General features: G+C 41.7%; 1 long non-coding RNA gene across 1 annotated transcript; it reads left to right on the top strand.

Moving 5' to 3' along the window:
- Window positions 1–54387: 54387 nt before the first annotated feature.
- On the top strand, window positions 54388–54826 carry LOC309334318. Its single transcript, XR_014153036.1, has 2 exons — window positions 54388–54552; window positions 54595–54826. It is a non-coding gene; the product is annotated as an uncharacterized lncRNA (long non-coding RNA).
- The last annotated feature ends 10010 nt before the right edge of the window (window positions 54827–64836 follow it).

The following is a 64836-nucleotide window of genomic DNA, read 5'->3' on the forward strand; positions in this document are numbered from 1 at the left end:
GTGATTATTATTTGTTTTATTTAACAAAATTTATATACCATTTGATTGTAAGAAAACTCCAAGCAACAGGCATGGAAGGCATTAAAAATAATTATTTATTTATGACAAGAATAATAATATAATTATCATGATAAAACATTAAATGTATTTATAAAAATATTTTAAAACATTCAAAAGATAATTAAAATCAACATTAGCTAAAAAGAGATAAGACACATGTAACTTGTACATGTCTGGATAAGCTTGCCTAAACAAAAATATTTTATGCAGGGATTGAAAAGAATACAGCTTTATCATTTATAGCACTTCTAAAATGTTCTGTATCAGGTTTGAAGAACGTGTGGCCCTTCAGATATTGCTGGATTACAACTCCCATCAGCCACAGCAAGAATGTGCAATGACCAGTGATTTGGGGAGTTGTAGTTCCACAACTATGAAGGGCCAAAGGTTCATCACTTGTACAGAGATCAAAACCAAAGCTGTCCTATCCTGCAGGCTCCTACTCTAATGGGTACAACACGTAAGTGGCGGGGGTGGGATGGGAAGGGAAGAGAAAAGCCAAGCAAAGTCAAACAGCATTATAATGTATGCGAATCACACACAAGAGTTCTATATAAATGCTCAATATCATTATTCAGTGCCTTGATTTTCCTCTGTCCATTCTGCACCCAGGAGACCAAAGCCACATTGCTAAAACTCTTGCATTCTCCAAATTATCCATCAACTCACTTCATATTTTTCTGTATTCTCTCAGGGACGTTGTTAGATTGGACTCAATTTTCACCAGATGAAAACTTGATATGCAACATGGATCTCGGATGCATTTTGAAATCTGCATAATTCTCTCCCCCCCACTACCCACCCCGCTTTCTCTCTTCATTTCACTGGAGCATCCTCTCCTTAAATTCAGAACCATCTTTTGCTTGCCTCTGCAATTTCTTGTAATTTGATCCTAATCTTTCCTCAGGAAAGCAATTCACCTAAGCAAAGGCTTGCAGATGAAGAAGGCATGCTTTTTCTCTATCTTTTTTTCCTTCCTGGTATGATATGCAAAATTCTTTGAGATTCTTGTTTCAATCCAATCTACAGCACTTATGAAATTGTTTGCTCCTTAGAGGAAAATCCTTTTCAGCAAGCTTTTGGGAGCTGTGCTACAATCAGTGGGCATATTGCTGGCCTGGCCCTGGGTGGTCCCCCCCCCCCCAATTTTTCTTTCCAGTTCCCCTGATGTCTAGAATTAATTAAGAGCAATTATCAAATAAAATAATGGTTTCCCCAACAGGTGATGCTAGATCCATCTCCATCCCTATCTGCATGAGACCATGATTTACATAGCACTATCGGCATGCATGACATTTTCCTGAGTGATGATGACAGATCTCAGCCCTGAGGAGGCTACAGTTCAAAATACATAAAAAAAAAGTTTTTTTAAAAAACTGTAATATCTATTGTCAAAGGTCACTCCAGGGCTGGACCAACGCATTTTGCCCTAGGCAGAGATCAAGATGGTTCTCCCACCTATTCCATGTACAAAATCTAATCAGACTGGAAACTGAATCTTATTTCAACACTGGTAATTGGACAGTGTCTGTCACTGCTCCTGAGGACAACAGAATGGCTTAAGGCAAGCCACATAGCACATGTAGTTCTGTTCTTCCAACATCTTACTGCTGCTCTCTGCCTCCCAGCATTTTCAACCTGTGGCAGCTGCCTCCCTCTGCCAATGGTAGGCAAGCCTGGGCCAAGAATATAATGATCACTACATATACTTTTCTGCATTCCATTCCCTTCTGACCTCACTGTTTATAGCACCACGCTAACTCTTTCTCCGCCCCCGCCCCTTGTGTCTGTCTGTCTGTCTGCAGCTCTTGATAACACTTTGCGCATATCATGAATGCTTACATTGTTAAGAATATTTTCTATCTGGGTGACCATTTTTTGCATTCTTCAGGGGCACTCAGTTCTCCAGGCAGTGATCATGGGTTGCATCCAATGAACCTATTCAGAGTAAACACATTTACATTAATAGATCCGACTAATGTATCTATTTTATCTATGTCTATTTTATCACATGTATTTTATCACAAACTGTTATTCTGCCAATAATGACATTGCTGCCCTGTAGCGGTAATGACTTCAGTTATGATTCGCTCCATGGCATCACCAGTTGAAACAGAGTAGGGAATCTATGGTCCTCTAGATGCTGTTGGTTTATAACTCCCCTCATCCTGGATCATTGGCTGTCCTGGCTGGGGCTGATGAGCATTCAACAACACCTAGAGGGCGACAGAATCCTCATAGAGACAGTGATTACAGGTAGCACTGTTGGGAAAGGTTTGGGGGATATGTTGAGCATCAAAGTAGAAAAGACACATCTAGATGTGAATAGAAGTGCTCTGATTCTTCCAACTTATAAATATCTAAGTATCATAGAGTCAAAAGGAATCTCCCTGTCAATGCAGAAGCCCTTAAATGCAGGATCCCTGGTGGATAGACATCCATTCTTGGTTTAGAAACCTCTATCAAAAAACACATCGCATTCCACAGAAGTCCATTCCACTGCTGAATAACTTACTAGCATCAAGTAGTTTTCACTCAAAACAGAGGGCAAACATTTTAGCAAACCTAAATTAAAATTTGGTAGAGGGACAAGAGATCACCCAAGGATGGGGAAGCTGTGGCCCTCCAGATGTCACTGGACTCCAGCTCCCAGTAGCTCCAGCAAGCTTGGTTAACAGCCAGGTATGATGGGTGTTGTAGTTCAACATCAATCTGTAGGGCCCCACAGGTTCCTGTTCCTTGACACCTGCCCCCCATACTTTCTTATGTCACATTAGGTAGATCTGCTCTGTTTCACAGCCACCATTTTCTCTGAGCTGCTTGGAAGTCCCTTTTCCAACAACTTGTTGGTTCCTCCAGATCAGAATAAACTTGGAGGTTCTTCCTGCTTCCCATTTTCTTTGCTGGTTTATGAGCAGGCATTAACTCCAGCTCATGCATAAGCATTCTGTTGCTTTTTTTTGCTGAATTTAATTTGTAGCCCTCGTTTGTCTTTGTAATGCTTTGATGCCCTTTATGTTCAAGCCTTAAAACTTGTGCGCTCAATTTTCATGGTGTGACTTTTTCCGCTATGCCTCCTTGAAAGCTTTATATGATGGCAGTGTAACAAGAACTGTAAACTCTGCTTTAGATACATTTCCTCAGGTTATTTAAGTCAGGTTTTTGTTGTTGTTTTTTGCTTTTTTTTTACTGTTCCAACTCACACCAAGCACAGTATTTTTCTGCCAAGAAAGTATAGGGTTTCATCTCAGAGTCTTCCTGCTCTCTCTTGCTCTTGATTAGCTAACACTGTCACAGCATTTCCCCTTAAGCTATACAGCCAATACCTGGACCTAGATAGAGGTCAATATTTTTAATAAGTAGCACTGAGAAATGCTTCCAATTTTAGAAAAAGGAGGAGGTGGAGGAGAAGAAGTTAGAATGCGGATCTTCCATCTCTACGCTTTTAATTCTCTTTAAACAAAATTTGTATCCCATTTGGTTGTAATAAAGCCTCCCGGTGTTTTGCAAACCAAAAAAAGGAAAAGACACTAAAAGTTTGGTTTTTTAATTACTCTGCTATTGCTGGGGTATATTCTCTTTTAATATCTGGTTTGGTGTGACATATTAACACCACTTTGAATGTGGTATCGTGTTTTAATTTCTTTTTGCTTACTGTTGATTTTAATTACCTTTTGCTTCTTTTAAAATACTTGCTTTGAACTTTTATCGATAATTTTAAAGTTCTTTTTTTAAAGAAACAACAATTAGAGGTTTCATTACAGTCAAGCAGTATATAAATGCTTCGAAATAAATAAAAATTGTATTGGCAGCACTCTGTGCTCCCATTAGGAGGAAGGGCAAGATAGAAGCATGAGGAAATAAATGAATATATAATCATAAAGTCCCTCAGGGACCCGAACAACAACTGAGAAAGAGGCCATGGAAGTTTTGCAGCTTCCTACCCTGGAAACTAAATTCTTCTCTTCCCTGAACTTGAAGGACCTCAGTTTTGTTCCAGTGACTGAAACATCTGAAACAGGATGCATTTAGAAATATGCATTGCCCTCACTCCCACAAATAAGACTCAGGAGGCAACACTTGGTGCAGTGGTTATACTTATCAGTATAACAGAATTGGAATAAGTGCAAATCAGATTAACTGGATTAACCAAATTCAGAAAGATGCAACCACAGTCTGCGTCTCCTCAGCAAAGGATATGGAGGAAATAACCCCCTATTTACTAAGGGAGCCACACTAAATGTGCATATCAGGCCTAAAGAGCACCCCAAGTCCCCCAGGCAAAATGCACTGGTGGGTCCACAGAGGCTGCCCATAACCCAATGCATCAGTGTCCCTATTGTATCTCACCTCAAATTTCTCACCTTTCCATGTTTAATGCCTGAAGAGCAACACCACCATGCCACTTCTGGGTTGCCCATCAAATTCTTCCCAGCAGAGTGAAGTAAGCAAAAAAATAGCAAGGATTGCCATGGCCTGTCAAGGAACTCTTTCAGAAAAACAACTGCTCAGCCCCTTCAGCAGGTGGCTGCCAGGAGCTGACACTGCATATAGGGAAGGGGGCACAACAAAGAGTAGAGAGCACACCTGGGGGAGAAATGGGCTTATGAAGCTCTGCCCAACCCCCTTCCCATTGCCCTTTAGCCCTCAGCTGACTTGCCCTCTGCCAAACTCCTGAGTCCCCTTTGCATGTAGTGGAGGCAAACATGCCTCTGAAGGAAGAGCAGGGGCAATATATCTGAAGATTATATATATTTCTGGATTAGATTTTCAGAGTAAATATGTAGTTAACCATTGGGAAACTGCCATTTGCTTACAATTTAAGAGCTTAAGATGCATGTAATAGTGGCCCTAACAGCATACACTTCTAAAGTGGTGTGTGTGCATGTGTTTCCAGCATTATTATTGCCTTTAATGCTGTGAATACATAATATTAATTGAAAATGGGGTGATATTAAATAGCCTTCAAATTACCAAGAACTTGCTGGCAGCCAACGTATGTGGCGGACTAATTTTTTCAGTTAGAAAATGCTTGAGGCTGCAATGTCATCTGCAATTAAGAGCTGGACTGGGAAGCTACTTAATTTGTCGATTTGAATTTTAATAAGCTCACTATGACTGCACTTAGATGCCATGTTGAAACCTAAAAGGTCAAGCAGTTAGGGTCCAATCTGGGAAATAGTCCTCCATACTGCTCACTATTTTTCACATGATAATGTGTTTCAGTTGGGTGTGTTGGAGCTTGTGGAGCCTGCGTTGATTTCTTTTAGAAGGTATCTATCATTTCCCATTGTGTGCAGTAGGTGGAAGGTCACTGCTGACCTCCCTTCATCAACCAAGTTCTCTGGCACAAATAGAAGAAAATCTGAAGAAGACAGTACTTGGGGTTTGAAGAGTTTCTCTCTTGCTACTGCTTATCTTTCCCCCAGTGACTGGTGCTAAGTGGTACATATACTAACCCTTGGTATAAGGCAGGTTTCTATGTTCCTAAGTCAGACCATCAGACCATTTAGCTCAGCATTGTCAATGACTGGCAACAGCTCTCCAGGGTTTCAGTCAGGGGTCTCCCCCAGACACCACGATGACCTACCACTGATCTGCAGCCCTGTCCCTGGTCGTCCAAGTCTCCTGTGTGCCAGAGAATTCTGTATGGAAGTGGCATGGCTGGCCCCTTGTTAACAGAAAGGTTGGAGATACATCCCCACCATTTCTGAGTTTTCGTTAAACAAGATGAAAACTAGTTCTCTCGCATTGTGCTATCTGGGATAGGTGGGGATTTAACAGGATTAGATTTAAGTTCACCACTGGTAACTTTCTGCCCATGTTTGTGGGTCCCTGGAAAAAGGCTTTGAGACACTGAATTCAAAATATTGGCATCCTGGCTTATGCTTTTATTCTATCATTGTCAGAAATGTACATGATTTCTTACCAAAAGCCAGTTCAAATTGTCTTCTTTGTAACCTATTTATAAATAGTCAACAATAGACCTTCCACAGTCATCTTATTTCCTTTGTCCAACACCTTCCTAATGGCATTTTCAGTGCTTGCTGTGGTTTCTACCTACCTGTACATTTTCTAGTATTAGATTTATGGTATCCCCGCCCCCCGCCCCCAGCTCAAACAAATGTAAGAGATTTGTTATACAGGTTCTTTTGTTAAGTCCACCTCATCTAAATCTACTCATTGGCAATCAAGATTGTTAAAGCTTCTAGTTCCCTTTCATTGCTGCACAATTCAGGCGCCTCTCCTAGGATGTCAAACACCCAATAGTTTATTGAAATACTTGTCAAATATACAGATATAGATATTGCTATCTCATTTCACTCCATTTCTTTATCATCTTTGTTTCCCCCATGCAGTTCAGATGCAGCACTTTCTCTTCCCACTCCCAGGAGAAAGCTCCTGTCCAGAAATATTCTTTATATGAATGAATCCTCATATGGTGCCTCTTAACAGCTTTGAACTCCCATGTTCAAATTCAGTTCTGATTAGCATCCGAAAATTACTAGGAAGCCGTGAGCAGTTTCCAGCTGGTACCGTGCTGCTTTTCACAACCTGGCGTGTCCTGACAGCAATTGCATCCCATGCTGTTTACACAGAAGAACCAGGAGGCTGGATAATTTGCAGCAACATCAAATGGAAGTTAAAGCCAGCGAGGGGAATTTTGGATCCTGTATAGCACAGACCATCAAGGCTGCCATTTTCTTTCTGCCAAGCTTCAAAGTCCCGTGCCCGATGAAATTATATGCTTCTAATTCAAAGTCCTACCAAAAATGAGCGCCATAAATTTTGTTTCTTTGAAAATAAAATACACTTACACAGTGGGATACCAAGACATGAAGGGAGACTTTCATTACCTGCAACACTTTCACTTCCCACAGAGTTCTTCATTTTCCTGTGTTACTTTTCAACCAGTAGTAAATGGTCCCATTTTACCTAGGAAACAACTGCCCCTATCATAACAATCTAAACTTGAAGGCAGCCAACATGGTGCCCTTTAGACATTGGTGGACTACAATTCCAAAAAGATCTGGCCAGGATGGCTAATGGTAAGAAATGCTGGGAGTTGCAGCCCAGCAATGTCTCAAGCACATCATGTTGCCTGCCCTATATCTAAAGTTTTATCAACTGCACCTTCTCAGTATGCCTATGCACCATGGAACTGCAAGAGATATACTGAGATGTGTTCTTAGCGGTTCTTCTGTAACAGTAGAATTTCTCTATCTTAGGGACAATTCAAACGTCAGGATTCTATTTTCGAATGTGTACGCCTAAGATTTAAATGCACACCTGAATATGCAAAGGAGAAATATGCTTGCTTGGAAAACATGTTACAAAGCAAGTACAGTATGCCTTTCAGAACCTAGAACAAACTGTAGCTCTCTGTCAAACACACTCAAGAGGTTTCCATGTACCCCTAGACCTAGAAGAGATGTAGTATCACTATGGCAGATCTCCAACTGTGACTTATACATGCTCATTTGTACATTTTGAAAAGTAACTCATGCATATGATAATACATGCAGAGCCCTCTATTATCACATTCCAAAACTCTGGAAGAAGCAGCAGACACCATAAATGCACGTAGGTAAGGGGTGGAACCTCCCAGTGGCCCTCCAATGGAGCTCTGGAACTCTGCAGTCCCACCAATGGAGGCTGGTTCATTAGGGCCCTACTAGCCCCTGCCTGCCTTTAGCCAGCCCCCATCTGCTTACTTACATCTAGTTTAGTGAGTGGCACTACCTTTCAACTTCCTCTTCCTTAGTGGCTGTGTTGCCTATGTAGAACTCAGCAGGGAGGAGGATGGGCACAAAGCTAGAATTAGTGGCTCCACCCACCATTAGCTCTGTCATTGCCTCTGGCTCCTACTGGCTCCCTGCCTTCTCAACTAGGAACTTCTGTTTACAGTCAAGGGCAATTCTCCCAGACAGTGGAGAGTTGTTCTGGCTTAGGTCACATATTATATTCTGTATTCAAATCAAGTCCCTGTGGACAATTGGGGTGCATCACGCAGAGATACTGAATGCCTGAACCCAAACCTTAGAAAGTTTCTAAAGGGCATGGGCTGCTGATGTGCTCCCTGTACATGTGGACAGCAGGGCTCAGAGTAAATCCCACATAACTTTATTTTAGCCCTCCCTTCCCCATTGACCCAGCGGACAAGTACCAGCTTTGAGTTCTCTGCTTATTACAATAGAGGCAATTTTAAAGATCTTAACAATATTGCATTAACAGCATACATTTAAACATTTAAAGCATGCAGCTTCCCCGAAATAATCCTGGGAACTGTAGCTTGTTAAGGGTGTTGGGAATTGTAGCTCTGTGAGGGGAATTGTAGCTCTATGAGGGATTTGTTGGGGGGAAAGCCATTTGCTTTAAATATACAGTGTGGATGTGGTCTAAGATGTTGCAGAAAAGAAAGTTGGAATCAAGCTGGGATTTTTTGCCACATGATGATGTTTATTGATTGGTTTCATTTTAAGTAAATTTTATTAGGTATTTAATGTGTCTTTCTTAAATTTCATTCTTGTCTGTCTCTAGTAAACAAGGTCATCCTTTCAAGTGTGTGTGTGTGTGTGTGTGTGTGTGTGTGTGTGTGTGTGTGTAACATCTGCTCATTCCCCAGCTATGAAAGTCAGATAGATTTTCCCCCTTTCAAGTTGTGAAGATTATTGCCAAAAAAAAAGAGAGGGAACTTTAATAATGTAGAAGTGTTTACTGGAGTCATTGCTCTTTGGCTTCAGCAGGCATCCTGCAAGCCGCAGAAACCAAGATTAAGAACAAAATACTTTACTTATCTGCTTTCTCGCACACACCTGTAGGGAATTAGAGAACTCTGGCACACAAGGCCAGACTTTTGAAACTGATTTTGCAGCCAAGGTATCACCGATCCTTAATTAGCTAGGATTGCTTTCAGAATAGTTAAAATCCTTTCCCCAGATGATCCTTGGATCAGTAACCTTCCTGGTGACAGACTGGTTTAAGAATCAGCAGGTGAACAGTCGGATATCCATGCCTAGAATTTTTTCCTTAAGCAAAACAAGGATGAGCTCTGTTGACAGACTCTTTCATTAGAGACTGTTCAGTCCTGTGAAACTTTTCTTCACATCTTGAAAATTCCAAAAACCAAATAGCTGGAAAAAAACAAGAATTGCGATGAGAGCCAGCCAAGGTTTGTCGGGAAACTTAGCTAAAAGAGCTCCAAAACTCACAATTTTCAAACAAAAGCAAATAAGGCAGGTAGACTTTTTAGCAAGATGTCTCTCTCTCTCTCCCTCCCTCCCTCCTCCCTCCCTCCCCCCCCCTCTCTCTCACACACACACACATTTCTTTCAAGAGAAGTTGTGTAGGCAATAGAGTTTACCACCAAACATAACCTCAAGCAAAATTTCAAGGCAAATTTTAAGGTTCCTGCTAGAGTGGAGCATATACAACTGTGGTGTAAACAAGAGGAAATAAGTTTTTTGAGACAAGTAGCAAAAATTCCTATTCCAAGTCAACACCAAGTGGCTGGGTCCAACCACCACTTTAAGTGCCCACAATGTGCCATAATGTAGATGTGAAACAGTGTGGGAAATCAAAACAGAGGATGGAAGCTATTGCCCAGAGCCCACAATGGATAAAAGAGTCCGACAGAGGGCATTTTGCTCAAGTCCCCCTCTAAGCAGCCCTGCCTGGAGTGCACATCTCATCTGGGACATTGCTTCACTGATAGCCCCTGGGGATATTTTGCCAATTGCTTTGCTTGTACGGTCAGAGGCAGCCTTAAAGAAGCCTTAGAAATCACCTAGGTTCTGCCGCAGCAGTGTATTTTTCAACAGTACTGGTGTCTAGACTCTCAATGCCTGAAGGGACACGCATTTTTAATAGTCCATTGTTAAAACACTGACAGTGAATCACAGCTCTGTAGCAAATGGTGAAGTCTGAACCATCCAAAAGCCCCAATGCACAAGCAGAGAATTAGGTTTAGGATGATTAAATATCCATAATAAAATAAAAAAGAAGAATGATCAGTCTAATTACAATAAAATGCCTTCCACCCAGACACCTGCCTCCATTTCTCTCGGGCCCAGACTATAGGCAAACAGCCTTTTTTGTTCTGAACTAATTCCTCTCAGGGCCTGTTAAGATTCAAGGAAAATTGGCCAAAGTTTCAATTCTGGGAATCAATAGCTATATATTCTCCTGAAAGTACATGGCAAAGGTATTTAATTTGTCAACAGCAAAAGTTCAAGCCTAGCATTATACACTGCCCAAGTTGTTTCTAAAAGCATTCAGAAGCTGGAAGAAATCTAATAATGCCAGGTGTATGAGAGACAGTGAACATTTTGATGAAACAGACCCAATCCGGATATAATTCAGCACCACCTTTTCCCCTAGGAAAGCTTTGTGTCTTTTACCCAATATTTTTTGCACAGTTGCTTGAACTAAAGGTTTGATTTTCAAACGTAGGTGGCATTCAGAGCACTCTGAGGGGCCGTATATTTATTTTTTCCCCAACGTGTGGGTTCAAATCCCACGTAGTCAATTTCTAATTTGACAGAATTGTCCCCAAATTGTATTTCAGCTGCGACAGCTTCTGGATTTTTACAAACCCTGATCATAATGGAAAATTAACTGCCAGGTCTCCATGGCAACTGAAACATTTCATGTAACGAGACAGAGAGCACACACACCCTGTGGATCTCGGTTCCTCCTTTGGAGACACAGTAGTAGCCAGAACCTCTTTTTTCTATGGCTCAAACTGGTGAAGTAACTTCTGCCTCTCCTAGCAGTTTCTATCATGGTAGCAATCATCCTTATTCCTTCAGCAACCAGAAGAATGCAGTGATTTCTCAGAGAGGTTTTACAAGAAGTTTGATATACCTTCCTTTTTATACAATGAGTGAGGAAACTCTGCTCCATGGGCCAAATTTGGTGCAGCATGGGTCTCAGCTTGGCCTGGAGGTCATTTCCCTCAAACCATGCCCACATGTCACACACCTGACACCTGTGATGTCAGGTGTATGGTAGGTAGAGACATGGCTGGATCAGCTGCATGACTGAGCCAGGGAGCAGCTTTGTAAGCCCTATGCCAAGCACTTGGGATGCCTATCCTGGACTTGGCACTTTTAGGAAAAATTATATAGAGTTATTTGGGGGGGGGCATTTCCAACACTCTTTTAATCATCATGTGTTCAGCAAAATGGCTGGAGGAGGCTGCAGTCCATTACAAATCCTCAGTAGAAGAACCTGCATATAGTGCCACACTTTTAGAAGTTCCTTTAGAGATAACTAATGCTACAAATGTATCATTTACCTTAGCTCTCCCATTTGTACATATAAATAAAGATATAAACTTAGCTAAACCTCTAAAAGGGGTGGAGAATATGAGGCCCGGGGGGGGGGTATATGCGGCCCCTAAACCTATCTATCTGGCCGTCAGGACTCTCTTAGCATAACACTCCTTCTCCCCGAGCCACACTCCTCAATAGCTCTTCTTTACACCCTCCTTAAATGTTTTTGCCTGGCTGCAATGTGTCTGTGAACTCTGATCATGACCCTTGCTTGCCCAGATGGTGGCTGGAGACGGGTGTGTGAGTTGAATTTAGCCTACTGTGCAAAGGTAAACTTTGTATTCATTACTTCACCCACTTTTGCCTCTGGCCCATCACTGGCATGTGGCCCCCTTTAAATTTATATACCCACACAGTGCTTTTTTTTAAAAAAAAATGTTTAGGGATACTCGCATTTTGACTCAATAAAATCATCATTTTATACTTCAAATCAGGAAAAATAAATACAGTAAATGGACAAATGGACAAAGAACATGCATTACCTCATATTAGACAGCTGACAACACACAGGAACTCCCACATTGGCATGAGGTTGTGTGCACTAACAATGAAAATGACCAATCACTGTGCTATATTCCAACCCCTACTTCACACATTAAATGCTCGCTTCCATCTGAGACTCAGGAAACACCGTGACAGGAAATGAGGCTGCCATTGGGGGGTAGCAATGGAACTGACGATTCAACGTGCTTTTCAACAGAACTGACAATTCACTGTGCTAGAGAAGAAACAATTTTTTTAAAAAAAAGTTTCTTCTCCTGTTAGATTCACAAAATGTTTAGGGGTACAAAAAGCACTGTACCCACATACTGTATCATAATTTCAGGGGGGGTTCCTCCCCTACCCCCTTTTCTTTCACTTTCCTCCCTCACTGAAATTTTTTAGTAAACCATAAAGGGGGGGGGGTAAGTTAGATATGTAACATCTGTGAAAAGGCTATTGATGGCTGCAGAGGCAGAACCTTATAATCATCATCAACAACAAAAGCATGCATTAGGATCTATCAAAGTTCCATTGATTGATGCCATTATTAGACATCAGCATGATAGCATGCTTGAAAATCCCACGCATCTTAATACACCAGCACAACTTTTGAGCAGCATAATTCAAGCAGATTTACAGACATAACAGAGAAAATGCTCCGACCCTTTACTTTAAGGTGTATGATGCAAACTATCATTTGCAGCTGGGTAGTGTGGGTGGAGAGGAGAGTGATAATGTCAATGCCACTTGACTCTAACATCATGGCTGAGAAGGCCGCTATTTCACAAGGTCTGGAAACTTATTAGTCAATTTCTTTCCGGGTTATTTTTTACGGCGAAGTCAAGTTTATTTGGCACAAGCTAAAAATCAGCCCTCTCTAAAGTGTTCTCTTAAAGATCACCAAGTATTTTTTTATTAGTAAAACGCATTTGCAGTGCCAAAGAAATTCATAATTTCTGCTCCCTCTCCCCCACTTAAAGCATACAAGTGACAAATAGTTCTATTACCTCATTTCTTTCTTGCTTCATTTGACTAAACAAATGCCCTAGAGTAGGAACACTTACTTGCATAGAAAATATTAATCCATCTTTTAAAAAGAGCTCTTCAGTAATCTGCCTAATTTTCTAATGCCAGTGTCACAGATGAGTGTTCCTTACACAGTTCAACTTTCCCAAAAATACATCAGGGTGTCCTTTATGTCAGGGCCAACAACCCTGTGAACTGAAAAACTGATGCTCATCTTGCCCATTATAAAATATGTAATTGCCTCCTGGTATTTTAATTCCTTCCCTCTTAAACTCTTGCTGGTTTTGACCTTTAAAGACCTTTACATCATAGGATCAGCATACATTAAGGACCACTTGCTCCTGTCACTAAGCTCTGCCGAGATATTGAGTTCTTCAGCTGAGATCCCTCAATGGATCTTCAGACTTTCAGGAGACAGGGTGTGTAGTGACTGACGATAGGGCTTTTTCAGTGTTGGTGCCCTATGTTTAGAATGCCTTTATTATAACTTCAGCTCCAGGTAAAGACCCTTTTAATTTAGCCAGGTTTTAAGAAATGCCTTTTATCTTACCTGGTTCTGGTTCTGATGTTTGATTTTCTGCTCTTAAGTTTTAAAATTATTTAGTGTACTGATCTTCTTATTGTTGTTGTAACTGTTTGATTTGCAAAATACTCTGGGAAACCCTTGGGAGTGGAGAGCCAGGGGAAATTTTATGAAGCGAAATAGAGAAAACATTTCCCTAAGATCTGTCTTTGCGTGGTAAAGCGCTGTTCATTTACCGATGTCGTATATTCATTCGCTTGCAAGAGATTCAAGTGTGTTTCACACATGTGAAATCATCACTTGATGACTGCAACGTCATGAGATGAATTGCATGCATGAGAGGATCAACACAGATACCACCTCATATACATGTGGTAATGACAGAGAGGGAGAGATACGGATCTATTAGATATCGAAGGCTATGGCACCCGCTTTGGATGGCACACATATCTAATTTACGATAAAGTGAAGGTCCACAGGGGTTTTTTGGACCATATAATAAGAAAATCTCTATTTAAAGTATGGATTTAATACAGAGATATATTGGAACCGAAAACCCCCTGGTGGACCTCACCTACAAAAGCTATGGCAGTGAAAAAGAAAAATACGCAAGAAAATTAGCCTACATACAAAATGATATTAAAAGAGGAAAATAACAAATTAAAGATAAAAGAATTTGACAAAATACTATCATATTTGAACAATTGGCTTCAATATTTTCAAATTAACAGAAGATTGGGATTACACAAACAAAAAGGATTTGCAAAAGAAATTTTGAAATTAGAAAAAAAAAATACAAGCCAAAGGAAAATTTATATCAAAAATGTATAATCTTCTTCTCGAAAGGGAAGTAAAGGAGAAGGAACTAAAAGCAGCCGTGATACACTGGGCCTAGGACCTTGATCATAACATACTTATGAGTGAATGGGAAAGGTTATGGAAAAGCGACATCAAATTCACTGCCTGTTACAATCTTAGGGAAAACATATTGAAGATGCAATACGGATGGTATTTAACTCCGGCCAAATTGGCTAAAATGTACAAGAACAGTACAGGCATATGTTGGAGGTACAAAGAGGGGACAGGGACCTTCATACATATGTGATGGGAGTGCAAAAAACTAAAAGTTCTGGGATATCATCTATAACAAACTGAAAAAAATATTTAAATTCCCTTTCAAAAAAACAAAACAAAACTGGAAGCATTCCTGCTTGGTATCATGTCCTTGGAAATCAAGAAAATGTGTAGACCATTCTTTATGTATGCCACCACAGCGGCAAGAATTCTCATAGCAAAAAATTGGAAAAGCAACATAATCCCCACCAAATCTGACTGGTTAGCTAAAATGATTGAATATTTACATCTTGCAAAACTAACAGGGAGAGTAAGAGGAAACATTGTTCAAAAAGTTAATAAAGAATGGTTAATCTTTAAAGAATATTTTTAAAAACTATATGGACAACTCAAATCTCCTAACATATTCAGACTAAATCTTGTAAATAGAGGGAAGATACAGTGAAATATGAATAGACAAACAAAAGGAAATGTGGAAGAATCACTGCAACATGTGTATTGAGTGTGATGGCCTGAGATTCGGACTCAGAGGTTGAACCTGAGGAATCCCAGCCTGCACAGGAGTCCTCGCCTCCAAAACCAGCTGAGCCAGGGCTGGGGCCTGAGTCTGAAGGGTCCTCAGCTGCTGCCTGCACCTGAGGATCCAGCACAGGTGAGTCTGCTCTGGCCCCTGAGGTGATGGAGGACCCATTGCCTGCAGGTGCTCCACTCTCAGCCCCGTCAGGGAAAGAAGAGGTTGCCTCTGGGTCCGGTAACCCTCCAGCCTCTCCTGAGCTGCAGAGGCTCAGGGCAGAGAGGCAGAGGTAACTAAGTTCCTGCAGGAGGAGTGCTCGCCTCCAGGCCAGGAGAGCCGAGTCACCTGTGGACCGGGGCCGCCCTATGCCTCGGGGCAGATAAAAGCCAGTCAGCCCCAGTCCCAGATTGCGGGAGCAACGTTGTTGCTAGCCTGTTCCTGCCTGCACCTTGTATGAAATGTATGTACTGTGTATTGTGTAATATTTGTTGAGTTTTATGTCATTAATGTGTGATGATAATAAAGATTATGTTAAAAAAGAGAGAGTGAGAGATTTCCCACCTCAACTTATTTTAAGCAACATGTACCCCTCCTTTTTCCCTCTGGTTTTTAAGGCCTGCTTATTTCTGAACTTTTAAACAGTTCTCCACTCTTGTCTTAGCCATTTCCCAAAACTCAAAAAGCACTTCAGAACAGAAATCTCTGAGGAAAACAAAATGGCAGCCACTTTTCCCACCAGCAGAGTTTCACCTCTCCTATGGGATACAACTGATGTACACTTGAAACTAAACAACCGATTTCAAGGTCAGTGAAATGACTGAGAAATTGCACTTGTCAAAACTGGTACTGCTCTAATTGCAACCTGGCCTCCTGCCAAGTCTTACTCTTAATAGCCATATAAAAGAACTGCAACTGCAGAAGCATCCTTAAATGAGCCAGTCCCTAAAACTGCCACCATCATTTGTACCTTGACCTGACCAGTTTAGCCAAAGAATCACAAAGATCACTGAAAATAATCTCATCTTAGGTTTCATTCTCCTCTGCTCTGTTGTGGCTGCTCCAGTGACATCTGCCAGGTTGGCTGAAGTCAAGATACTGTTCTCTCCTCACATCTGGGTGCTCATTTTCAAGGTGACAGCAATCTCATTCTATGACAAGAGCTTCCCCCTCCCCCTCCAATTGGTTTTCTTTTAGCCACAGCTCTTACTCTTCAAGCACTGGGTTATCACTGCTTTGTCCCCTTTCATTGCAACACTTTTTATCTCAAAAACTCCGCTCTTCCTGGGGAGCTCTTCTCCTGTTCACCCTGCAGTATGAGTAAGCTAAATTGTAATGCCAGGCTGAAGGCAACCTCCACTGACCTTGCCAGAATTAGAACTATGCAAGTGATTGTTCCTAGTCATCCTGCTGTTGCCTAACTGGTTCTTGCATTTTGTGGTGGTTAGTTTTTAGCCTGGTCCTTTCTTCCAAGTGATATTTACAAAAAAATTGCCCAGCACAGTTCTATTTTTCTGTGGAAAATGTTTTTATTGGTTTAAAAAAGAAGACAGAGAAACGGAATACTTCCTATTATTGTAGAGTGTTACATTATAGATATACTTCCTTTAAAACACACATACTTTTCATAAAATCATAGAATCTTAGAGTTGGAAGGCACCCCAAGGGTCATCTAGTCCAACCCCCTGCAATGCAGGAATCTCAGCTAAAGTATCCATGACAGGTGGCAATCCAACCACTGTTTTAAAACCTCCAAGGAAGGAGAGTACACCAATTCTTGTGGGAGTCTGTTCCACTGTCAAACAGCTCTTACTGTCAGAAATTTCATTGTCCCCGAGAGGGGGCAATGACAATAAAGATATTATTATTATTATTATTATTATTATTATTATTATTATTATTATTATTAAAGTTTTTCCAAATGTTTAGTCGGAATCTCTTTTCTTGCAACCTGAAGCCATTGGTTCAAGTCCTACCACCCAGAGCAGGAGAAAACAAGCATGCTCCCTCCTCCATGTGACAGCCTCTCCTCTTTTCCAGGCTAAACCTACCCAGTTCCTTCAAGCGCTCCTCATAAGGCTTAGTTTCAAGACCCTTGATCATCTTGGTTGCCCTTCTCTGCACACGTTCCAGCTTGTCAGCCTCCTTCTGAAATTGTGGTGCCCAGAATTGGATATAGTATTGTAAGGCAGAATAGAATGGTACTATAACTTCCATTGATCTGAACACTATACTTCTGTTGATGCAGCCTAGAATAGCATTAGCTTTTTTTGCTGCTGCATCACATTGTCGATTCATGTTAAGCTTGTGGTCCACTAAGACTCCTATGTCCTTTTCACATGTACTGCAAGTAAGCCAGGTCTCCCCCGTCCTATATTTGTGCATCTGGTTTTTCCTGCATAAATGAAGGACCTTACATTTGTCCCTATTGGAATTCATTTTGTTAGTTCGCCAATCTGTTAAGGTCATTTTGAATCCTGGTTCTGTCTTCTGCAGCATTAACTACCCCTCCCAGTTTGGTTTCATCTGCAAATTTGATGAGCATGCTTTTGTCGTTTATTGTTACTTCAATTTTCTTTCATGGAGGATAAAACTAACATTGGTTACTAGCCATGATGGCTAGTTCACTGTCGGAGGCACTATACTGGGAATCATAACTGAGGAGAGCAGTGTTGGACTGGGGCCCTGCTTGTGGACTCCCCAACGGCATCTGGTTGGCCATTGTATAAACAGGACACTGAACTAAATGGGACTTTGACCTGATTCAGTAGAGCTTTTTATGGTCTTATGAACTTTTGCCTTTCAGAGGTTGTTTGGCTATAATTTTCACTACCCTTGACTATGCTAGCTAGGGCTGATAGAAGTTCAAGGCCAACAAGATCTCAAGGGCCACAGGTCCCCTATCCCTATTCTAGAGTGACTAAGAAATGGAAAGCAGTACAGGATTAAACATTCCAGGCTGTTCAACAGGATAGGTGCAACACCCAACTCAAAAGGTGAGACTGAGCAGACTATAGCAGGTTTGCCTCCAGACCACCGCAATAAAGCAAAAATTACAATAAAATGAGTCACACAATATATATTTTTTTGTTTCCCGGTGCATTTAAAATTACGGTTATATTATACTGTGGTCTATTAAGTCAAGGCCCCCTGGCTGGGAGGGCAAACCCCAGCTCCACCCAGTGGCGTCGCAACGGGGGGGGGGCGGTGCACCCCGGGTGCCATGTCTGGGGGGGGTGACAAGAAGGCACCCCACAGGGGCTCGTGGCGGTGCAAGCAGCCATCGTGCCGCCGCAGCTGCATGTGGAGGATCTTCCGCTCGCAGCTGCAGCCGCGAGCAGAGAATCCCAGCGCCAGCGGCAAACTGCTATGTACAGTGCATGTGCGGCGTTACACGCATGCACTGTGTGTAATGATGCTGCACATGCGCTGTACATAGCAGTTTGCCATGGGCTTTGCTTGAGCACCATATGGATGGTGGTGGGATCCCTCCATCGCCGCTACAGCTGCATGTAGATGATCCTCCGTTCTTGGCTGTAGCGGCGACAGAGGGACCCCAGCACCGTCCGTAAGGCGCTGGAGTGGCGCCGCCAGCAAACCACATGTACAGCACATGTGCGGCATCACTACGTACGGTGCATGTGTTGTACGTAGCAATGCAACACATGCGCCCTACGTAGCAACGCTCCGCCCCAGGTGTCACGACGCCTTCATTCGCCCCTGGCTCCACCCCTAGCCAGTTCCACTCTCAAGGCCAGACAGGCAGGGACAGCAGAAAGGCTTTCTCCTCCTGGAAGGGACCAGGATGACTGCAGCTACATCTTCATTAGGAGAAATAACTGAAAACCACAGAAAAGTGAAGTGCAACAGAACGAGGTATGCCTATATTATCCACCCAGCCCCATATTGTCTATTCTTTCTGATTATAAAGAAGCCACGTTGTTTCATGTTTCTTATCTTCTTCTTTAATTTGCCAAAATGGAGTTTCATCTTGACCTTACCATTCTGTCAGAGTTTCATTTATTGCCAACAGTGTTCAGAAGACTTGGCAATAAACTGACACTTTCATTGGTACAATCATTCATAAAAGTGTGTTTTGCACCACGGCATTAATGACAAGGAATGCTGGGAGGAAAGGTGGAAGTGCAAGCATTGTCCTCTGAACAGTGGAGCACAACCAGGTTAGAAACAGTTCAGTAGGCCAGTTCACCATTTTGGTTAATCCAGTATATCCACAAGGCTGTGTGTGCTTGCGTGTGCACAGGCAACAACCGTTTTGTGCATGTTCAAAGCACATGTGACCATGCACACGTGCATCACCATAAACTGGAAGTGGCCAGAAAAGGGGTGGGGCGATGGGGCTTCCACATGCTCTGCCAACATGTGCATGGGTCAGAAATGCAAACAGTCATTGTCTGTATATGTATATATATATACATATTTTTTGGGCTGTCTCTCTACACACTCTACTTACCTACCCCTTTTGCCATTCCTTCCATATTAATGCCCTAGAGCTCCACCTTCCCACCCCATACAACCCCTAAGCTTGTTTTTCACCTTGCCAACCCCAATCTGAAGCTACTTCTCTGTTCTGCTCTGCAGTCCTGCTTGGCATCCCTGCTTTTGCCCGTTCACCCCTTTTCTCTTTCTAAGCTAACCCTGCCTCATCCCTGGTTAGTAAAAGGGGAGTATGGGAGGAATGTTTTTTTAAAAAAAACAACTCAGTAGCCTTATGCACTATCACAGTCTCTGCAAGGAGAATACAAGCCTGGACTCACCCCTCAGCCTCCCTTACCCCTGGACCATTTACTATCAACTAAGTCAGTGTATTCCACAGTTTGAGTGTCTGACTAGGACCTGGAAGACCAGGGTTCAAATCTCCACTCAGCCATGAAAGCTTGTTGAATGCCACCTTGAGCTCTTTGGAGGACAGGAGGGATATAATATAAATGTAAAAATAAATAAACAAACCATCCTCTGGGGAGGATTCCCAGAGACAGAGGCAGGCAAAAACCACCCCAGAGACCGATCTAGCTGGTCTTTACCCTCTTGCCCTTCATAGGGGCATCTACCACCAACTTCACTACAAGAAGGACCCTGGTAATTTTTTCTATGTTCATATTGTTTACTGTGGGATTCGGGGGGGGGGGGTGTTTCTTGTAAACTGAAAGACAAGATATAAATAACTAATAAATAAATATTCTGATGATAACATTCTGTAATGAATAAGTTTTGACAGTGTCTCTTCACGTTTCTCTGTGCCAAGACAATTTTTTATTACACTATATGGTATCCTTGTGTATCTTACATTATGTATTTTGTCATAACTATGTTCCTTTGGGAACTTGTAGATAGCTAACTCGTCCTCTTGGAAGTATTTCAAGGGAAATCTCACATGTATCAGTCAACAGTGCCAAGACAGTGCCAAAGGTATCATCAGTTTAGAATATGTTGAATGCTATCATATTTTGCATTCAAGCATAACATGTGTTCCGCATAAATGGAATTATTTGGGGGCCAAGAATTATTGTGGAAACCTTCCTATGAGGAATGGTTGAAAGGGCTAGACATGTTTAGCCTAGAGAAGTAAAGGTTAAGGGGAAATATAATTCACCCCAATCTCCAAGAGGTGTGAGATTCCAGAGGTTCCATGCACTTACCTGGGGTTCATGTTTCCTTTTGGAAATGGGGCACAGCTGAGACTGTGGTGTCTTTATGGTTTATTTACACATATATTCAACCTGAGCCTACAATGGAGAGGTTCACAGCCGTAACACCCTAAAAGGATCTTGTTTCTACCATAACTGCAGCATTGGATTCAGAGATCTGGAATGGTTCTCTATCTCTCCATCTCTCTGCTTGTTCCTTTGCTTCTTAGGTCACATCACTCTAGACTCAATTCTAAACTCGGGCTTTGTCTTTCTATTGATCTCTGAGTTGAGCTGACACAATGGAAGTATGCTAATGGTAGATTTATTCTGCATTAGTTTCTTCTGCGATGCTTCCCCAATGCTACCACACCACTGATGTGGGCTACTGCACAACAAAAACTGGAACAAAAATAGACCAAACACTGAAATATAAAAAGTTATGAAATGTGTGCAATGAAGGGAAATGAAGCAGTGTAACGCTTCCAAAAAATTTGCAGATGCAGTGAGTATTGAAAGTGGGTTCATGGATGGCCATCCCAATGGTATCAAGAGCATCAATCATCATGAATGTGAAGTAAAAGGACGTCTGGAAGTGCCATGAGCACAGACAGGATTTCACACAATTGGGATTCCTGAGAAATCATTGTCCCTAATCATGTAGAGTGCTGCATGCTTGTACATGCACATCATAAAATTGCAGACATGTCCACAAATACTGGAGCATCTGGGCACATAACCTGCCACTTCCTGCCAGTGCACAGCCATAAAGATTTTTTTTTACAAGAGAAATTACTTTGATAGAGCTTTTTTTCCTACCCTAGGCACTGTTCACACCCCTATAACAATACATATGCTTTCTTCGGCCCATATTTCATATTCCAGACTATTAATAAAGGAAGGGGGAAATATGTGAATAGTTATGTGACCTGCTCGCTATTAATCTTCTAAGAACGAAAGAGAAACACAAATTCAAGTCAAAGCAGACCCTTTGGAACCAATAAGAGAAGCACAAAAAAAAAGAAAACTAGTTGAAGATGTAATAAGTGAGGGGCACCGGGGTGTGTGTGCACTGGTTCTGTTGTCCTATTTCACAAGGCAAGATAAGAAAGAAAGGATATTAATTTTACTTTAAGGAGTTAGGGAGAGCAGCAGCCGTTAACATATATATCAAGGGGAAAACTCCTTGGAGGATGCAAGTTCTTTAATAAATTAAGAGGAAGACAAAATTAAACAATTCTGAAAATGCCTGCACTATTAAACTTCATTGTGCAATCAATTAGGAAGAACAAAAATGGAAGCAATTTAGAAGATTATTGTTGTTGATTTTTTTCAGAAGCTATTTCTGTAAAATGGATGTGGGAGAACTTGGAAGTCATAAAGAAAAGAGCAACTCACAAACTGGGGCAACTCAGCAGCAAGTGACTGGGGTGTAAAGCTCCAAATATGTTATTTATTCAGCATCTCTTTTTTTTTAACTGTCTGGAAGATAGAATATTGACTGGCTTCGAGAAAGCTATTCAGCAGCTCGTTAATTAAATGTGCATCTGATAACAAACAGTAAAGCACTGCTGAGTGAGGACAAAGGACTAATACAATAAGGCATGGGAAAGGTTAGAAATAGACAATGAAACAGATGAAAACATGCATTAAAATCAACGGGGAAGGAAGGCAATGGACAAAATATTGGGACTGAATCATGCACAATGGAACAGAAGCTAAATGAGAAAAGAGCAGGGTGGTCCTAACTGTTGAGCAAGGGATGAGGAACCTGTGGCTCTCAAGAAGAGGGGAGGAAAGGGAAGAGTGGAAGAGTGCATGCAGAAGGTCCTTTCATGGAAGATAAGGCTATCAGTGCCTGAGAGCCGTAATAGCTATATTCCACCTCCACTGTTGGAGGCAGGGTGCTTTTGAATACCAGTGGCTGGAAGCCACTGGAGGGCAGGAGTGGTGATAGACACCAAGCAAGGCATGATGCACACTGACAAGATTCAGAGGATGGTCCATCAGGTCCTGAGAGCAAAGAGGATGGACACTCTTCAGCAGGCCTAACTACAGAGGTCCATGATCAAATCCATGGCTTGTGTACCATGGATACAGTTCCATGCTAGAAACCTTTAGTGCACTGTCCTTTGCTATCAGGCAGATATCACAGAACAGACACATGTCAGGCTACAGTTGAGCAGGAAGACCAACCAACCCCTTGGGTGGTAGCTTTCCCCAGCCTTAGAGAGGGGATGTTCCTTCAGGGAGCAGCCAGAAGTGCACATAAAACAGATGTGAGCCTTTCCAGCATCATTAGCATGATGGATAAAGGCCTGCATTACCATGTGCTATGAGGGCTCCCTCCCAAGGCAGGGAGGCTCCATCAGGCATCAGTCCATTTCACCACTATCCCTGCTTGCAGCTGCTCCATTTATCAAACCAGTGGCTCTGCTGCTGCTCCATTTTGTCAAGCAGCTGGCCTCACTGCTCCACCACCAGCTTTATCTATTCTGGGAATGTTGCTATTTCTCCCTCCATTTCAGTTCAGGCACACCTCGCTCACACATTCCTCCAGGAAACACAAATCCAACCTCTGAAACCAGTGTTGCATGCCATCCCAAATTCTGAGTGGTGTGAGATTCCGGGGGTTCCAGGGTTTGGTTTCCTTTAATGATGGAAAGTGGAGGCAGGCTGTTGCAACTTTATGATATATGGTTTATTTAGTCATTTCATAAAATTTCATTTAAAAATTACACAAATATACAACTTGAGCCTACAGTGGAGGGGCTCACAGCATTAACACCCCAGAAGATCTTGCTTCTTCCAGTCACAGCCTTGGATTCAAGCAGAAATCAGGAATGGCTCTTACTCTTTGGCTTCTGCGGCTTCTAGCCCAGCCCACACATATCATTTGCCCTCTGGCACAAAGCCAGAGGTGGGTGGTGCTGTGGTCTAGACCACTGAGCCTCTTGGGCTTGCCGATCAGAAGGTCAGCGGTTCGAATCCCCGCGACGGAGTGAGCTCACGTTGCTCAGTCCCTGCTCCTGCCAACCTAGCAGTTCAAAAGTACGTCAAAGTGCAAGTAGATAAATAGGGACCACTCCGGCAGGAAGGTAAATAGCATTTCCATGCGCTGCGCTGGTTCACCTAATGGTCAGGGGTCCCTTTACCTTTACAAAGCCAATTCCTTTGTTATACTAACAACTGTACTTATGTGGTAAGCATGACCCTTGCCTGGCTATTTCAATAATGGAATCCTCCTTATATTTTAATCCTTGCTGGATCCAGGACCCCAGGAATTACAATCATGCATATTATTCTTCCAAATTCACAACAATGCCTCAAGAACTTTGGTTGGTTAGGCATGGTATAAATGCTCCTAAATAAATAATATATAAAGCCCAAAATTACAGCCAGTTACTACTTCTGGAAAGAAAAAAATACCTGTAACATAGAGTACCCCAGAATTTTGCCATTGCGTGTTAGAATACTGAGGAAGTAAAATACCTAATCCTTTTTTCATAGACAAATGGTTAGGGAAAAATCAAGAAAGTCTCAGTGGCTTGGCACAAACCACATGGTGTTGTTTTGGGGACATGTTTTTCACCAAGGCTGGTTTTCTTGCAAGTTTCTTCATGGGGTTAGAAAAAATATTCTAAAAACTGTTAACCTTAGTTTTCCATTGAAATGCAGGGATTTTTTTTGCTAGGCAGTTTACAATATTTTCGTAACATTTTTACTTCAAAGGGTTGCTTTTGTTGTTTGTAATTGTAGATAAGTGAAAATCAACATCACAGCTTGGTAAAGGAACAGAAATTGTGTTGTCCACTCAGTTTGCAGGGGCAAGGGCCAACATTTGCTCCACAGAACAATTCTGTTTCCTCTGAGTGACTGTTTCTGGTTCTGGGTGTTTGAGCATTGTCAGGCATGCTTCAACTGACACCACAATCACAAATCGTATCTAGGGTCTACACACATTCCATACAATGGAAATATCAGCGGGGTAAAAAATATACTCCAAAACAGTGTGGTTTTTCTTCCCCTCAACACTGAATGGTTAAAAAAAGATGTGAGTCATGCTCAGAGTTACACTCAACTCTGACTTAGTTAGATATCACCCTTTTAAGCTAAATCCAACTGTGACATAGAAATATATTTAAGAAGGGAATGTACAAATTTAGAAGGAAATGGCTTTAGTTACAATACAGTAATCTGCTGTGCAGCACAGACAAACAGAATGTGACTATGTCAGAGACGCATACCCTTTTAGTTCATTAAGTGTTTTCACTCTTATTGTTAATCAAGTTTATTTGTATACTAAATTATTATTATTATCGCCTTAGCCTGTACATCATTTAATGGCAGGCTAATCAATTTATGCACATTTTCCTCTGTCGTTCTTCATCATCCACTCAAGCACCTCAAATAATTTGCTTTATTGTTCAGTATTTTAGGAAACAGTATATAAATTACAATAAGGGAGGCTATCAGATGCACATGGCAGGAATGAATACAAAACAGAGTTTTGTCCACCAAGAGACCCAGAAACCGCTTCTACTGAAGTGGTACGAATGAACACCTTAATTTGGTTTATTTGATGATAGATATACCTGGTTTCCCCCAGTCCTTTTTAAACTAAGTGGTTGCACCAAGAAAATTCAAATATCATTTATTAGGTTGCCGGGGATGGGGAAGGAACCTTTAGTCACATATTTCAGGTTAATCTCTTGAAAAAAGTAAATTATATATATGGACTTGCAAATAAATCTGTATGTACTTGTGGGACATACATACAAGGGTGAGCGCAGTGTATATGGGGATCGTACTTAATCAGAGGCGTACCTAGGGATGGTGAAGCAGGCCCCTGCTAGGGGCCCAGGCCCAGGTAGGGTGCACAAATCACCCATCAGATTATATAGTGCATGATATATGTGTGTGGTTAAAGGCCACCACCACGGGTGCCAACTTGAATAAAATATTGAAGGCGTGGGGACAGGTGAGCCCTGACTTGCATAATTAATTACATGACATGGCACACACAGACACCATTTCAATGGCAATGCCCATCAACTTGGGGGAGGCTATAGCCCCCTCAAATATTTTATTGGGGGCCCAAAGGGACCTCAGCCCCTAGAAGTTAACTCCTATGGCCATCACTATTGCAGTGAGATCAAACAAGAGAGAAGCTTCCTGTCCTTCTTACACCGTGGCATGAAGCTCTGTGTTTATTATTAGCATTTTCCCCTCCTTCTTGCCCTCACTCTGGACACTTTTGGGTACTTGGTTCATGTAAAATGTAGTAATTTCTAATCTGGCTATTGTGGTAAAGTGACCCCCCCCCCCCGTGGGGGGCACCAACACAACTCATAGCCAAGAGCACAAGGGACCCTAGTTACTGTATACCTCTGTACTTAATGGATGATTTGCAGTAGAACAGCAAGGAATTCTGATTCCCAATGGTTTAGTGATGATTATAGCATAACACCCCTGCCAATGCCAAATTAGACTGCTGGGAAATAAAGAAAGCTTGGGTAACCAGGATTTTCTCTCCTTTCTCTCTTTGTGGAAAAAGGACCGTGGACTCATTTCTGATAAAACAAATCCCCATGCTCAGCAGCTGCTTAGATACATTTTCTTCTTTCATGGCAAGTGCATGTCTTTTGTACCAATTTGGTTCCAGTTCATGGATTTCAGTAGTCCCAGCAAAAGACAAAGTAGACCCCATAAGCCCAAAGGCTGTCCTCCCCTATGGGAGCAGGCTGAATGTTAAGACTAGAACACAGTTTACTCTGGGCAACTTTCCAAGGGTCATGTGACAGTGGTAGGAGGAATCGGAAGCAAAAGTTGGCAGAACAACAAAGGTGAATTTAACCTTTGGGCAGCAGCATAGCTTCTTCACACTCACACATTCCTCTCTATCTTCCACTCAGGAAAGCAAGAAGCATTATTTTTAACATGGAGTAGGGTTTAGTTTGATCTACACATATATATTGCTGGTGTATTTTATGTTGTTTAGTTCCCATTTTTCACACTTGTTTTTAATGTTTTTTGTAAATCACTTTGAGTTTCTCTCTCCCAGATTTTTTTTTTTAAGATCATTGTCATCAGAGATCAAGGATTTATTCCAACCAGGAAGGTGCAAAGCATTGCTGAGAGTTGTGTGGCCTGAGGAGGCACGTGAGGGCCATAAAAGAGAGACTCGGGGACTAAATGCAAACCTTAAAGTCCCTAGGATTAATAATATCCAAAGACCCCTACTGACTCAGCCTAAGGTCCATTTCATCAAGCATTCTGTTGGCCACAATGGCCAACCAAGTGCTTATTGGAAGACAACAAGCAGCATGTACAGGTCCTGGTTTTAGAAGACTTCAGTATATGTCCTAAATGCCCTTCCTTCTAACTTACCTCATAATAACACAATATGACATAAACCTATGGACGCTATGTCTCATTAGATAACAGGGTGCAAGAGGCAAGGAGTGTTGAACTGGAGAGAGACTGTGGGACTCAGGTATCCTATCCTCTGCATTACTTGTCTGCTGTATAACATAAAAGCCTACTGGAACATTAAGGGGAGAAAGTAGTTTTGAAGCGGGAAAACAGTGATGGAGCGGGGAAACTGGAGGTGTTCCATAATAAAAAAAGGCATTAAGAAGGTCTGATCAAAAGTTGCTATAGGGGACATGGAATATCACCAGCCCACTCTAACCTGCCAGTTCAATTAGTCTTCCCCAGCCTGCTCTGAGGTCTGGGCAGAGACAAGAGATTTGGGAAGTGGCCTAGGTGACGGGGGGGGGGGCATGATGTCCTTTTTGAAATCCAATATGTTCTGGGAACAATGAGGAAGTAGGCAGAACCATTTTGGCACTGGCTGGAGGAGGCTGCACTAACAGACAAGGAGCCATGACTGACTGCTGTTTTGGACCCCTTCATGGTGTTTTGAGTGTTTACCCTGCAGCTCCCAGTTATTCATCATCGGAGATGCCTGGAATCCATGCTTCATAAGCTGTGACTGGTCTGTTGATTAGTTTTCAGGAAAGCACAGGTACCAGCTCAGCACCAAACCTAGCTTAAATGGAGGCAATCAGGAAATATATATATCCCAAGCCTCTTTCACGCATTCCCCTTTCAGTACAAAGTTGTTTGATGGTAATGATGATATCAAGAACAATTTTTGTTCACTCTCTCTTTGCATCCCTGGTTTCCCCTCTTGCTACTTACAACGTAATTGGATATGATGTCACTTCATGAAGTGGTTTTAAAAGCCATGGTGCATTCAGTGGAAAATAAAGGATTCACACTGCAGGTGAACAGCTTCACGGGATGTAAATTGGGTGGTAGGCAGCCAAGCTGCACAGAGGCGAAGAAGCTGGGTTTTCATTTATGTGTCGCCCCCACCTTCTCCTCTGCCAAAGGCTGCTGAGGAACTGCAGAGTTTTAACTTTCCTGAGTAGTAGGAGGGAGGACAAATATGGCCTGTAGTACATGTGTGGCAGGAGAGACTTGAGCCCACAGCTGGTATTGAACGGGTGGCATTAAGGGAAGGGATAAAGCTCAGTGCAAGGGCATGTGCTTTGCAGGAAGAAGATCCCAGAGTCAATCCCTAGTGGCTCCAGCTAAAAGAATTTTGTGAAATGACTTGGAAGCCTGGAGCATTGCTGTAAGTCAGAGTAGATGAGTAGAGGCTGGTCTGGTATAAGGTGTTTTCCTAAGTAGTGGTGGCAGGGAAGTGGAACCTGTACCTGTGGGTCCCCAGGTGTTGTTGGACTACAACTCCCATCATCCCTGAGCTCTGGCCTTGCTAGCTAGGGGTGATGGGAGTTGTAGTTCAACAACATCTGGGGACCCACAGGTTGAGAAAGATGTTCCTGAAGAGCAGCTCCCATGTCTGCTGGGGAAGACAGCTTAATGAATGGCCAATTGTCCTCCAATGGCTCCCCATTGTTTCTAAATGGCTCTGCTGGTTTGCATAAGCCAGAGGTTTTCAACCTTTCTCAGTCCACAGCTCCCTTGACCAGCTACCTTCTTTCTGTGGCATCCCTGTGGGACTCAGGAGCCAGTTATGTCACCCCTTGCCTGCAGAGCTGGCTGCTTCTCACCCTTTTTCAAACCCCCTTGTGGAGTGTTTCCCAAGCCTCCTCTCCTCTCCCCTCTCCTTAGGAATCCTCTGGGCAGCTGCTGCTGCTGCCCTGGTCTCTGAGCTGCCCTCACCACACTCCAAAGAGAGGTTCCTCCTCACACTGCCCCACAGGGGCCTTGGAAGAAGACACCCCGGGTCTTAGTAGCCCAACAGAGACTGACCAAATGTGAACCTGAGGCCAGCACCTTACCTTAGGAGGTGGCAGTGGCAGCAGTGGGCACTCAGCTTCCAGGCAGGCCTTGCACACAGCAAGCACAAGAAAGCTCAGAGCAGCACCTACCTGCCTGGCCTCCCACTAGTCTGTCCATTCCCAACAGCAAAGGCTGGTGGTCTGGCTGGCTGGGATCCCACTCCCACTTGCTTGCTTACACCAAGACCACCTCAGCTCCTGGCAACCAGCACACCCTGGCCAACCCCAGAGGTACCATTCGCCTGTGGAGCTTATAGCCAGGACTGCTGCAACAAACAGCTGTGTAGCCTTTGGGAGGCAGAGACACGCGAGGGTATCAGAGGAGGGAGGGAAGGAAAGAGGGACAGAGGCCAGTGTCGCCTGCGGCACCCCTGACCATTAATTTTTTACCATTCACTAACAGTACCCTAGATCTAGCACTTTACCAAAAAAAAGTTAAGATTATGAATAAGACCACTAAAAACAGTTGTTTAAAGACATTTAAAAACTAATTAAAATCAACAGTGAACTAAAGAATGAGCAAGCAGACAACAGTTTCTCCTTCCCACTTCCACTATTGTTTGGGCCAAAGTGAAAGGCAACTGGGCAAAGCCAGGGTTTCAAACCAGGGGACCCCTTGCTGGGGTGGAGGATCCTCCAAAGATAGCCAGCTGTGTTGATTCTTGCTACCGCCCATGAAAGCAATGACATTTTCTTATTACTCTCCCAATTTTCCAGATTTATGTGTGATATGTGAGATAAATCCTCCTTGCCATTTTGAGAGGTGTTATGGGGCTCCTATGTATGTTGCCTGACTCTGTGGGAACCACTGCATGAATGTTTATTTGGTGTTTCTAGACAGCTCTCAGTCCTAGCACTCCCCTGGGGGGGAAAAGCAGTTTACAATATCATTAAGACAGTTTAAAACATTATAAAATTTTGCAACATTGTGAGCAGGCAATTAAAACTGCAGAATTCTAGTTAAACACCCTTAAAAGCCGCATAGGATGGACCTAGTCTAACTTCTTGCAGGAGGGAACTCTGCAGCCACCCTGGTGGGATAGAAAGCAAGGTCTTTGAAAAGGATCGAAATCTCAGTACTATGTGTCACACTCTGGTAGGTGCTCTCAGGGACTAGGTTCTGAGTCAGGATAAGTCCCCTCACCTTGTCTCCTTGATCTTAGAAGGTCTTGCTTCTGAGTAAACATGTTTAGGATTGCTGTTAAATAAATAAATGTCGACCTGTTCTCTGCCAGGAACATGTAAAATGGTATGCTAAAAATTGCTAATGGAGTATTTAATTGTACGTATGCAACTTAGCTGTAGTCTGCTAGCTTGTTATGAATTTCCCAGGTGGCTCTTGCACAGCCATTGTTTTACATTAGCTTAGATTCCCCAACCCCCTGCTTCCTAAAATCTTATAACCCCACACAATATGTGAAACAGTCAGTTTTCATTTACTTGTGCAGAAAATGTACAATTCTGCTCTAATTAATTTGTCGACCTACTGCTTTTCTGTGTGTGTGTGGTTGGTGTGTGTTTTTTAAACAACAACAACAGCAACAGAATCCTAGGCAACCAGTTATGCCCTATTATCAACTGACTAGTTAAAAACACAAGCTGCTGAGCTATCTTCCCAGGCAACAGGTGAGCAAATGTGAAATGTCTGAAACAAACACCACAAGGGCACGAGGATGATTGTTAGCATGAAATCTTCTACAGTCAAATAAATTATCCAGCGTGTTAATTAACTCTCATCTATATTCGTGTCATTAGCGCTCATTTGGTTGTAAACTGTTTGATCATTTAAATAATTAAATAGCCTTGATATGACTGAGCAAACAACAAGCTACCCAAGTGTATGCAAAAGACACCATGGCGGGAACTGAACTGTGGGGATCTGTCTGATCCCGTTCCAGCTATCCCATCTCAACCGTGGGGTGGAAATGAGCCAAATATTAACTGGGATTGTCAGCCAATAATTTCCTACTGTGAATTAGCATTGTCATTAGCAGAATCTGGGCTCCGTTGTGTGATCCTGCTATTATGAATTGTGACAATAAAGGCATTCTTTCCAAACATGTGGAAGAGAATACAAATGCCCTGAGCTAGAGCCCCACGTACTGTGTACAAAAACCCTATGCAGGTGGTCGGCTTGTGTCTAAAGTGTACTTGTAAGTGGGGATGAGTATGCCAAGCTCCCCATCATTCTCCACTAATTTAGGTGGGGAGCAAAGGTCTGAAGGAGGGAGACTTCTGAACTTGTAGAGGTTCTCCACACAGTTTAGAACACTGCATGAAAGGGAGCCTCCATGAGTAAGATACTTAGATAAGTGACCAGAAAAAAAACGTTGGTTCCTATCAATATGAAATGCATGTCCTCTGGATCCCAAAAGGTGACAAAGATACCTAGCATAGTCTAGAGTTGGATTAACCACATTACCAATCATGCTACAGCTGACAGGCTCAGCAGATTCCATCCTATGGTGTAATTATGCATTTGAAAATATTCCAGTGAGAACTGGGGATCCAGCTAGCCAACATCAAAGTTCTTGGCTATTGCTTGGTGATTACTGTGCCATTGTATCCGTCTGCCACACCGCTACATCAGCTTTGTGACATCGGTATAACCATCACATGTTGCGATGTTGTGTTAGTGCAGCTGTTTTTTTTATCTCCCATCCTAATCAATTATGTGCTACTGAAGCAAATTTTAGGATCAGGCTTTTTCAAACCTCATTTGAAAGGTGACCTTTTCTAATTTTTCATCCTGTTGCCCTTTATTACTGGAGTTTATGAAGTCTCTAAAGCTCACCAATTATGTTTGCATCTGCTTTGTGTATCGTAAGCTGAGATTTCAAGACCATTGAACTTCTACCTTTCTGAAGATGCATGTTATGGGGTGGGGGTGGTGGAAATAAAACCAATAAAAGGATAATAGAAGATTCCCCTGATCTCCTCTTCAATTTTACCTTGGTATGCCCAGAACAATGGCAAGCCATTTCCCAATGGAGTTTTGTAAAGGTTCCATAAAGTGATGATTATTCCTTTTCTACTACTCAAGGCATCAACAGAACACTCATTTGACTCTTCAAGCACCATTAAATTAAACCCTTAACACTACTATAAAGTGTTACTATCACATGCAATTATGCATCTTGGGTGTTTATCAGTAGGGCTCTGCACATTGTTGAAAATGATGCCTCTACCAGGGCATCTTGTCAAGCCACAGCACTGCATCTGCAATGCTGCTTGAGAGGTGACTGAAGGAAAAGGTGTTTGCACCGCCATTAATAAAAGCACTCTAGCACAATTTCGGTGCCATTGAGAAATATAACCCTGTAACATTCAGAGATGCAGGAAATAAACTGTATCACAGGGAAAGTAGTACAGATCCATGGAGTAGAGAGCTTATATAAAAATCAAAGATGTCACTGTCGTTTGTGATAAATATTCACCAGGGAAAGGATAAACCTCAATCATAGAGCAGGGTCTTAATTTTAAATATCTTTGGTGAATGATTTAATGTGCTGTTTAGATTTCCACCCACTCCCATTACAAGATGTGAATGTTTTAAGATTCTCAATAAAATCACAAGAACTCCAATTCCTTCTAATATACACAACCCAGATATCACAGCATGTTCCTGCTGATTTACAAACTTCACTGATACTCAGTGTTCACTTTGTTCCTGTTCACTTCTGGGAACTGGGATCATGCATTTATTATCTGGATTCTGAAATTGCTATTTATCACATTTTGATGAGTTCTAGGGCTGCATTACAAGTTCATAATATTGTGCTGCTGCCCAGAATGATAAGATAATGAAAACACAGCACAATCTCATAAAGTAACACCAAGCACCAGGATTGGATTGGGGTGGGGGTTACAAGTATGTCTTTCAAACTAATCTCTTAGTTTGCACAGCGTGCATCTGGTTTCATATGGAGAAACTGAGAGTAGAATGTATTCTGAGCCTACAACAGGTGGAATTCTCTTTGGCTCCTTTGCCTAAAAAGAAAGAAGCTTGAAGAAATTGATGGTTGCATTTCATAACTGGAGCCTTAATTGGAGAAAGAAAATCAAGAGATTTTTAAGTTTGGTCAAACACTAAGGGTCCCAAAGTGCTAAAAGCAATATGAGAGATACAGGCTTCACAGAATTTAGATGACTTCAGGAACCTTCAAGACCTCTTAACCAGAGACAACAATGGGGCTAATATTGTTTGTGTGAATCTGCACAACAAGTAATAATGCATCTATCACAATTCTTTTGATTCTCTTAAAAGGCCCTTGACCTGTGGGACATCTGGTTCATCCTTGAAGGACTTTATGTCTGGTACCAAGACAGGGCTAAGCACAACATATGATGGCTATAGAGTGGTCTACCTCCACTGTTAGGGGTAGCATACATCTGCATGAATCACAAGTTGGGAGAGTGCTGTTGTGTTCAGGTCCTGTTCTCAGGTTTCCCATAAGCATCTGGTTAGCCCATGTGAGAACAGGTTGCAAGACTAGATGGGTCATTGGCCTGATCCAGCAGACTCTTCATATGGTAATTATATACCATAAGCCCCATCAGCTCCTGAGAAAACCCAGCATCCTTTAGAGCTCTTGTCTGTTATATACTAGCATGCTGCTGTCTTTCAGAAAAACAGTGGATGTCAAGAATTTACAGCAGAATGCCATGTCGTCACGCAAGTGCCTATTTCAGGCCATGTCGTACATTACAATCTGGACAGCTTTAGGCCTCAGGCACATTGCATGCACACTGCAAGGGAACATGAATTTATATACCTACTTTTCAGCCTGCACCTTTTCCTGCAGATAAAAGAGGGCACTTCAATTTTCAGTATTGCCAGATGGTGCCATATACAAGCATTCCATTCACTTAACACTAAAGGAAACCTGATCCCACACTTTTCAGGACATCTTTGTGCTATGAGAAGTCAATCAGAGCTGCCTTGCCATCGGGCATCAGACAGCCACTCTCAGTGCTATGACTAATAACATTCTAAGCTGCTTACCCAATTGTAGAATTTAAATTGTGAGGCTTCAGGACAAGGCAAGACTGTTTTGACAATCTGAACCCAATGTGAAGAAATTTATATGAGTTATGCACATTCACCAGGCCTTATGGAGAATGTGCACATAATCCATCCATGAAGAGGAATAGGCTTTTGGGAATGTGCATATATCAACTGAATTTTATACATTCTCCAGCTATTATGCATACTCTCCAACCAGCCTGGTAGAATGTGCAAATGTTGATTGAATTTTGTACACTCTCCAGGAAATATGCAGGTTCTCCAGTTAGTATGCAAAGTCTCCAATAAACATACGTTTACTTCTCTCTCTTGCCCAGAAATGTCCAATCATTGCTCTCCTCCCTGTTTGCTTCTAACTCCCCTCCCCATGCAGTCCAGCCCCCTTTTCACCACTCTCATTTCTCACTTGTCCGAGCAGTGCAGGGGAGATCTGATCAGTTTCAGAGTGGTAGATCCAAATCCCATATTTATTTTGAGAACTGCAGTTACTTACAGGTATTAAATTGAAACACCAAAAAGCAAATAAAACTCCAAGCCAGAGAAAAAGCCCAGTGACAGCTACAATATCAACATAATGAGCAACATTGAACGTTAGTCATACTAAAGAGTATGACTTAGTTTTATATCACCCAATATCCTTTCTTGCTATGGAGAAGACAATCATCATTATCATATTGTCAAATAGACAGACATAAGGCATCATAAATAACATTAACTGATGGTTATTCTCCAGACACTTGAATCATTAATTATCTTTCCAAATTCCTGCATATTGGAGGTGTCCTTGTACTGTCAGCCTTATTAGAATAAAATATAAAACCGCTTTATTCTGAAAAGCAGGCATTCTGTTTCTCTTGTCCCTTGATGACATGGATTTGATGTGTAAGCTTCTCCATAATTGCAGTATGGTACCAGAAATATACAGTAGGAGGCCTGTTCTCTCCTACAGTTGTGTTATTATATGCCCCACAGCACCTGATCTGGATCTCATCAAGTCCTTAAATACTATGGGCTGTATCCAATTAAGGTTTACTCAGAGTAGACTCGCTGAAAGTAATGGGACTAAGTTGATCATATTTGTTAATTTCAGTGGATCTACTCTGAGTAGACCCATTGAAAATAACAGGCCTAAATTTATCATGTTTGTTAATTTCAGTGGATTTACTCTGGGTAGAACTAGCATGTTCACTGTCTATAAGCTGGGGTGCAATTTTTAAAAAGTAAATGTGCCTTACTTCCCGAAGTTGCTGTATGAGTAAACTGCACTGGTGGACAGACGAAATGTATTTTCCCTTAAGATAAATGAAACAAAATTGCCAGGCATCCAATTACAGAAACTAATCAGTATTTCAGACATCACCTCCAGTTTCAGGAGAGATTGACCATTATCACTGCAAAATGCACATCTCAATCAGACCATGGAGAGTTACGCCCCACTACACTTCAGCTATACAAGGAAAGGTGATGAATACCTAAAAATGTCCCATCCTTCAAAACAGGCATAGAATTTCCCTACATAATCTATGCTTCCCTAATGAGCACCTTTTTATGATTCTGGATCACCAAGCTAAGGAAAAGTAGAACCATTTCCCAACACATCAGCAATTTTAATCATGTTCTGCAGTGACAGATCAAAAGCCTGAGCTATCTATAAACCATGCAGACAGCCTGTCTCTGCCAGACATCATTGTTTATCATTTATATAGCACTTTCGTTTGGGAAAGTGCTTTACAGTTTATCCCATTCATCCTCCATATGAGCCTATGCCATTACATTTTACATAAGGAAAGAATCGTTGGCATCAGATCTGCAAGTTGTCTTGGGAAAGAGGTGAACAGCCAGGATATGAAACAAATACAATTCAATCAATTGAACTGAGAAAGGCATCACCTTGCATAATCCCACCCATTTGCCCTAATCAGTTGATTCTGTGCGCATGCATAAATGTCAGTGCATATTCAAGAAATCAAACATTACAAGGAGTTGGTCAATCAACATTTGATGACAGAGGCAACACCAGATGATGAGCTACTAAGCGTTTAGGTTTCATAGAAATAGAAAGGTTTTCAAAAATGGGAGTTTTAAATGGACATTGATCTGTGGATCTTCTTTTCATTTGCATCTGGTATAGAGTCTTCAGACACTTATCATCTTGTAGATCTTTAAAATGGAGCCTGTCAAGTCAAGCTAGAATGACTTGAGTTGTTGGCTTTCAACCTAGCAGTCCTATCTCAAAACAAGAACAAGCATGTAAGTGCTGAGAAACAGTGGCCCTAAGTATACCATCTTGAGCTGCTTGGTAGATCTGCATATTCACTCCCAGGATTGTACGTAACAAATGTGCATCCTAAGCTAACTTAAAATATGTGCATATTTACGCATCTTCAAATTTTGAGCAAAAAACCCCCAATGCACTGTGATTCTTTAATCCAGGATGATACCCAAGGAAGCTTCCATAAAATAAAATAAAATCCAATTAATTCAGTGCTGTTTCCATCACCATTATACACATCCCAACCCCATTGGGATTCATTCTTGAGTCATTGTGGCTGTTCCCTCCCTATTTTATCCTGTCTATCTTGCGTGACTTATGACAATTAGGTGACCAAGTTACAATTCTGAAAATGAGGTGATTGTTTATACAACAACAACAATTTATTATCTGTACCCCGCCAATCTGGCTGGGTTTCCCCAGCCACTCTGGGCAGCTTCCAACAAAGATTAAAAATACATCAAAATGTCACACATTAAAAACTTCCCTGAACAGGGCTGCCTTCAGACGTTTTCTAAATGTCAGATAGTTGTTTATCTCTTTGACATCTGATGGGAGGGCGTTCCACAGGGTGGGCACCTCTACCGAGAAGGCCCTCTGCCTGGTTCCTACTCACCATGCCACCCAGCCATGAAGATCTTTTCACAATCCAAGGGCAAAGATGGATGAGCCAGGTGCATCCCAGTTGCTAGAAACCAGAGGAGAGTAGCGTTCACCTGTGCTTGAATCCTGCTTGCTGGTTTTCCCACGAGCATCTGGTTGGCCATTGTGAGAAAAGGATGCTGGGCTAGAGAGACCATTGGGCTTAATCCAGCAGGCTTTTTAAATGTTATAATGCTCTGCCTCCCCATTTCTGTCATCAGTGCTACTGCCAGCCCGAGCTGTGGAAAGAGGAGCATGGGCACAGTGGCCCTGCACACCCGCACCCACACACCTCTTTCCCCAGCTTGGGTTGGCAGCGGCTTGGGCTGTCCTCTTTTATTTGCTTTTCAGTATATGGAATCTCTAGGCAAAACAACCATGTGTGGTTGCAATGGCCATGCATGGTAGCAAGAGCCACGGGCTATAACATCTACATTTCCCAGGTTATAATAGAAGCTTAATAATATAATAGAAGCTTAATAATATAATAGAAGCTTCAGATCAATACAGCATTAAATAATCTTCAATATAAATATTCAGTATGCCAGATTTCCTTCATAGGATGCCAGCCAGATCCAGATTACTCTGCAGACACAGTGTAGCTTTACTTACAGATTGGCCTCTAGAGAGGAATATAGAGGCAAGGAAAGGGGGATATTAACACAAAATGCAAAGGTAGACAGACATTGCTGCTTTTGCTATATTAATTGAACTGATCTGTTGTCAGATATTCCTTCTTTAGTAAGTATTTATGATAAAAGTCTCATTCTATCCAGCAGATTGATCATTCTGTTTTACAACCCTGCTAGCCATTCTGTTGTATTTAGATGCAAATTGTTTTTTCTAGATTTTCTTTTTGAAAAACCTACACAGGTTGATTTTGAGATGACCCAGGAATAGCCAGAAATTAAAGGTGTAATGGTGAGAACTCAAAGAGGCAATGTGGAAGTTTATGAAATATGTTTTCCATTACCTGATTTTCCCCCTTTCTTCAAAGTTTTGTTTGATGTGGGGGGAATAGTGATCACATTCCTTTGTGTTTTATGGTGACCAAGGGAAGGAAGAGCAGGGCCATAGTTCAGTGGGAAGGCACATGCTTTGCATGCAAAAAGTCCCTGGTTCACTTCCTGGCATCTCCATTTAAAAGGTTAGGAACCTACTGATCATCAAGATTGAAACTCTGGAATGTTTGGACCTGATATAAGACAGCCTTATGTAAAGGGGTAAGGTAATAAGGTACAGAAGAGGAGATTTGGGCAGATTCAATGTACAGGAGCCCTGCCCTCAATTGTATTTTTTTTAGTATTTATCAACACAGAGAAATCTGTACAACTTCTGGGACTCGACGTTTGGCCTCCAGGATTTTGTGGCCCCTTGCAAGATTCTGCCTCATCTCTCTCCCCTATGCACACACTGATGGCTGCTGCAGAACTCAACTAGCTGGGGCCGCACCTCCTCTCCACATTCAGTGCTGCTACTATATCCAGAGTGATCTATTTGCTAGGCAACTGTGTGGAGCAGTGGCCACAGGTGTCAGGGCCTGAAGCCTGGTTCCAAGGGCAATGGGGTAGGAGCTGCTGACACCGTAAAGTTGATTTTGGTTGGCATGGTTTCATCCAGGTATGTGCATAGGGAGGGCAGCCAGGTACACTTGTCCCAAGCTTCAGAGGGCTAAGCCAGCTGGGGTGGGGGAACATGCGAGGGCCTGGCTGCTTTTTAGTCTGAGTTTATAACTTTATTCTAACAAGACTCTTGCCCCACACCTCAAACAAGCTCTGCATGGGCCTGGTTCCATTACTAATAGTACAGCAGGTGTTATCCACCTGGGAGTAGCTGGCTGGATGTGTGTGTGTGTGTGTGTGCAGATTGGATCTCCTTAAACTTCTTTGCACATTGCTGACCATGTGTACAAGGCTAAACAAAGATGGCAGGATGTGATTCGTGCTTAGGAAATATTTTTATTGGTTTTGATAAATGAACAAAAAGCAAACAACTCACAATGAATAAACTCCAGAAAGTATTGCTAAGTACCCATTTCCTTATGACAGGAATTGGGGGCCCATGATGTCAGGATGTTATGTACTACAAAAACACTTGTAGGGTGATAGTTTTTACATCCGCGCAATAAGGGAAGGCCTATATCAGCAATACAATTGTGATTATCATAGTGCATATGTAAAAGCAGCCCTTCAAAGTGAAGCATGTGTAGGTGTGGGGTGGAGGAGCTTTATTAGCATATTCCAGTGGTAGCCAATGAAGTGCCTTCCAGATGCTAAAAAAGGTAAAGATAAAGACCCCTGACAATTAAGTCCAGTCGCAGACGACTCTGAGGTCGCAGCGCTCATCTCGCTTTATAGGCCAAGGGAACCAGTGTTTGTCTGCAGACAGTTTTTCCGGGTCATGTGGCCAGCATGACTAAGCAGCTTCTGGCACAACAGAACACTGAAACCAGAGCAGCGCACGGAAACACCGTTTACCTTCCCGCCGGAGCGGTACCTATTCATCTACTTGCACTTTTTGGTGTGCTTTCGAACTGCTAGGTTGGAAGGAGCAGGGACTGAGCAGCGGGAGCTCACCCCGTCACGGGGATTCGAAACGCCAACCTTCTGATCGGCAAGCCCAAGAGGCTCAGTGGTTTAGACCACAGCACCACCCACATCCTCCAGATGTTAGTGAACTTCAAGTCTCGTCATCTCCAACCATTGGCTATGATGACTGGGGCTGAAAGGAATTGGCACCAGGTTGACCACCCTTGACATAATTAATAAATGGATACCAGCTTGCAAAACATGAATGCTACTTCACTAGACCCTGTCAGAAGCCTGATTTGGTGATGCATTAGCCTTTCTACCAAATCTTTTTAACCCTTTCTTCAGCTGTGTAGCATGAGGATGACTTAACTTCAGTTTGGATGGTTGCAATTTTATACATTAATTTTATACAGCAGCACTTTGAAAATTTATATCGGTTTATGACTTCTGAGGTTGTTCACTAATTTCTTTTGCATGAGTGTTGTCTGGCCACAAGGTCAGTGAAGCTTCCTGCATGTTCCAGGACTTTAGTATGAACTAGCCATTTGTCTTGCTGCCTGTGTGTCCCTTTCCTGAACCTGCTATTTCCCTTTTTCATGGAAAATGTTGCCAGACTGTTAACAGCACACAAGGTTATACTTTGCATCTATAATACAGGGCTCTATGGGATTAATTTTTTTTTCATCCTGATGACTTTAAACTCCCACTGAGATGATGCAAGATGTTTATTAAGTTACTGACAAGTTAATTATAAGGATGAAGACAAGCTGTAGCTCCTGCTTTGAAAAGAGTGACGTTAAACAAAGGATCATATGCATACACCAGCCTGGGAAGGAATCTTTAACCCGAGGCAATTAGCAAACCAAATTCAATATTTTGGAATCTGGGAAAAAGAAGGAAGCTTAAATACTGTGGAGGGTGGGAATAGGAATAGAGCTTGTACCAAATTCTGAGGATCTTTGAAAGTCTGTAATGATTTTTTTTTTTTTTTTAAAATAATTTTTATTGGGTTTTTACATTTTATAACAACAGACACACACACAAAGACAAAGACAAACAAACACACAAATACAATTACATACCCTAAGTTTCTTTACCCACTTTCATTGACTTCCCCCCACCCCCTCCTCTTACATCCCAATTCCAAAGTTAATTCAGCAAGTTCTTACCTAACCTCTTAAAGATATTCACATTGCTTTTGAAAATTAAAATCTTTTGTTTATCTGTATTCAACTATCCAATTCTCTTATAATCATTAATTTCTTTTTTTTTTTAAGGTCGATCTAACTTCCCCTTCACAAATTTTCCCTTTATTATATTAATTATAGGTCACATTGTCCAAGTAAAACAAAACATAACATTTTATAATTCTATTCTCTCCCCCCCCTGCCCCGGTTTCTGTCCCTTCCTAGACAAATGTCCAGAAAACAAACAAAAAATATTTCTAGCCCGGATTCCTCACGTCCGAAGCGTCTGATTCTCTGTCAGTCCCTCTCTGCCAGCTATATTGGTAGTCCTCTTTGATGGTCCTAAGACCCCGAAGGAGTTCAGTCAGAGTCAGATCATATTTTCTTTCATTCAGAATGTTGAAGAGTGTTTGCTGCGAAAGACCATCTAGTTTTCCATACTCAAGAGAAAAGTCCCAATCATATTGCTTTGTTCTTTCTAGTTTTAATATTCCAAGTACTCCAGGGGCTTCTCTCTTCTTCTTTCTCATCTTTCGCAGGTCTGTAATCCAGAGGTCTACTTGCTCATACTCTGACGCTGCAAATTTCTGGTTGATATTTTCCACTTGTAGTGTCTGAACTCCTTCTTTTTTCTCTGTCAATTCCAAAGGCATCTCTTCCTGCTCAGCTGCAGAATTTTTATCGTACATCTCCTTTGTGCATTCAGCAGAGTTGTTTGTTTCAGGATTCAAGGTCATAAAAACTTTACTCAGAGCCATACTCTGCTCCTGCAGGATTCCCACGAGAAAAAACATTTTTTCTATCTCCGCCAGTAATTTTCCCTCTGCAGCCATTGTAATGTCACTAATTCCCCCTAGGGGGCTTTCAGTTATTTAGTAGTCCTTTTCCAATAATCTGTTACTTTGTTATTATCAATACTTTGTTTCCAATCGCCTCAGTCCAAATGTATCAACTTTAATTCCAAAAGTTATTAAATAACAAAATTCTTTACTTTGTCCGCCCGTTTGACAGCTTCTTTGACAGCTGTCAAACTCCTTTCACTTCTTCCTCCGGGACCCAAATAGGACACTCCCGGGTTTTTTGGGGGGGATACACACAAAGTTCCAAATTCCCTTTCTCTCCAGCACAAAAATCTTGTTCTATCAAATTTGTGAGAAACTTTTAAATCCTCAAAACAGTATTCATTCCGCCTTAATTCTCCGTTCCTTGCTTTAAAACGTCTATAAGTAGAGGGGGTGCGGACTTCCCTTTAACACATCCCCCGATCGTGCCGAATTCACAGGAAAAATTTTTAAAGTCCAAATTCCACTACTCACGGGTCCTTTGTTATCCAGTCCAAATTTGGGAAGAAAGTCAGCGCTCTCCGGCCATGGCTTGCGGCTTCACTCTACTGAGGTAGCGGTCTACTCTCAGCACCACGCCACTCTCCGTACCCTCTCCGTAGCCTTTAAAAAGGCTCTTCGTGGGTCGGGGAGGGCGCTTAAGGTGCCCACCGAGTCACCAAGTCCGCAGGCTTCCGCGCCTGCGGTTTCTGAGGGTCCCCGTGTCGCCGGCACGGCAAGACCCGTCCTCAGCAGAGCCGATTCCCTCCGGAGCTCGGAGGGAATCCGCCATTAGCCGTTCGCGCTAACCCGGAAGTCGAAAGTCTGTAATGATTCACTATCTAGATGGGACTATAGTCCTATGTGCACATAGCTAGCATTGAGCCCTAATCAACACAGTGGGAACTTAATCACCAATACTTTGTACATGCTTTGGATGCCACACATGCATTATCTAATTACCCTCCTTACAACAATCCCATGCAGCATGGGTTCCCAAACTGTGATCTTCATCCAAGTGGCCCATAGTAAAGAATGGTAGGAGCAATTTCTAGGGGAAACTGAAGGTTGTTTGTCAGAAATAGCACCATGGCATTGGATGATAGCTAGACACAAAGGCATCATGTTGCACCCAACATTGCGAGTGTGTGTGTGGATGTAACACATATCATGCACGTAACATGTGTAATGACTGTCACATCAGGAGAGGCCAACCAGGCCTCCTCCCAATGTGACATTTGCCCTCCCAATGCTACAGTGCCAGTGTGTGTAGTGGTTAAGAGCGGTAGTCTCGTAATCTGGGGAACCGGGTTCGCGTCTCCGCTCCTCCACATGCAGCTGCACCTTGGGCTAGTCACACTTCTCTGAAGTCTCTCAGCCCCATTCACCTCACAGAGTGTTTGTTGTGGGGGAGGAAGGGAAAGGAGAATGTTAGCCACTTTGAGACTCCTTTGGGTAGTGATAAAGCGGGATATCAAATCCAAATCCAAATCCAAACTACATGGCCCAGGGTGACTTCCTGCCAGGCCTCCTCTGCCCAGTGGACATTGCGGAGAGTAGGAAGCCTCAGCCCCTTGGAATTGGCATGCCTGGCCAGACACAAGTTTGGCTGTCAGCTTTCACTTCCAAAATTAATTTTGAATGAAGGAATTACTCTCCTCTTGTTTGAAAAGTCGTTTCTCACGGGATAGGGAGACTGCCAAAGGGTTGTTGTCCCGCCCTGTGGATTGAGCGACTGGAAGCCAAGGACCACCATCTTGCCCAAACCACGCAGCAGTCCTATTATGGACACTGGGATCACAAACACCTCCCTTTCTTAATCATCTTTCAAAGGGGATAATTTGCAACTTAACAGAGTTTCTGCATCTGTCAGCAAAAACCAGCACGTGGCCAGTTAACTGCTTTCCATAATAAAAAAGGAGAAGGAAAGTAAGTTACTGCTTATGTGATCACAAAAGCAACAAAAAGCTGGATTTATGACATAAAATGTTGATGTTTTAAATGGACAAGGGGAATCTCTGTGAACCTTTTAGCGAATTGTTTTTTATTCTTCAACAAAAGTGTGTCTAAGAAATTGAATGCTACTTTGCCCATTGACACAGTATTCCTAGGAATTGAATTTTATTGTCTCGTGCTGTTATCAAAACATGATAGCTGCAAGACATGAAAGATGTGATGGAAGCTGTTTAAAGACAAAAGTCCTAATAATTATTATTTTTTCAAGTGAAGTAGGAAAAGCCTCAATATACAGAATGTCATCCTTGCTTGTTGTAGATATTTTTAAGTAGATGATGACAGAACAAACCAAGTCTCTTAATGGAAGAACAGAGGCTTTATAGAAAAAATAGATTAAAAATTGACAAAATTAGAAGGAACACTCAATGAAATTAGGAAGGGAAACTAAACCAAAGATGACTGAATTGGAAAATGGCATCAGAAATGACATAAAGGCTCTAGATGACAAAGAATTGGCAGGACTGAGAGATGGAACAATTTTTGCAAAATTCAAAGGAATAACTGATGAAGCTAAGATTTTGGAAAACAAAAATGAAGTTCTAAATGGAGTGATAGAGAGATAGCTGGATAATCTGACACTGAGAGAGAACGAGTTCTACCTAGGACTTGGAGTGATGCCAGGGGATAAAGCTATTTAATCCTTGGCATTCTTTTCAAAAAAAGAATAGAAGAAATGGAAATGGGAGACATAAGGCTGGAAAAACATGCCAAATACAACAGGAAGTAGAAACTGAACATACAAAACTGAATGTAGACCAATGGATATGGATTATTGTTTCTATACATATGTGTGTGTGTGTGTGTGTGTGTGTGTGTGTGTGTGTGTATTGTTTCAATATATGTTTGCAGTGGAAAGACTCCTATATGCTCAGAGAGGGAAAGATTTACCTTTATTTAACATGGAGTCATGGTTGCTGAAACTGTTGAAGAATATATATATATATATATATATATTTCTGAACAATAAGAATTCTCCTTGAAAAACAGCACCATTCACTCTTTTTGCACATGTTCACCAAGCAGAGAAAAGGCTATATAACAAAATCGGGGAGCATAGGAGAGCAGTCATACAAAAGGTATCAAAAGTTGTCAGCTAAAAAGAATTGGATTCCAGTGGTTCAACTGGCAGAAACTGCAGTGTCTGAAGTCTGTCCATCCCCATGCCCCATGCAATGAGATTTACTAGTGCTTAGATATTATGGGGGCTTTTAATTCCGGTAGTCAAAATAAGTTCGTTTAACGTTGGGGTTGATGACAGTACAGTGTGCAATATACCCCCCCCCCCAAAAAAAAAACACAATCTGCAGTTAATGAAAAGTTTTAAAGCCATGCTGAAAAACCTGTGGCCCTCCAGTTGTCACTGAACTGCAATTCTCATCATCCCTGACCATAGGCAATGCTGTCTGCAGCTGATGGCATTAGGAGTCTGGCAACATCTGGAGGACCACAGGTTTCCCATTCTACTGTTTTAGATAGTGAAGGGTAGAGCAGTCTATTTTTGATCCGTCTCTTACATTCACATATGCTTGCCCATAAGTCTGTTCTGTTCTATGCCCCCATTAATCAGTGGAGAAGGCAGCAAAAATATGTATGAAATATTGCATTGAAATTGATCTATTTATTTAGGTATTTCTATGCTGCACAATCAGCTGTTTCCTCTGGATGGTTCACAATTTAAAATCAGAGAAAGAAAGAAAGAAAGAAAGAAAGAAAGAAAGAAAGAAAGAAAGACCATCAACAGTCATCAATATATAAAAGCATCTTGAGCAGAAGAATTAATAAAAAAGCAGCATAAAACCAATAGCATACAATCAGTAAGCAGCACTTAAAAGCCAGCATGAGAAAGACAAAAAAGCCCCAATAACTAAAAGCACAGAGGGCAAGGAGAGTCATCTATCAAAATACATATGCTGAGAACTGCATTGGAGCATTAAGAAGCTATGGAGTGCAGTTTTGTTTTGTTTTCATTTTTTCATTTAAATTTATGTTCAAGCATATGCATTCACAATACAAGAGAAAGAGTAGAAAGAAAGTTAGCTACCATGAATTATTATTTTGCCTGTTTTTATAATCATATTTTGGCTGGTTGACTTTGCACAAAATGATATACAAAGGTTACTATTATTATTTTAAATGAGAATCACATACATTACTGCTTATCCAGGGTGGCTTGTCAAAGCAGAATCAGCAACAGAAAATGGACTTTGGTAATATCAAATCATCAGCCTAAAATCATTAAGACCAATCGTGTTATAGGCTATTTTGGCACAGAGACAAGCACGGTACATCCTATATTGTCCAGGGGTAGGACAGACGGTTATCTAAGTGTTCCACATTTTTGAAAGAAAAGGGAAATGAAAAGGGAAAGAAAAAAATAATCAATGATGCCTGCCAGGCCATAGTAACAAACTGAAACTGCTCACATGTGATTGGAAACAATTATTTGCTCATTGTGGCCTATTATAGTCAGTATCCAGACATACCAGATACACTGGTACCTTGGGTTACAAACACCCCGAGTTACAACACTTCAGGTTACAGACTCCGCTGACCCGGAAGTAGTACCTTGGTTAAGAACTTTACCTCAGGATGAGAACAGAAATCGTGCGCTGGCGGTGCAGCTGCTAAAGTGGTACCTCAGGTTAAGAATGGTTTCAGGTTAAGAATGGACCTCCGGAACAAATTAAGTTCGTAATTAGTGGTACCACTGTACCAGGATAGTCCCTTTAGTAACTTCTAGTAAGACATGGACTATGTGATGGAATTCTAACTGGTAACAGGCCACAACGTATATCTGCTGAATTTTCAGCTTTCACCTAAGACTGCTGTTTTAAAATCACATCATGACCACATACTATCCACAGTTGAAATAAAGTACACATTATGAGCAACAAGATGAAAAAAGCAAATTATGCTAATTAAGACATATACACAGGCTTATGGACTACACACCAATAGTGCAAGGCACAATTCCAGCCCAGCTGTTAATGAACAAGAGAAAGAAATCAAGTTTTCCAACCACAAATAAACTACTTTCAGCTAACATCCAAAAGGGAGATGAGAAGAAAATATTAAACTCAGAAAACATAAACAGAAAACATATTATGACAGAAGTGCAAAATTACTTAAGGAAGGAAGTTACTGAAGGAAGAAGATTCTGTAAGGGTTCAATGAGAAGATGGACAATGGGAACCTCTGGTAACAGATGTCTTAGGAACACCTTATTCATATATAATGTAGACACATAAAGGAAAGAAATACAAGAAAAATAGGAGAGAATGAGGGAAGAAAAGAGAGAAGCAAAGGAAACACCATATATGTATAGGAGAAAGATACGGGGAAAAGTTCCAAGAAACACAGCCTACAACCCAAAAAGATTATGAAGTAATACCAAATAATTTAGAAGACAAAGGGAAAAGTACAATGCAAGCAATAGCAAAAAAAACAAAAAACACAAAAAACCTATTGACGAGCAGATGCTAAAGAACCAGAAACAGAATGTATTTCAGTGGGTTGCATCCAGATTAAGACTGTTCAATTTAAGTGCCATTCATGCCAATGGAGACCAAGTCATGATTAATTTTCTCTGTTGGGTTCAATGGGACCATTGCAAATAGCCTACAGCTCAATCCTATGTATGCCTACTCAGAAGTTACTTGCATTGAATTCAATAGGGCTTACTCCCAAGTTAGTGGAGTTAGAATTGCAGCCTTGATGTGTAGATTTATTGTCCATTGTTTCTCAAATGAGCTGAGCTGAACAAGAGTGGCAACCTAGGTTTTTGACATCTAAATCTAAAACTCTATTCATTGGCTAGCATTTCTTCTCTCATTGAACAACATGGGGATATGTCACCACAGCAAGAACTTAGAGCCATCTAAGGCCTAATAAAAGCAGGCAAGACCTGCTCTGCAGGCTTTAATTTAGTCTCTGGAAAGACTGCCAGTGTTAATCTTTCCTTTCAGTCCACAGCTGCAGAGCAGAAGTGGGTGTTTTGCTTGGTGCGTTTTCACATTGTGAAGAGCAATGGCCTGGCTGCAGATGTACAAGGTGCAGCTTAGAACATCATAATAGTTTACTACTTGCTGAGATTCCATGGCAGGCAGACACACATAAGATAGGCCTTAAACAGGGCAGAAAAAAAATTCCATATAGCCCAGAATTATGTACTCATACCGGAAGTTGCTTCTCCGAAATCTCTTCATCTACTTCTGGTTCTTTTTTCACCAAATAACAGGAATTGTATCTGCAACCTTCTGCATGCAAAGCATGTGCTTTGCCAGTGAGCTATGGCCCCACTTCCATCACAGTCTCTAGAACGCTGCATCCCTAACATTTGTTTTGAGAATTGTACAAGCACAGAACAGACAAAAGACCATTCTTGCAGTTTTTCATCATTAGCTGAAGCAGAAAATACCTTTTATTTCCCTTTTCCCAACTAGACTCTTGTCTTCAACAACAGGTAAACAAATGTACAAGTAGCAACCCATTGATTTTAACTAATACCATTATTATTGTTTAGAGGTTGCAATGTCCATTACATTTAATTACTTCTTATGTACACATCTTCTTGGAAAGGGCCTCCACAATTAGAGTGGCTTTTTCTTCAATGCAACGCTTCTCCCCTCTGAATAGTTCAGAAGACATACCACTGGTGCACAAGGGTGGTTACTAATAAGGCAGCTGCAGCTAAATTGAGCTTTTCAATACAGTATTGGAATTTGGAAGACAATAATTGATTTCATTTCTCTGACCTTCGGCTGGCAAAATGGAAGCTGAAAGGCAACAAAAGTGGGGGGGGGGGAATCTATTTTCCATTCCTCTTGGACACACTTTTTCCCAATTTCTTCTCCAGAAAAGGGTGCCTTTTAAACAGAAGTCAATATGCTTGCTGAAAGCCAGTAGTCCACAGAGAGGTTTAATTTCAATACTTTTAGATTAATATAGCGGTTTTCATGCAAAGAGTCTCCCAGGTAACCTTGAGGTTCTTTAGAAGTTTATCAGAAGTTCCTCAGCAAGAAAACTGTAATGGGAAGTCGTTCGAAGTCATTGCATTCATTTTTTCTATACATTTAGATAGGTTGCCTGCCATTTGTTTGTTTGTTTGTGAGAATAGCCTGGGTATGCAAATATACAGTGCAGCTTAGAACATGGTCATTTGTGACATTCTGGAATTCCAAACAGAGAGGTGAGTGGGGGAAAGTGGGAGATTCCTAAGCAGTTGAGCTGATGGTTAGAGTTCCCTGAGGGTATAAAGTTTGCACACCACTTTCCTTGGAGGGCAGAACTGCAATGACATGTGAAAATTTATTCCATGGATCTTCTTAGGGAAAGGGTGATTTCTACACAATTCAACTGTGGCTCCAACTTGAAGGGAAAGGCTGGTGTAGGGTAAAGGTCCCTCTTTACTCTTTTTCCTTACTTCATTATGTTTTTGAAGAATCATCCCCACAAACTTCTATAAACCCTAATGAGGACAAAAGCACAAATATTTATGCAAATAATGAGGCAGGATTTTATTTTATTTTTTAAACCATTGTATTAAAAAATGTACCTGCCTTTGAGTAATAATAATAGCAGCAAGTACCGTAGTTCCAGCATGATTATTGTGACACAGGGATTTTCATAAATCAAACTCAAATGGAGAGTTTAGCAGATCTAAAATTTGGGGCTTTCTAAGTTTGATGTGTTTGGGCCATTAATATATCAAACTGATTAAAGCTTTCTTCTACACACACACACACACACACACACACACACTTACTTCTCAGTCTGTTTCTTCAGCATATAAGATACATGAATTCCATTCAGCTGGCACTCTGTATGTGGCTTCCCCTTCAAAGTATTATCACGCACCAGAAGAGAAAGAAACTATAAATGCAATCTTAAACCCCCACCATTTTCATTCACATTATTATTACCAGTGCTCCTGCCATTTTCTATTACAAAGCTGAGAATTATACCAATGACAGCCCACTTTCCCTTCTGGTTCCATTATCCAAATTACTGCATCTGCTTACATTATCCAAAAGATCTCAGAAATGTCTTCAAAACCATCATTTAGGCATGTGTGGTTTTCTACTTCTTTACTTAATGATGTTGCCAAGTCAATGTGACATTATGAGGTGGAGAATGAGTCCAAAGTAGAAACTCTTGTAATCAGTAGATAGAGAGAGCCAAGAGTGAGATTTTAGCTGATATCATAGGGCAGTGATCCAAAAAAGGGCATTTTCCTCTATTGCCCTTGTTTTATAGAAAGCTTTTCTCTCTGCCGTACAAAAGAACATAAGAGTCTGCTGGATCAGGCCAATGACCCATCAACCAATTATCCTGTTCTTACAATGGCCAACCAGATTTGCGTAGGACCTGGATAGCTCAGTTGGTTAGACCATGGTGCTGATAACACCAAGGTTGCAGGTTCGATCCCTGTATGGACCAGCTGACTATTCCTGCATTGCAGGGGGTTGGACTAGATGATCCTCAGGGTCCCTTCCAACTCTACAGTTCTATGATTCTATGATTCTATGATTCTATGATCCTAAAGCAGGCCCTAGCACAAGAGAAGCATTATTGCTTCCAACTGTGACACACACACACACACACACACACACAATACAGGAGTAGACCTGAACCACTTTTTCAACTTGAACCTGGGGAAAGTTACAAACCACTGATATGCAATCACAGCCACTTATGCATATAGTTTGAGAGTGATGCAACTGCATTACTTGTAACTCCCTGGCAATTGTTGAGAAACAGGAAGTACTGTCTACCTTGATTACTACTCTAGGTAGGCATGCATACTTATGGTACGACAAGGTTAAGATCAATAAGGCCTTTAAGAACCATATTGTTAGGAAAGCAGTATTTAATGTCTGGACAAAATACAAAGACTTATTGGAAAACAAGACTCCGAGGTGGCTTTCGCCTCTGGAAGCTAAGGCCCGAAAAAGACCCAATATGGAGGCCAAATGGCCAAAATATTGGGAAATATTAGAAAAAGATGGAGACAATTGGAAATTGCAGAGTTTGGAGAAAATGAAGGATAAAGTGCGAGACTGGTTACATTACGCTCAGATTAAAGAAGTCTTTAAAAATGACAAAAAGTTAGGGTTCCAGGTGGAGAAATCAAAGTTAGAAACAGAATTGTTAGAACCAAAGACTAAGGTACTATCTAGAAAGTATAACTTGCTGTTAAAATGGAATACACAAGACGAAATGGTTAAATCGGCTATGATAAAGTGGGCACAGGACATTGGGCATAACATTATGTTTGAGGACTGGGAAAGGTTGTGGACCACTGGGCTGAACTTCACCGCATGTAATGCTCTGAAGGAAAATGTAATGAAAATGATATATAGATGGTATATGACCCCAGTTAAACTTGCCAAAATATACCATTTGTCTGATAATAAATGTTGGAAATGTAAAGAAAATGAAGGAACATTCTTTCACCTCTGGTGGACATGCCCTAAGGTGAAGGCCTTCTGGGAAATGATATATAATGAGCTGAAAAAGGTATTTAAGTATACCTTCACTAAGAAACCAGAGGCCTTCCTTCTGGGTATTGTCGGCCAGAAGGTGCTAAAGAAGGACCGAACATTTTTTATGTATGCAACAACGGCAGCAAGGATACTCATCGCTAAAAACTGGAAAACTCAAGATCTACCCACACTGGAAGAGTGGCAGATGCAGCTGATGGACTATATACAACTGGCCGAGATGACTGGCAGAATCCGAGACCTGGGAGAAGAGAGGATTGAGGAAGACTGGAAGAAATTTAAGACGTATTTACAAAAACATTGCAATTTGGTTGAATGTTAAGAAGGATGCTAGATTATAAAAAATTGGCCACCACTAAATTAGATTTGAATTTGATGATAAGTGAGATTAAAGAAAACATAAATTTTTTGGAGAATTGCTAGATTATATTTAAATGAGTGGATATAAGATCGTAAACAAGTGGATAATTTGCTTGGAAAAACCTTTTTACGATGTAAATGGGAGCGGGAGACGTGAGGGAGTCCAAAGAAGTGATGAAACCACGTTATGATATAAGTAAGGTTGTTTATTATTTGTGCATTTGTATTCAAAAATTTTTATAAATATTTATATATATATATAAAAAAAGATTACTACTCTAGGTAAAGGTAAAGGTAAAGGTAAAGGTAAAGGTAAAGGTAAAGGACCGTTAGGTCCAGTCGCGGATGACTCTGGGGTTGCAGCACTCATCTCGCTTTACTGGCCGAGGGAGCCAGCGTACAGATTCTGGGTCATGTGGCCAGCATGACTAAGCCACTTCTGGCAAACCAGAGCAGCGCACCAAAACGCTGTTTACCTTCCCGCCGGAGCAGTACCTATTTATCTACTTGCACTCAAACTACTCTAGGTAGGAAGAGGCTAAGAAGCACTGAAGAAATGGCATATTCATCCACATATGGGTCCAACACTTTGTCCCTGTTCATGCATCCCAGCCAAGTTGCCACAAAGCACGTTCTCCTTCATGGAGAGTACTTGTTGCAGTGGGGGCCGACAGGACACTCCAAAGTTGTGGGGTGGGCTAACTGATCATTGGCCACTGTTGTGATTGGGCTTCCCTTGTTGTTGGGAAGAAGTTAATGTTGCCATTTTGTGATTGACAACCAGAAATGTTAAAACTCCCTGCACGAAGCGTAGAGCTTCCTCTTTTCTTTCGCTCCGTGCATCGGATTGCCCGTCTCCCCCTCCCTATATTTAGGGTTGTTCGTGTTGACCTTGCTATGCCTGTCATGGGGTCATCTGCTTTTGGGGCAGGGGCCCAGTAGGAATTTTGTCAATTTGGCTGATTGGCTGGTGCCATTTGGTTTTTGCCTACTGCGTAGCAAATCGTCACAACTTGTAAGGTTGCGGTTAGGCATTGGTTTTTGGTTTGGTTGGTTGAGGGGCATGGATTGGCTATGCCTGCCCCGCTAATGCTGCTGCTGCAAGGGTATTCTGTTAAAGGAATACAGGGGCTCACCATTGCTTTTGTCCAAACCCTGTCAAGGGGCTAGGGCCATGCAAGAGCCCCTGGTTGCATTTGGGGAGGGCTAAGGGCAGGTTCCCTGCTCCGTCGCTATCCCCAAAATGTATTCCCCTTTTCTGACTTTCGCAGGTGTGTGAAATGTCAGTCTGTCCCCACCGGGGGCAGATAGTCACAACCAATGCCTAAGCAACCACTCACTTTTTTTGTATTTTAATAAAGTTGTGGCCAAAATTATGCCAAAAACCTTAAACAAAAATTCTATGTGATGTGTGAGTTATTTGGGGTGCCTTGAGGACCTCAACACACAATGCACACAACACACAAAATTTTGGGTGGGCAGCATTTCAGTTCAGCATTATGCAGGGACAAGAATCTCTTTGCATCCCATCATAATATATCCCATAGAACTGGTAGCAGATTTCCATAATTCTTAGACTTAGACTTGATTCACAGATCCTCCAAAACTTGCACAGAAGAAGCAGGGTTTCATGTAAACAACAACAACAACAACAACATACTCCTCTTCCACAACAGGCCTCTATGTTTTTCAGCAGGCCTGTGCTCCAGCTACTGGATGATGGATAGGACCTGCCTGCGTAGCTGTTATTTTTACACATGGTTCCCCGTCCATCTAGTGACACATACTAAAGGCTGTGTCCTCACATTGGTAGAACTTAGTTGGATTGAAAATGATATCTAAAATGATTTGAATGCATGATTTTAGACATGCTTTAGCATACCGTAATGAGCCTGGTCATTCTGCATGTCTCTACTCACAACAGCAAACCCTGCCCTGGTCACAAAAGACTAAAGTAAAATGCAAGTAAAAATAATTTGCTTTCTGGCTACAATTAACAGCTGAAATGGGAAAGGTAAGCCTTTGTTAAAAGCATGGTGTTGCTTCCAAAGTCAAAAGAGCCCTGTGCAATCAAAGTCCTATCTAGTTCAACATCCTGCTTCCTGCAGTGTCCAACCAGGAGTCTACAGGAAGTACACAAAGTGGACATGATTGGATGTTGTTCCCCAGAGACTGGTATTCAGAGGCATGCTGACTCTGATCCTGGAGGCATGACACCCATTGATCCTGGAGGCAGCACCCATTGATAGGCTTATTCTTTGTGAGTCCCTTTAAGACTATCTAAGGTGGTGCCCATCATCATATCACTACATATGAAGCTGCTTATTCTGAGACAGGCAGAGCATTTGCCTAACCAGCTCAGCACTGTCTGTGCTGATTGGTGGCAGCTCTCTGAGACACCTATCCTTGCTGCCCAAGATTACAGATGCTAAGACCTTGCTGAACCTGGAAACTTTCAGATAAGAAATGTATGTTCTACCTTTGGACTATGCACCATAATCATTGGTGTAGGAGCAAAGCCCAAAGCTCAGTGGACCCAAAGCCCAAGGCCCAAATGCTTTGCCTTCTGAGCTTTGGCTTTGCTCCTACACCAATGATTATGGTGGAAAGTCCAAAGGTAGAACATAGGTCCCAAGTTTGATCCCTAACATCTCCAGGATTTTGTTTTGTTTTTTAGGATCAGATATAGCAGGTTTTGGGAAAGCATGTTCTCCAATAAATGAGAGCACGTGTTGCAGTGTGGGCCGCTGGGCCAGGCCTCTTGTTGCCAGGCAGGTTAAGAGTTGTTGCCTGGCATTTGATTGGGTAACCGGGTTGCTGGGGCAAATTTTATGTTGCAAATTGGGTGGGTGGGACCATAGTCTTTAAATATTGGTGCACTCTGGTTTCTCTTTCTCTTTGCAGAGTGCATCGGATCACCCGCCCGCCCGCCCTCTTTTCCGGTTGACCTTGCTTTGCCTGTCATGGGGTCGTCTGCTTTGGAGCAGGGCCTAGTAGGAATTTTGCCATTTGGTGATTGGGTGTGCCATTTGGTTTTTGCCTACTACTCAGCAATTCGTCACAACTTGTAAGGTTGCAGTTAGGCATTGGTTATAATATGCTGGTGGTGGAGGGGTCAGGATAGGCTGTGCCTGCCCCTCCTATTGCGCTGAAGGGAATTCCATTAAAGGAATCCTGGGGCTTGCCACGATTTCGTCCAATCCCTGTCATGGGACCAGGGTTGCCCAATCCCTGTCATGGGAATCCCTGTCATGGGATCAGGCCGGCAAGCTTTCGGGGAGCTGCTGGGGTGAGTGGCGTGGGTCCGACGCTTAGCTCAAATGACCCCCAAGTTTGACTTTCCCTTCTACTGGCTACCGATCGGACCTCGGGATGTCAGTTCTGTCCCAGGCGGGGGGACAGATAGTCATAACCAATGTCTAAACAACCACTCACTGATTTTGTATTTTAATAAAGTTGTGGCCAAAATAGTGCCCAAAAACCAAAACTAAAATTACGTGTTATGTGTGAAGTTATTTGAGGGGTGGCCTGGGGACCTACACAAGCAAATACCTCTACTGGAAACATTGGAGAGTCCCTGCCAGTCAAAGTAGACAATGTAGGATTGGTTGATTCAATGATCTAACTTCAGTAAAGGAGTTTCATATGACCACTTTTTTATGAAGTTATAATTATGCCAGCAAGAAGCATCCATCCTTTGTTTCTTACCTAACTTTCTCATAGCTCAAGGCAGCTTGCTTACTTTCAGAGAAGATTGTGCCCCAGTTTTTAGCTACAGTGGTACCTTGGTTCTCAAACTTAATCCGTTCCGGAAATCCGTTCCAAAACCAAAGCGTTCCAAAACCAAGGTGCGCTTTCCCATAGAAAGTAATGCAAAATGGATTAATCCATACCAGACTTTTTAAAAAACAACAACCCTAAAACAGCAATTTAACATGAATTTTACTATCTAATGAGACCATTGTTTCCATAAAATGAAAGCAATGAGCAATGTACTGCAGTCACACAATCAATTATTAGTAACTGAACTGGGTTCCACACAGCCACAAAAACAAAAACGCAAAATAAATAGCAAAACAGACAGACCTCAGCATAACACTTAAAATGGAAGTGTAGCACTCAAATCAGAAGCGTAACACTCAAAATGGAGCACATCTGGCTTCTGAAAAAAGATTGCAAACTGGAACACTTACTTCCAGGTTTGCAGTGTTTGGATTCCAAGTTGTCTGAGTACCAAGGCATTTGAGAACCAAGGTACCACTGTAATTGCATTTCCTCAAACAAATTATGCCTTGTTGTTTTTAAGAAATACCTCTTGAATAAAAAATGATTGAAGAAGTTAGACATAGCACCACCTCAAACCAAACCAAACATGCAGTCTTATTGGAAAAGGCAATGAGTTTTATCCAATATTAGTCCTACTTAGAGTATACCCATTACAATTAATGGGCATGATTAAGATAGGTCAGTAGGACTTAGTGAGGGATGATCAAAGCACTCCATCAACTCCATTTTACACAGAGCCTGTGTGTGTACAGGTTATATACCTGTCAGCTAAGGCAGACTTAGGGGAACGTGACTGATTTGGTGCAGATCCTCAGGAGTGCCGTAGGGGGTCCCACACCTATGTTGTTGCATGGAAGGTGAGAGAATGGGCTGGATTTTAATGTTGCACAGGGCACTGCTGAAATCAGAGATCCCAAGGGCCACCACTGCCTGTCAGCTCTGGCTAGACTTTCAGCTTCCTGTGCACAGAGATCATGGGTGTGAACAAGAGACACAATCCCAGCCCTCACCCTTCTAAGGCAGTGCAGTGCTCCTGATTTTCATGATCAAATCCAAGCTTGCTTTGACATCCAACCATTTATCTAAATTCTAACGCAACCATTTTATGTGTCTGCAATACAACAAATCTGAAAACGTTTGTAATTTTCCTTTCCAGCGCTTGCTGGCAGTGAAGCGAGAAAGAAGGAAAGTCTTTTGCTACCCTAGCACATTTTCGTTGCTGTTGAGACCCTGTTTGAGGCACTCATTTAAAAAGTTTGGTGGCACTTAAAAAAAAAAGTTTGGGCTTCACTTTCAACTAATCAAGCTTGACGAAAATGGAAATAGTTTCAGATCTGTATTCCTAACAGGAAGTAAAACAGTACGAGAGAAGAAAACATTGCTGCAAAAAGAATGCAAATGATAAGTTTATTGATGCAAGAGGGGAGACTATGATTAAGTTGTTTAATGTACTATGCAAAGCAGTAGAAGAGTTAGTTTAATATATTTAACCAGGAGAGTTAGAACACAGCTCAGAAGTGCATTTATAATTAAACCCAATGGTCTTAGCCATTTTATTGCCTACCACACACCCCTCCCCCAGCTGCAATTGTTCATGTGTACAGATTTCCCTTGAATACTTTGCTTTGTTGCCAGGTCTACTTCTAGCTGTTTTGGGGGATGGAAAGACATAAGAGACACATGAATAAATGAAGAACATGGCTTCAAACATGAGGTCCAGCTGGCTGGACTCAGTTCTTCTCCATTTGTGTGATGGTTATGAAGCAGTGCTGGGCAATTAGAATGAAGTTAATGAGGTCCTCACACCCCAGGAGTTAACACAGTACTTTGTTGGTTTATTACAATTACAGAACTAGCCAAAACAGAGTCTTCTTTCAAAGTATTGGTAAAGAATGGAAAACATAAAAGGCCGTCTGATTCCTTCTTCTTTGTCACAAAGAGAGTTTTGCTTCCATTCACAGCCACACAAACAAGCAATGGCATCTTCAATCAATGGCTTTCAATAATCAAAAGAGGAAAGTGAAAAAGACACAAGTTGATGCTCATTTCATCATCATGTTCTTCAGTATTGCCACTGACCTCAGGTGACCAAACCCACAAACTGTAAAACCTGTTGCTGCCACTCCTAGAAGTGTTTATATAGTTCTATAATGTTTGGATATTGTGCTGTGCCAAAAACTGTCCTCTTGTTTTCTCGAACCACTTATTCTCCCATGAAAGTGGCTTCTATATTTATTCTTCATTCTCAGAATTCTTTTTAAATGTACAGGTGTAACATACCTCTAAATACCACTCCTAGAGACACCTGGCTAGTCCCTTCCAGAAATAGTTATGTACCAAGCGGAAACTATGTGCAAGTTTAGCACCAGTTTTTTAACACAATGAATGGATTTTTCAGAATATGTTGGCGTCATGGCCCAATCTTCTTCTTCTTTATTAAATTTGCATACCACACATCATCTGTACATTTCAGGCAGTTCACATCAACATAAAGTACCATATAAAAACACAAACCCACAAACCTCCCACCCCCTCCCGCAGACACACTCAAAAAGGGTATAAAATGTTAATCAGCCAAAGGCCTGGTTGAAGAAGAGCGTTTTTACCTGGCACTTAATGGTGTATAATGAATATTGTGAATATGCTGTCATGGGTTGAGATCACAATCCTGAAAAATGGGCTGGTCCTAAATTTTACTGAGTCGTGATTGCCAGAATCCCCTATAGTTCATGCCAGTGATGAGTTTATGCCAAAGGAAATGGTCATATGCACTATCCTTTCCTGGAGATGGTCTCCTGCAGATAGCATCTTATTCCTTAAAATATAGGAATTGGGCCCTAAGTGTAGTGCAGCCCCTTGGACCTCCCTTCCATTACATATAAAATAGGATGTTTCTCTCTTGCCTTTTCAGCACCTTCTGAACACCTTACTTTTCCAATAAGTCTTTTAAGTGAATATGTATTTCCTAGTCTGCATCTGTATTGAATATTTGTATTGACAATCATACTGGGATGTTTCATGGGAGGTGAGTCATAAATAAAATTAAATATATAAATTTGCCCTGCAACTCATTCCAACTCTTGGCCAAGGCATCGGTGGAAGAGAGATATCAAAGACCCATTTTAAAAACATGGAAGTCAAAACATTCTCAGGCTTCCATTCCAGCTTCCATGCAGAAACAACTAAACAGCAAACATTCACTAATGGAGACAGTGCTTTTGAATGAAGCAGAATATGAATAGGAGCCTGCTGGATCAGATCAAAGATCCAGATAGGCATCCACCTTGTTTCCAGCAGTGTACAGCCAGATGACTCCAAAAAAGCTTGCGAACAAAGCAAGTCTTGCCAAGTTTCACCTGCTGCCATTAACCCTCTTGCAGCTTCATTTGTGAATCCAGTACCCGATTGCATTGTGGCAACTCTGTCATTCAAAGCAAAGCATAAAACTCTGTGCTGTGTCTAATGAATGCAAAACAACATGTCATTCGATTTTGTTTCTCTCCCACCCCCACCCCTCCAATTCTAATGACCTGCTTTCCAGGTTTAATTTAAACATTACTTTAATAAAGAATAGTCCTTCTTTATTAATTAGATTGCTTTTATTCCCCTCCCCCATATTCCTACTCAATTATCTTCAGCCTTTCAACATCCAGGGTTGTTTTTCGTTTTGCTTTTTTAACCGTTAATGGCCTACAGTTCCATTGCAGCCTTCCTGTAATGGAGGCAAACTTGTGCCAGCTCTCTGCATAACCTCAGTAATGCTCATTCACTCAGAACTCCTCCATCTGGTTCTTCATCCATCCACAGAACCAGCTGCTCTGAACAAACACATTTTCCACCTTGCCTGATGTGTCAAATATTTGTGATATATTGCTTCTATAATTAACCATTTTGAGCCTGAAGAGAAGAAAAAAGAGAGTCATCCATCTATCTGTAAATATAAACAATTATTTTTCTACCTAGTCAGGTACAACATTTTGAAACTTCATTAGATGAAAAGGTACATTTTCATTTAGGATGACCTTGTAAAAAGAAAGACCACGGAAATTAAGAGGTAAGGAAAAGGTTGGCATATGGTTTACATTCTCCCCTCCTTCCACCCCACTTACAAAGTATATTCACACAATCATCAGTTGCATTTTTTCCTGAGTCACCAAATGATGGAAGTCAAAGGATACCTAGACGCCTAAAGCTAAAAGACTGTAACAATAAAAATCTGGGAATGCACAATTGCACTTGAGAGAATCTGTAACACCCTCTTTATCTTAGCTGAACCAGTGTTGATTATGGATCCCATCAGTCATTGGCCCATTTCAGTTAGAATCATAGTTGGTAGGGACCTGAGAGGTCATCTAATCCTTCATGATCCAGGGAAACCACTACTCTAGCATGCCTGCTAGGTGATCATCCAGTCTTTGTTGGGGAAAGACCATAGCTTGGTGGTAGAGCATCTGTCTTGCATGCAGAAGGTCCAAGATTCAATCCCTGGTGTCTCAAGGGTAGGGCTGCAGAATGTCACTGTCTGAAATCCTGGAGAACTGCTGCCAATCAACACAGAAAATACTGTGCTAGATGAATCAAGTATAAGGCAGCTCCCTATGTTCCTGTTAAAAAATATCTAAGGAGAATCCACCACCTTCCAGAGCTGTCTAGAAGAAAAAAATGTTGTTTTTACTTATTTCCACTGTTGAAAAGTTTTTCCCATCAGGAACTTTATTAAGTTTCATTTGGTACCTAATCTTGATTATTACATCCATCAGGGGAAACTGATTTTCTGAATCAAGACACACACACATTACACTGACTAACAAAAAAAGAGATTAATTTCTCATAGCAAAATATTTCATCTTCTGTCTGCTTCAGCTACCCTGATGTGAATGAAAGCAGTAGCCAAGGTTATCATTATAGAATACCGAGGATGTAATATTCAGAAATGTCACAGCTGCTGTAACTGGGTGATGTTAGGTGTTGACCTTAGGTCAAAGCCATGTGGTATCAGAGTTTCCAGTCTATAGATCCAGAAGCTTTGTCTTCTTTTTAATGGCCTTGGAGCAGATGGCATCTCTATTGCAATAAGTGATACCTCAGAGAGGGTGTAATTCTCTGAATTATAGGCAGACAGACCATAACCTAGGGTATAGGTGAAAGACTAGATCTGGCCATAGCCATCAATGTTTCCCTTTTTTTAAGGGCAATTCCCTTATTCCAAATAGGATTCCTTGCAAGAAAAGGGAAAAGTTGACAGCTATGGATCTGGCCAGAGGATCAGATCCTTATCCCCACCCAATCCCACACCAGGTAGATGAGGATGCACACCAGTCAACCATCCAATATCAAAACAATGTTGGGTGACCTATTTTTGCAAAAGCACTGTGCATGGAAGCTGAAATGTTCAGCTGATTGCCAAGGCTTGCAAAGCTCTGTGCACTGCATTTTGTAAGCCCCAAACACATTGCACAGAGTTGGGCATGGATGCCCCAATGATATGCTGAGAAAGAAAGAGGCAAGTGCATGGAACAGAAATGGAAATATGAAAAATGTGAGTGTGGGGCCAGACAACAGTAATGAATTTGCTTGAATTACATTGTATGTCTTATTTTCAGAGAACTTGTGCCTTGTTTTGTAAATGAGTCCAACTATTCCAGTTTGAGCATTGCTGCTGTCCCAGCTGACATTTAGTGGTGCATCCAATGGAGGATTGCAGGAGCAGTTTTCTTTGGACCATGCTGTCCAAAGCCCAGCTTTGGAGAGCCTTTGCTCTCCCCAGATGTGGCTGAACTACAACTCCCCTCATCTCTGGTCATGCTTGCTGGGGCTGATAGGAACTGTAGTTTGGGGACATCTGAAAGACCAGAAGTTCCCCATACTCACCTTAGACCTTTTACCAGCTGCTTGGGAGCTATCCAGAGTTATATGGGAGCTATCCAGAATTATCCTGGACCTTCCATAAAGGAGACAAACTCCGTTGTAACCAGCAACAAGGGGAGCTTCAAGTTCCACATGAAAGTGGGACATGATCGGTGCCTGTTGGATAAATAGTGGGAAGAGTGTTGCATTAGAAAGTTAAGGAACATTTTAGCAGGTGCAGGCCCCATAGCACCACATTAAAATAAAATATATGACACTTAATACAATCCAGTTCAAGAGCACCCAGTGAGTCAGTCCTCCAGCTCAAAAACCAGGGCCAGCTTTCTCTGCTGGTCTCCACTAATTCTTATATCCCTCTTAAAATACTGTACAGTTTAGTGTCATGCACATTTTTTTTTTAGCCTTTCTCCATCAATTTATTGCATTGTACAATTATAAAACAGGGTGGAAAATTTTGCCAAAATTATCATGAATTGAGTCTGCTCTCTTCAACTGCCCCAAGTTTCTGGGATTTAAAGCCTAGTGGAAGACATAGTGAGACATATTTTTTCCCATGGGCCTTTTTCAGATCAGGAAACATCAGCAGCTATGGAGGCTACAGACTGCTGGACAAATATTTCTTGGAAAGAAAAATACTCACATCACCCCTGGCCATCTCACAAAAAGTTAAGGTAAGTTCAAAACCCCACACCCAGAGTAATTCTAAAGTACCCACAGAATGAAGGAGAAAACTAGAAGCCTCTTTCAAAAGGAAAGAAAACATTAAAATAATAATAATAGAGGACTGATTTCAGTCTAGCACCAGTACAATTACTTCATGGGCTTCCTCATATTCCAAACTAAAAATGAGAAAATCCTTCTTTTAATTAGTGGTATATATATTTCCTACTGCCATCAATAGCAAATACATTTTTAACAGACAGCAACAATAAATTAATAAGCAATTAAAGTAGATCTAATTTGTTAATGTGACATTTGCATAAAAAGGGGGAATGGAAGAGGAATACAACCATTGTTGTGAATTACAGTACAGCACTGTTAATTAGCAGCAGCTTATCTGGTTGGCTCAAGCTGCTGGCCATGTAAAAATGTAGATATTCTGTTAGAAATGGTTCACCAGTCTAGAAAACATGAGCACATTTTTAAAGTCTAAAAGTTGTGTCCAGTGATGTCCTAGCCAGAGCAGACCCACTGAACTCAATGAACTAAAATTAGTTGTGACTATTGTTTTCATTGGATCTACTATAGGATGTGGGGACTCGGGTGGCGCTGTGGGTTAAACCACAGAGCCTAGGACTTGCCGATCAGAAGGTTGGCGGCTCGAATCCCCACGACGGGGTGAGCTCCCGTTGCTCGGTCCCTGCTCCTGCCAACCTAGCAGTTCGAAAGCACGTGCAAGTAGATAAATAGGTACCGCTCTGGCGGGAAGGTAAATGGCGTTTCCGTGTGCTGCTCTGGTTCGCCAGAAGCGGCTTAGTCATGCTGGCCACATGACCCAGAAGCTGTACGCCGGCTCCCTCAGCCAGTAAAGCGAGATGAGCGCTGCAACCCCAGAGTCAGTCACGACTGGACCTAATGGTCAGGGGTCCCTTTACCTTTACTATAGGGTGTAAGGTGTCATTTTCCTTTCCATTCTGCTTTTGTTGCAGGGAGCTTTGTTTCTGTTCTGCTGCAGTTTGTTTTCTTCAAAAAAATCTTTTTTATTTATCTAGCTGTCCACTGTGGCAAAATGACATAACTTGCATAATCTACATAATTACTTGTATAAATAACATAAACTATGTCGTCATTACATTTCACCAAACCCATACATTGCAATGCAAAGGAAATGCAATGGAAACTTGAAATCCCTCAGGATTTACCCACGAGTTCAGCGCATTGTGCTAAACATCAACAGAAGTTAAGATGGGAGCAATCTGCTTCTGTTTGATAACAGACACTCACATTCAGCTGGCAGGTTTTTCCTTGGGTTGGTAGTAATAAGTTTCCAGTGTTTCAGCCAGTGAGTTTTACCTGTTGGGGGGGAAGGGCAGTGATAGAGCATCTGCTTTGCATTCAGAAGATTTGAGGTTCATTCCCTGACATCTCTAGGTAGAGCTAGGAGAGACTTGTGCCTGAAACCCTGGAGAGCCACTGCTAGTTAGCATAGAACTAGATGGATCAGTATTCTTATTTGATATAAGACAGCTTCCTATTTTCCAATCTATTATTCTACTCCAGCAGTTATCAGTGTACATTATTGCTAGTACAGTGGTACCTCAGGTTACAAACGCTTCAGGTTACAAACACTTCGAGTTACAAACGCCACTAACCCGGAAGTAGTACCTCGGGTTGAGAACTTTGCCCCAGGATGAGAACGGAAATCGTGCACTGGCAGTCGGAGGCCCCATTAGCGAAAGCACGCCTCAGGTTAAGAACAGTTTCGGGTTAAGAATGGACCTCCAGAACAAATTAAGTTTGTAACCTGAGGTACCACTGCAGTAGTAGAAGTGAGTACAGTGGTACCTTGGTTCTTGAACAGCTTAGTTGATGAACAAATCAGCTCCCGAACGCTGAAAACCTGGAAGTAAGTGTTCCAGTTTTTGAATGTTTTTCGGAAGCCAAACGTCTGACATGGCTTCCATGTGAGTGCAGGAACTCCCGCAGCCAATTGGAAGCTGTGCCTTGGTTTCTGAACAGTTTCGGGAGTCCACCGGATTTCCAGAATGGATTAAGTTCGAGAACCAAGGTTCAGTGGGATAATTCATATTTTAATAGCTGTAGTCTTGCCTTTAACTAGTAAATTTCTAAGGAAAAATAATAGCTCTGTATTATATTTTTTAAAAATGGACCCTATTTATGAACAGCTTTGTTAGTCTGTGGTGAAAATGGCCTCAACTGTCAAAGTCAGTTAAAATAAATCAAGTGCAAGACCAAGTTACTTTGCTGTTACTTTGCAAGCTTTCTGTCGATCTCCTGGCTTTGAGCTCATGGGCCACATTTCAAGAACCACTGTCTCTCCTCTATGACTGAAACCTACCAATCTCCATATTGTGCCGGAGGCTGGGCCAGTTTACAAGGCCATGCTGATCTCTGTTTCTTTCCTAATTTAAAGTGTTCAACCTGCCCTGTCCTCAAGAAGCCCTGAAGAGGCCTGAAACCAAATGCTGTAATTTAAAAGCCAGCTTCCATCTGAGGCATTAGCATTCTATTCTCAACCTCCTCCTCTCTCCAATATTACCTCAGATTAATTGGAAGTGTATAAAAGATGTTGCCAGGTTCACATTGGTAACCATGGTAGCCTTCATACTATCTGCACAATGCATACGTAATTCATTCCTCAGGAAAACATAATTAGAACATAACATAATACAGTCTTTTCAAGCATCACTATGATATGGAAGTTGAGGGGGGAGTGGAATCTGTCGAACAAGGCTCTACCCTTACTGAACAGTTTCATTTCAGCCATCTATCTTTGCAAGCTGTGTTGCTGCGGCACAGCTGACTTGCAGGTTCTTACCCTTAAACCAGGATATACTTAATTCTGCAGCCAGAAGGTGGCAGTGTGACATCTGTTATCAGTTTTGTTTCATTCTACAGCCCAGTACTCAACCCGCAGCAGTCCACGCCCAAGCAAAAGCTAAGCATGTATATCAATGACCATTTTGCTTCGCTGTTCTTCAATATCAGGAAGGCCCCCATACAGCCACCAATAGAGTCTTGCGCTTATCAGGAAGTTTGTCCAAGATAACAGTTCTTTGTAATAATGGACATAGCTAAGGCAAGAGAAGTGAGCAGCATTACACAAAAGTGTCCAGTGACAGCTGCTCCAGTTACACATCATCTATCAGAACGTTTCCATCAAACTAA

Source organism: Podarcis erhardii (genome assembly GCF_964252035.2).
Source record: "Podarcis erhardii genome assembly, chromosome: Z".
NCBI classification, from domain to species: domain Eukaryota; kingdom Metazoa; phylum Chordata; class Lepidosauria; order Squamata; family Lacertidae; genus Podarcis; species Podarcis erhardii.